Below are 70,788 nucleotides of genomic sequence, written 5' to 3'. Positions count from 1 at the left end.
GGGGGGTGCGGGGGGGGGGACCGGCACTGCAAGGCCCAGCTGTTTCCCAAGGTCACACAGTGAGGCAGCGGGGAAATCGCAGGCCCCGCCCCCCGCGTCTCTGCCGGACCCCTGCGTGCTGGCAGAGGTTTGCTTGCAGGTGAGTGTGAGCTGAGCCCGCTTGTGTGGGCTCACCTACACCTGGACCCGGCATAGTATGCATGGCCTGGGCAGACGGGAATCCCTGTGCTCCTGGTACACAGCCGCCCATCTGTCCCCCGAAGGCTGAGGACACGTAAAGGGCTGGTGGTGAGGGCGGACTTCCTCAGATGCACCAAGCCCAGGTCGTTGCGGTTAAAAGGTAAGGATGCTGTGCCCCTCAGTGCTGAGGGACAGGGAGGACTCGGGAAAGGGCTGTGACGTGGTGAGCAGCAGCGTGTAGCGTCACCTCAGATGATCCCACACCCCTGTCCCTGGGCCCCCAGGCAGGTCAGGACCAGCTCCATCTCCCACCCAGGCACCGCAGAGTTCGGCCGCCCTGTCCCTGCAGGAGGCTGTGCTCATTTAGTCACAGGCCCGCCAGGGGCTCTGCTGAGCGCTTCGGGGCACTGGCAGCTGCCACCTGTGCCTGCAAGTGCCAGATGGTTCTCTAAAACGCTAAGTGAAGGCAATCAACAAATCACAGCGGCCGCTCTGTCCGGGGACAGGATGCGCCCGACCCATCGGCAGAGAAGGGACACTTAGACTTCCTTTCATCTCTGATGAGTTACAGGCGAGCCGCTGCTGCCGGGAGAGGGCTGAGTGTCAGATCCCTGTAGGGAGACATCGGGGGCAGGTGGACCCCGACTGGCTAGGGTGGTCACAAGAGACCAGATCTGGAGGACGTGGATGTGCCCCTGTGGGGAGTGGAGCTGGGCCACCCAGGAAGATACACAAGGCGGCGTCTCGGAGTTCAAAGAGACGGAGTGGGAACTCCCCGGTCAGCCCTGGCCCGTGGGCCTCCACCGCTGGGTGAATTACTCCTGACGGAAGGGACTCCAGATGACACATGAACCCGCAGCGCTGACACAGAAGCCAAGCAAAGAAGATGTTTCAAAGCAAGGAAGCGACCACTTCAGGTTGAGGTGGGTTAAGAAGGGGAAAGGCAAGAAGCGAAGACAGCTGGTGGGAGAAGATCGCTGTGCAGAGAGGGAACTCTGGGGGAACTGTCTCTAAGAAGGAGACCCTAGAGCGCATCTGTGTGCACCTGAGGATGACCCCTAAGAGGGGGCCCTCTCAGGGTCGCAGAGTAACTTTACAGGATGCAGATCTGATGGTACCCTCACACTCGAGTTCCTCTGCTGTGTAACAAAGTACCACAAGCTTTGCAGCTTGAACAATGCCCATTCATTAGCTCACAGTTTCTGTGGGTCAGCAGGGCACAGCACGACTGGCTTCTCTTTTTAGGGTCTTACAAGGCTGCAGTCAAGGTGTCATCCAGGGCCCTGTTCTCATCTGGAGGCTCTTGGGAGGAATCTGCTTCAAAGCTCGTTCTGCCTGTTGGCAGAAGTCAGCTCCTGGCGGTTGTAGGGCTGGCATCCCATTTTCTTGGGGCTCTTGGCCAGGGGTGACTCCTAGAGGCCTCTAGAACTTCTGCACAGACTTCCTGGTCCTCAAAGCAGCAAACACCTCCCTCTTATCACATCCCTTCCCTGCTTCAAATCTCTTTCCAGGAAGAGCCCAGTCCTTTTTAAGGGCTCACCTAAGTCCGCCAGGTCTACCCAGAATCATCTTATCCTAAGATAGGCTCTTTGGGACTTTAATTACATCTGCGGAATTCCCTCACAGCAGCACCTGGATGACTGAATAACTGGGAGGTGTGTGTATCCTAAGGGGCCAAACTCTCGGAGGCCATTTTCGAACTCTGCCTACCACACCTCATTACCTAAGACCTTCCAGTGACTCCGGCTGTCTGTGTCCAAGCTCCTTCGCAAGTGTGTGATCTGACCCCTGCCTGCTTCTCCACCCTCGCCCTATCACATGTCCCCTCCCACCCTGAGCCACACCAGGCCGCCCACCCTCTCTGTGCCTCTGGGGCTTCAGTGCTGCTGCTACCTCTGACCTCACACCACCAAAGCCCACGTCCCAGGCACTCACAGCACTGTGCCTCTTCCCTGTCTATAAAATGTTTATTTTTTGGTTCTCGTGAGCCCTGATTTCGTTCTGTCAGAGGACACATCATTGCTTTGTTTCTCATGTGCCTGCCTCTTCTTCCCCTGCTTCACCCCTCGCTGCCTGCAGGAGAGTCCCTTGTGGGGGGGGGTGGGCAGGGGTCATGACTTACCCAGCTGTACGACTCTGGTGACTCTGTTCCTTCTAAACGATCTCTCAGTGATCTCAGCCGGACTTCTCTCTGCCCACTGGACATCTCCCCCAAATATCAGGCTAGAGCCTTAAAACACACCATGTCTCCGGGCTTCCCTGGTGGCGCAGTGGTTGAGAGTCTGCCTGCTGATGCAGGGGATATGGGTTCGTGCCCCGGACCGGGAGGATCCCACATGCCGCAGAGCAGCTGGGCCCGTGAGCCATGGCCGCTGAGCCTGCGCGTCCGGAGCCTGGTCGGCGGTGGGAGAGGCCACGGCAGCGAGAGGCCCGCGTACCGCAAAAAAAAAGAAAACACACCATGTCTAAAACAGAAATTATAATCCCATTCCTTCCTGCCCTTTGAAATTGGCCTCTTTTTCAGAATTCCTATTTATATTTTAAAAAGTAAATTCTTCTAGTGATCCAGGATTATAATTTTGAAGTCTCCCATCTCTGTCTCTTGTCTGCAGATTGTAATTTTTTTTTTCCATTAAAATCCCATCCATCCCGTGCCATTTGCATTGCCTTCTCCTGAGTTTAGCCCTCAATCCCTCAGGACTCAGTAGCATCCCGATGGGTCATTCTGCCATTAGTCTCACCTTGTGTTCTGCCACCAAGAATACCTGAAAACACACTTCTGATCATGCTGCTCTGCAGATACACCTTCAATGGCTTGGCCTGCAAGATCATCTGTAGGTCCCTGACTTAACTTCCTAGCACATATTTCAAATGTTTCCCTACACGTAACCTGCGGTCCAGATTCATCTGGGCAGTTCATCTTTCCGAGAGCATGCCCTCTGCTTTATCCCCCCACCCTGCCCCATCTCTCTCAACCTGGGGACCCCTCCTCTTCATCCCCTCCCATAGGACACTCATCTTCTGGAAGCTTCCTGTGTCATCTCTTCTCTGCACCCCTGATGGTACAGACCACTCATTTGTCCATCGGTGCCCACAGAGCACATGGTTGTCAGCAGGCCTGAGAACAAACCACAGCAGTGAGTTCAGATCCATGTCCGAGTCCCAAAAATACCTGCCCAGCTCTAGAAATCTTCCGGATTTCTGGGAAAGAACAACTGGCCATGAAAGGAAGGAAGATGGCACTGATTGACCCCTATTTCAGCAGCTATGGATTAATACTGTTTTTGAGCCATACACATAGTGGGTTGAAATGAAGAAGGAACTGGTTGGAGTCCTTTAAAGAGGGAGACCCTACTGAGCAAACAAGCAGCAGAATCTTCACCATTTTATTAGTAGGACCGTTATTTTTAAGGGTGCTGTTTTATTAAACTTGCACTTGCTGATTCTTCCTATGTGGCTGATTTATAAGAGCAGTCAGGCAGTGGAAGTTGTGCTCAGAATTCCATAAATGCGCAGGGGTCTGCAGGACGCTAATGGAATACAAAGTGCACCTGTGAGTTCATTATCATGTCAACAAATGACTGAGCTCCCGAGCCGGCCTCAGAGGGCACAGGGAAAGACCAGTGCCCATCCTGGGGGTTGAGGTAGGCGTTGCTTGGATAACTGAGGTTTCTTGGTATTCCTTTCATTCCCCCCACGTTCCAAAAGCTCAGAGAAAAGGCCTTGCCCTGGATCACATAAAGGCAGAGTGATGGAGAACATCCAAGCACCCTGTAGCATGGGCAAGGCAGCAGCGTGCAGATGTGCAAGACACATGGTCGTAGGGCGGTCTGGGCCGTCATCTTGTGGCTACTCCTGGCAAACTCGCCCCAACATAACACCTGTGGAACATCATTAACTGGGACACCCCCTCCTTAGTTCCACAGGCCTGGGCTCTTCACCAGAGAGCTGTCCGCTCTGTCTCCTGCCCCACTGTCTGCTCGTTACGAAGCAGCATACTTCAGCAAGATGCTGAAGAGCAGGCTCGCAGACAGACCCCCAGGTGCATCCCAGCTCCGCAGGCGAACCTGGCGAGTCTCTTCACTGTGCCTCAAGTGCCTCATCTAGAATAATGATAGAGTACTGACCTCCAAGGCTTGTGGTGAGAAATAACTTCATCCTTGTAAAGGACTTAGAGCTGTTACTGCTGGCTGGGTTTTCTAAAAGAGAAGTAGTTATAGACTAATGGCTACCATGAAGGAAAGAAATAGAGTCATAGTCTCTGCGGAGATTTTTTTTTTCCCAAAAGAAGTAAATATAGGTTGCAATGAATAATGGAGGAGTGACAAGGTGCTGGGATGTCATTACCCTGGGACATTTGTTTAGATGGGTGGTCAGGGTAGGCTGTTCTGAGGAGGTGATATTTAAGCTGAGATGCGAAGGAGGAAAGGTAGCCGTGGGGAGGAAGTTCATCCCAAGCAGAGGGGACTGACTGCACGGGGTTCCGTCCTGGGAAAAAGCTTGGTGTGTGCTAAGAATGGATAGGATTCCAGGGTGCGAGGGGGAGGGCGATACCAAAGACTGGGTCAGGCAGGGCCTTTAGTCAGAGTAAAGCCACGGACTTTATTCCAAGTGCAGGGCAATAATACGATTTGAGTTGTCATATTAAAAACTTCCTCTGGCCGCTCTGTGAAAGCTAGACTCCGGGGTACAAAGGTGAAGCAGAAACACCAGTTAGGAGGCTCCTGTGGTTGTCCAGGAGAGACATGATGGCAGCTTGGGCCTGGGTGGTGGCAGGAATTGCACCCATTTGGTAGGTGGGGTTTGCTGCTGAGCGAACGTGGAGGACGAGGAAAAGGGAGGGTCAAGGCTGACTGAAGACGGGTGTCGGCAACTGGGTGAATGGCCTTGCCGGCCTCTGACAAGCGAGGAAGCGTGGGTCGGGGAGGCCGTCTCAGAAGGTCTGCTTTGGACACGCTGAACTGAAGATGCCTGTTAGGTAGAGATGTCACAAGGACAAGTCCAGAGCTCCGGGGAAAGGCCTGAAGATTTAGAAGTTTTTAGCATGTAGGTAGTTTCTAGGAAAATAAATGCGAATGGAGAGAATCAAGTCAAGAAAGGGTGGGGTACAAAATGGGGTCCAGGCCCAAGTCCTAAATACTCCCAGCACGTAGAGGTGGAGGAGAGGATGAGGAACCAGGGCAGAAGGCCGCATGGATGGCTGGGGAAGTGGGATGAAATCCAGGCGCTCGGAGAAGAGGAGAAGGTGCCGACAGGTAAGATCAGGCCAGAGAGGGACCCTTGGATGTGTCAATGCCCAGATCATTGGTGGCCTCGTGAGCAGCTTCAGTGGAGACAGAAGCCTGGTAATGGAAGGTGAGGAAGAGGAACCACATAGGCGGACCATTCTCTCGTTGTCTAATTCCACATAATGAGCAATTACAAAGGAATTCTAGGGCTTCCCTGGTGGCGCAGTGGTTGAGAGTCCGCCTGCTGATGCAGGGGACACGGGTTCGAGCCCTGATCCGGGAAGATCCCACATGCCGCGGAGTGGCTGGGCCCGTGAGTCATGGCCGCTGAGCCTGCGCGTCCGGAGCCTGTGCTCCGCAACAGGAGAGGCCACGGAGTGAGAGGCCCCTGTACTGCAAAAAAAAAAAAGAAAGAAAGAAAGAAATTCTAGGCCCTGTGGCTGCGACTCCCTGCGGTTTGGTGTGATTACAGCTCCTCTGGAAGGTTTCCTGGCTGGTGCAGCCACTGCCCACCTCATCAGGCCCGGGCTCTTGCCCTGCCTCCCCAGCCTTCTCATTTGGACTTAGTGATTAAAGCACTGTGGCTGGCCTTTTTCTTTGTGGGAGAATGCAGCCTCCTCCCTGATGGCCCCGAGAACCCTGCTTCCAGACCCCTGGGCACACTGACAGCCTCACTGCAGAGGCCTGCGAGGCCATCCCCTGCCCAGGCTGCCCGCCTGGATTTTCTCGTCACCAGCAAACTCCCACTGTGAGTCTGCCTCTCACTTCCCCTGTGTGTATGCCACTGCTGACAACTACGCTTCAGTTAAAAATAAAAAGCACTTCCGGCTGCGTGGCTAAAGTAAGATTCAGAGGACCTTTTGTGACCAAAGATGAACCTGGGGATGGGGTGGAACCTGTAAGTGAAACCCACGTGTGTGCTGGGGGCTGTGGGTCTTCGTGGTGAGAGTAGGAGCCAGGATTGTCTTCTTGCTGCTGTAGGTGCATATTCCTGAGGGTCTGTATTACAGAGTGTGAAGACACAAGGAAGGGATTACACAGTTCTGGTCGTTCCGGAAAACACTGTGTGAACGCATTACCATGGAGGGGCAAGTGGAACATGTAGTGTTTAATTTGTACTTTCTCATCTGCGCAGAGCCTATGAAAGTGTTCTTTTAGCCTTGTTACCTAGACAAACCACAGAAATTCTTTCTGAACTGAAAGCCAAGCAAATTTGAATCAGAAACTAGAAGGAACAGGAAATGAATGGTTAAGGTTCCAAAGTGACTTGGATTAGCAGGTTTATGGCTCTCAGTGTTTTTCAGGTCATCCTTTGAAAATCAGAGGAAAGCTGTGGTCTTCAGAAAAGTAGAACCGTGCCTGCAATTGTGCATAAAAATTCAGAGAGTTCAAGACCACATGCAGCTCATTTGTAGCCCCAGGTAAATAGCACTGCTGCCTTACCAGAGTTTCCCGAATTTGCACGATAGTATCACCTGAGGCATTCTTTTTTATTGAGGCATAATAGACATATAACATTATATTAGTTTCTGGTGTACAACGTGATGATTCAGTATTTGTATATATTGCAAAATGATCACCATAATCAGTCTAGTTAACATTTGTCACCATAGTTACCAAAAAAATTTCTTACTTGTAATAACTTTTAAGATCGCCTCTCTCAGCACCTTTCAAATACACAGTCCAGTAACATTTAGTCACCATGCTGTACATTACATCCTCGGGACTTATTTATAACTGGAAGGTTGTACCTTTTAACCCCCTTCACCCATTTCGCCTGCCCCCAGCCCCACCTCTGGCAGCCATCAGTCTGTTCTGTGTATCTATAAGCTTGCTTTTTGTTTTTTTAGATTCCACATACAAGTGAGATCATATATTTGTCTTTGTCTTATTTCACTTAGCATAATGCCCTCAAGGTCCATCCATGTTGTCGCAAACGGCAAAATTTCACTCTTTTTTATGGCCGAATAATATTCCATTGTGTATGTATCCCACATCTTTATCCATTTATCCACCGATGGGCACTTAGGTTGTTTTCATATCTTGGCTATTGTAAACAGTGCTGCAGTGAACATGGGGGTGCAGATATCTTTTCAGGGTGGGGATTTCATTTTCTTTGGATAAATATCCAGAAGTGGAATTGCTGGATATGTTGGTTTTATTTTTAATTTTGGGGGGAACTCCCATTCTGTTTTGCATAGTGGCTACACCAGTTTACATTCCCACCAACAGTACACAGGGTTCCCTTTTCTCTGCATCCTCACCAACATTTGTTATTTCTTGTCTTTTTTATAATAACCATTCTGACAGGTATGAGGCAATATCTCACTGTCGTTTTGATTTGCATTCCCCTGATGATTAGTGATGTCGAGCATCTTTTCATATGCCTGTTAGCCATCTGTTTGTCTTCTTTGGAAAAATGTCTATTTAGATCTTCTGTCTTCTGCTCATTTTTCTTTTTTTAATTTTCTCTTTCATTCAAACCCTGGCTTCTCATTTTTTAATCAGATTGTTTTTTTCCTATTGGGTTGTATGGATTCTTTATTTATTAGATACATGATTTGTAAACATTTTCTCCCATTCAGTAGGTTGCCCTTTCATTTTGTGGTTTCCTTTGATGTGCAGAATTTTAGTTCGATGTAGTCCCATTTATTTATATTTGCTTTTGGTGTCAGATTCAAAAAATCATCACCAAGATTGATGTCAAGGAGCTTACTGCCTGTGTTTTCTCTAGGAAGGAGTTTGAAGGCTTCAGGCCTTACCAGGTCTTTAATCCATTTTGAGTTAATTTTTGTGTATGGTGTAAGACAGTGATCCAGTTTCATTCCTTTGCATGTAGCTGTCCAGTTCTCCCAAGACCATATATTGAAGAGACTGTCCTTTCCCCATTATACACACACACACACACCTGGCTCCTTTATCATAAATTAATTGGGCTCTCTATTCTGTTGTATTGATCATGTGTCTCTTTTTATGCCAATACCGTGCTGTTTTGGTCACCTGGAGCACTTCTTTTTAAATTTATTTATTTATGGCTGTGCTGGGTCTTTGTTGCGGTGTGCGGGCTTCTCATTGCGGTGGCTTCTCTTGTTGCAGAGCATGGGCTCTAGGCGCATGGGCTTCAGTAGTTGCAGCACACGGGCTCAGTAGTTGTGTCTCACGGGCTTAGTTGCTCTGCGGCATGTGGGATCTTCCCGGACCAGGGCTCGAACCCGTGTCCCCTGAATTAGCAGGCAGATTCTTAACCACTGCACCACCAGGGAAGCCCTGGAGCACTTCTTGAAACTGCACTTCCTGGGTCTCAACCCAAACCTACTGAATCAGAATCCAGGGATACCCCTGGTACTGTTACTATAAACACATGCTCTAGAGCAGCACTGTCCGCGAGTAGCATCACATGAGCCACAAAGGCAAGCCATGATGTGTGTACCTACATTTTCTAGTAGCTACGTTAAAAACTGTAACGAACAGGGAAATTAACATATTTGCCCAGTGTATCTAAAATATTATCATTTCAACATATGATCAATGTTTTTTCAGTTATGTTACCGTCTTTTTTTCATATTAAGTCTTCAAATTCCAGTGTGTATTGTACACTTACAGCACATCTCAGATCAGACTAGCCGAGTTTCAAGTGCCCATATGGCCTCCTGACGCCTCTAGGCTGCGTGTGGGAAGCGGCCCTAGAGTTGCTGCCGCGCAGGGGTTTAGCATTTGTCCAGACAAGCGACACCAGAGGCGTGACTCGTACTGCAGGCGTCTGCCTCGCTCAAACAAAAACAGGTATAAAGTAACTCACATTTTAGGTTTAAGTTTGAGGTTTAGCCTGTCTTTATAGCTTTAAATAAATCAGCATCATAGTTTTCTACCCTGGTGTTTGGACAGCAGTTCACTCTCATCTCCCTCCCTTCTGGAGGCCTAAGAGGTTCTGGGGACAGTTCTCAGCTCCCAGAGATGGCTTCCCACTCCCAGCCCTGTCCCCGTCTCCCTTCACCCCCAGCCAGGGTTGGGAAGGGTCTGTGAGGGCCTCTCTTGCCTTCCTGGGTTCCATCCTCCATTGGAGCCTGCCAGTTCTGGAAGGTTCCCTCCAGTCCCCAGGGGCCTGGGCCCTTCGTTTTGCGGGAGCTGGGATTGCCATACTCGCCCTTTGGGGCTGGGGCAGGGATGCAGATGTAATTAGGGGGTGGGGAAGAAGCCGTATCGCTCCAGGCAGTTTTATGTTGTGAATTTGAATTCATGGTTAGATTTTAAATTCCCTTTGTAATTTTCTTCTTTCCTTTTGCACTATTAATCGACTTCAGAATAAAGATAAAAGAATTTGAAACAGTAACAAAACGTAAAACAAATAACCCTTCCCTATTCTTTGTAGCCAGAGGGAAGAGGGGAGAAATCTTTCATGCTCTCCTAACTTTCCCTCAGCTGACGGAGGGCTGCCTGCAAGGCTGAGGGGATGGGCTGGGGAAGGAGGGAGGAGCCGCCCTCTCGAGACCCATTCTCACTTATGGTGGGAAATGGTGCCACTCTGGGATTCCAGTGGGAAATGCAGCCAGATCTGAGATTTCCTGGTGGTCGCTAGGGCCCAGGAGAAACCTCAGCAACCAGGAGGCACTAGCTGGAAGGCTCTGCGGGGGTGGGGGGCTCCAGCTCCCTTAGGGCTGGTGGGAGGAAGTCACTGGGCGCTATGCACACTTATCCTCACTCACAGAAGCAGGCCTGGAGTTTTGTGTTGCAATTCCTTTCTTCATTAATGAATTTGGGAAGCTGGAACTGCACTTACAGTAGCTGGAGGCAGAAATGTTAAAGATTAGATACTTGAAAAGCCAGGAAGGGAGAACCCGGGCTGAACCACTGAGCACCTGAGAGTCCTCCCCTTCAAGGTCACCCCCCAGGCCCATCCTACAGGAAGCACAACTGATAGACTCCACACACACTTTACAAAAGCATCCAAAATTGTAAACACTTCAAGCAACTCGAAATGAGTCAGGTAGAAAGTGAAAGCGTCCCGTCATCCCCCTTCTGGGAGTTCAGCACTGTTGAGTGTTTAGCCTTCTAGTCAGTCACTACAGTATATCAGCTTTTCACACATTTTTGGTTGTTTCTGCAAACATGACATCCAATGGAACTCACCCTTTTCGCTTGGCAGTGTATCAGCTTCTCTTCCATGCCAGTGCACGTCAGTATGCGTGCTTTATTAACAGGGTAGATAGAGCATTTCAAGAGAACCACTAGGAGACCATGAGTGACTTAACCAGCCCCCTGGTTGTTTGCCATTCTTAAGCTTATAACCAGAGCTGAAGTGAATCCAACTGTCATCTCATGTATAGGAACCTACACTCATACTGCTTCTGTAAGAAAAATTCCTATAAAGTTTCTTAGTCAAGGGATGGGTTCATTTTTTTATTTTGCTAGATGCTGGCAAATGCCTTCCAGAACCATCGTGCTAATTTACATTCCTCATACACTCATGAGTTGTTTTTAGAGGAATTTCTTCCATAAATCCTGGTTACTCGGTATGCTCCAAGGTATCCCATACCTCCAGTGAGCTGTTTTAACATCTACTGTCACTGTGAAACTATCCCCTCGCACGGCACTCGGCACTTGGGATACATCAGGGAAGAAACCAAATAAGGTCCTTGCCGCCCTAGAGCCTGCATGCGGGTGGGGGAGTCTGCTGAGCAGATTACGGCCGACTGTGCCGAGCGTGCCACGTGCGACACAACACAAGAGTGGCACCGTGCCTGTGATGGGGACCTCAGGAGGGAGGAGGGCGGTCGGTAACGCCTCCCTGCCCAGGTCTGTGCTCTCAGGGGAATTAGAGGAAGGCAGTAAGCTGACTTGGAAACCTCCTAAGTCACTTGTCTTGGGCCCCTGCAGTAGTAAAGACCCAATGGAACTTGAAGCCAGGGACTGGGGGAGTCGAATGAGCGCGAGTATAACTTCCGTACTTGAAATGTGATCAAGGACTTTCAAAATGAGAATACCAATTCTCCCTCTACCACGACCACACCTTTTTTTATTTCGCCTGGTAGAACTGTGTTGATTTCATTGAGAAGGGACTCATCCCAGGTAGGCACCCAGGCCAGGTTTATACTCTTGTGCATGGTTCAGGAGATGCTTAGCACACTTGGGAAAGAGCACGGAGACCAGGACAGGGGTTTGTGGTCAGACTGCACTCTGCTTGCTGAGTATCTGGTCTGCCCACAGCAGGAAGGAACTTCTCCGTCTGGAAGACGAGAAACAACTTCCTGTCCTGTTCCTTTGCAACACGCACTTAGATCTCTAAAGGGCCCTTATCATTAAAAGCAGACTCCAGCGGGCGTTCGAGAGACTGCGGGGGTGAGGTGTTCGGGCTCTGCAGAGGGGCGCTCTTGTGCTCTCTGGTGTCTCCCCTTTGGTCTGTACTCCTGCCTTTGGACTTGGCAGGCTAAGCCTTCCTCCTCTCTGCCAGGGCAGCAGCCATCTCCATTCTCTCACGTTACTCACAACATGCTGCACCTCTCCTTGATACAGAGAAAAGAAGTTAAAGGCCAGAGTTCAGGAGCTGGTGAGTGCCTTGGAAAGACTCACCAAGAGCAGTGAAATCCGACACCAGCAATCGGCGGAGTTCGTTAATGACCTAAAGCGAGCCAACAGGTAAATTCTCCGTTCGTAATCCACAGTAGTGCTTGGACTCATACACCAGGGAGAACGTTTCCATAATTGCTGGAAATCAGCTGTAGAGAACAGTGAATCCTCAGCTGTCTCCCTTAGAGCCTGACCTTCCCTAGGGTATGACTTCCCAGTGTTCCACAGAAACCTAAGAAATGCTCCGTAAGGACAAGTCCTTGGGTCAGATGTGTCTGGGAGATGCAGCAGACTGTGGTCCCTTCCTAACACTTCATATAGAAAAGGTTCTGAGAAGTCATTCAGTTAAAAAAAAAAAAAAAAAAAATCAGCCTTTTTTTTTGAGCAGCATTCAAAAATCGGGTGGAACACTTTAGGGAGCATTGCTCTAAGACAGCAGCCGCAAACGTTGTGGGCTCGTGACCCCTGTAAAAAAGTAAGGACCTCAAAGAGTTCTGTTCTTAAAAATTATCTGTCTTGATAAATTTCATCTGAGAAACTAAAACAAATTTTAAGTTTTTATTCATGTACAAAAAACCCCACAACTCACTACATAGAATACAAATGGCATTTATTTTAAAAATTACTATTTTCCAAAAAATAATTAAAAGAGTGGCACTGTTTCTACAATTTTACAAATATCTTTAATGTTTGGTTTAATTTAGGACAGCTAGATTCTCACATCCACTTCTCCAGGCAACATGTGGTTTTGAAACACACTGAGGAAACCCAGCTTCGTGTACATCTGTAGTTAGAAAATAAAGGACCTCACAGATTTCCCTTGAGAGGGCTTTGGGAGTACTGGGGGTCGGTTCTCAGACTACACTTTGAGAACCTAACAGCATATGGAAGGGATCTGGGGTGCTGTTTTGGACCAGAAAGAGTATGGGGACTTACCTAGCTCTGGGCTCAGCCCCTGCCCTCTTCCCCCAGAGGCCTGTGTCCTGTGTTTGGCTGGCAGCATTAGTAGCTTATGGCCTGTGTGCTCTGAATCCCGTCAGCCCAAAGCATAAAGGGGAAACGGTTGGTGCCTCTCTGTCCTCATCCTAGGTGAGGTGACTTAGACTGCAGTGTGTGAGGAACTCCCTCCTGCAACTGCCACTGGACCATGCTGCGAGCAGCCATGGAACAGCAAGTAGATCCACTATTGGTATTTCCATGACAGATTTCTGGAATTCAGCTACCTTTTCTGCTTATCTGTTTTCAATGTGGCCAGTTTGGATTGTTGGTTTAAATCCCTCCCAATACGTTAGTGACAAGCCTCTAGCAGTTAGGCTGAATGAATCGTGGTTAAGTCAATACACGAGTGGCTGTGAGCGTTGAAATACTAACCACTTGATTTCAAATTCTTACTGAAGAGGCTGAGTGTCCTCTGTTTGGAGTGGTACTTACTGGACCAGGTTACCCAGTGGGCAGGACAGTGTGCATCTCAGTGCTACTTAGGATAAATCTTCATTCTCATTTCCTTCTGTTCCCACATAGCAACCTGGTGGCTGCCTATGAGAAAGCAAAGAAGAAGCATCAAAACAAACTGAAGAAGCTGGAGTCTCAGATGATGGCCATGGTGGAGAGACATGAGACCCAAGTGAGGATGCTAAAGCAAAGAATAGCTCTGCTGGAGGAGGAGAACTCAAGGCCTCACACCAATGAAACTTCACTTTAATCGGCACTCAGGCTCCACGGTTCTGTCCGTGGAGGCTAAAGTCTAGCAGGTCGCTGAGGAGAGAGGGGCCCCAGAGGACAGAGTAACCTGTTGGGAGAAGGAGAAAAGGGAAGGTTGGCAGGTAGGTCAGCACTTGGACAATGGAGTGCCCTGGACTCAGCCCTGGGGCGAGTGGCCCTGGGACATGGTGTAGACTGTATCCAGAGGATCCTGCCCCTCCCCTCCTGGGCTGTGGACGGCGTGGGAACCCCTGCCGTGTGTGTGCTGGCTCCGCAGGTCTTGCTTCTGCTTTCAGCACTGGCTCTATCACTCTCCCACCTTTCTGTTCTGGAACTTGTGCATTGGTGGTATAATCCAGGCATCACCTCTTCAAGATTTTCCATTCTTTTTTTCTCTTTTTGATAGACAGCAGCCTTATCTCTGACATCCCTAATTTCTCCTCTTTTCCTTCTCCTTCAGGGGAAAACTGCCCGGGGGCGGGGGGCGGGGGTGCGGAGACAGTGCTCAGCATCTAGAAGAGCTGCTGCTTTGTTTATTGCAACGAGGCTTTGGTTTTCAAGTCCCAGGTATCAACATTTAAGACACAGGCTGTCACTCAGAAGTGTTCTGGGATGTCAAGCACAGGCGAATGGCACACAGGTGTTCCTTACAGTCCCAGATATGTTGAAGCTACAGGTAGAGCAGTTGGGTCTGAACAACTCTGTGTGGGAGAATGAGAACTTCCTTCACCTCTCACTGTGAAAGCAGGGCTAGGCAGGCAGCTCTCTTTAGACTGAGGTTTCCCCCGTCCTGGTGGAGCCTTAGTAACAGCCAAGGCTTGGAGCTGAGAGAATCCCGTTCATACGAGTAAGGGAACTAAACTTTTGTCGGGAGCAGAGACGCATTAGTACTTTCCACCACCCCCGGGCACTACATAATTGCTGTTCTACATGAATCAAAGCTCATCCTCATGAACATGTAGTTAGCTCTGGACCTGCCTCTATTGCTCTAAGGGCAAGAGGCAGGATGCTGAGTAGATGTTTTGCAGGCTACACTCCTCTTACAAAGGGCAGGGGGTGAGGGAAGGGCTGTTGAGGCCTCTTTTTATCCCCCAGAGACACGGTGATGGGTAGCATATGGTGTTTCAACAGGGGAAATTTCAAGCAAAATGCTGACAGGACTGGGCAGGAACAAAGTACCTGAATTCTTTCAGGAAGGTCTTCCATTTTGAAATCAATTCTTCATCCCTTTTCTACTATAACCTTCCCTGTTGCACCTTTCACTTTTTTCAGTTCTTCTGTTGCTGCCATATGCTGACTGATACATCTTAAAGGACCACTTGCCATTTATTCTGTAGCACCTGAAGACCCACCTGAAGTCACCTATGAGAAATACGCCCAATGCCACAGTTCACTATGTTTTGCTTATGACCAGGTCACTGCATTCACTTCCCCGTGTCCATGAGCTGCTTTCAGAGGGCATGACACAAGTTCCTCAGCCTTCTGCACAATGGGGCAGGACACTCTAGCCACCATCTTGGAAGGCAGAGCAGTTCTATCCCAAAGCAACTACCCTTCTTTCTCAGGCCAGCAGTGAGGCTGCCCCGTATTCAAAAAAAAAAAAAAAAATCAACTGGTACCAGTGTGAAAGACCCAGCTTTTGGATGCTGTGAAAGTACCCACTGGCTTCTGTCTCTATAAAATTCAGGTAAATTTGTTTCTGTAGAATCAGGTAAACTTGGTTCTTGTGACATTAAGTCAATTTTTACTCTTCGGATAGTTTCGTTTTGTTACAAGGAAAATGATTTGGCTGAAAAGTGTGTGCAAAAAAAGGTGCAACAGATGAAATCATGGTTTTCCCCGTTTTTCCAACATGCCCAGGGAAAACGTCCTCCCTAAGCAAACCGGACTGTGCAAAGCGGGGAACCATTCATGGCTTTCTCTTGTGTGATTGAACAGGTATCAAAACAGATGGATGGTTTTCATTTTTACCAACACTAAAAAGTGTAGCTGATGCAGGACCTCTGTCTACCGTTCTTGTTGCTCCAAGTGAAAACAGAACCTGCTCTTCTAGGGTCATGGAACTCCTCCAGACCTGGGAAGTCTCAGCTCCTACATTATGAGCCCCAGTATTACTGAGCCTGCTTGGCCTCATTTTGAGTTTATACTTCGGCGTAATACTTGCAGATATATGGTGGTTGGGTGAAAACTATTTCCCTGGCAAAACTGTTACTTTTATAAATGTGTAGAATAAAAGCTATTAAATAGTTGATTACCTTTCCATATATTTTTCACATACTCCCCTAAGACACAGTCCTTGTTGAAGGTGAACCTACGGGCACTTGGTTATTATGTTAATTGCAGGGCTTACTAAAACCGCATTGATTAAATAAATGATTACAGGTGCCTGGATCATTTTCTTTTTTTATAACCTGAATTTTTCTTTTTAAATAGGAGCTGGTTTATATTAACATCTCCATCAGAGGTAAACAGTGATCCTGATTATAACTTGTACAAGGTTAAAAATGTTCACACTTTCATATGTTTGTTTTAATCCTCAGTGGTTAACCCTTTTAGGCAGTCACCTTCGCTGTTCAGAGTTGTCTCTGGCTCTTAGAGAAATAGGCATGAGAAGAAAGGACCCATTTGAAAGTTCCCTTGGAGTATAATTTCCCACTACTACACTGAGGCAAAAATCTCAAGTAAAAGAGACTTCTGTCTGTTGCTGGCGTGCCATCAACACGTGCACCTACCAACCGGATCTGATGTTCTGCCGAACCCCATGTGCACCAGCTACCAAAACTGCCATGGAATTGTAGGCGGTAAGAGTCCCTTTTGAGATTTACACCAGAAGCTACTGATGCTTATGTATCTTATGTGATCAGACAGTGGGGATTTATCGTGTCCTCCCTACCTCAGAGGTACACTAGGTGTTTTATCATTGCCTATGCAGATAGTTAACTGTTGCGTAGTCACTCTCATCTGCTAGCATGTCAGGTTTCTGAAGTTCATATCCATGCTGCCTGAAACTGGAATGGTAGAATAATAAAAAATTAAGTGGCAGTTAAACATAATTGCTCAATCCTCCTGTGAGATAATGCATACCTTACTAAGTCTTCCTCTGAGCCTACAGCAAGACTTTACAGGGCCGTTCCCCTTCTCCAGGGAGGCAGTCCAAGTTAGAGCTGATGAGAATTTCTTTTTAGGATGAGGATAGTAAAGATTTTACTATTCTAAGGAAAACCTGAAATCACAGGAAAGTCTCCTAGTTCCCAGCTGCATATAGATTACATTATTTCAAGTGAAAAAAATGCCTCATAATTACCTGATCTGGGCTGGATTGCCTATGTAGATGGCATGAATTGTCTCCTATGGCCCACAAAAATTATCCTGCAATTATTTTTTAATTCTATCAAATATCTTAAAGCTCTCAAGAGTTTGGGGTATCATGCTTGTGTTTTAAGTGAAGTAATGAGGAAGACTACAGAAGACACCCAAACTTTTATTATTAATGACTTCTGAAAGCCCTAAGCTTTTTCCATAAACTATTTGCAAATGCATAGCTGGGACTATGGCTCATCCATGAAACTAAACTCTCTATAAAGTGAAAAAAGGTCATGTTCCCTAAGTTTACAGCTGCACCTATTTGTAGATGCAGCAAACAGCTTTTAATTAGACAGTTTTTAGAGCCCAAAGGGGGAGAGAATTATGATGATTGAAATTTCTGAATTGAATTTTAATTAGGGTGCATCCTATAGGGTTGCCAAGGATTTTGTGGGTGGGGAGGAAGCATAAGTAACATTTTTGTTTTTCTGCACCACGTGACAGCTTGGTAAAACAACATTGTAAAAAATTCTGAAAAAATCATGTAGCAGTTATTTTTTTATTTCTCCAGTGGAATGGCCTAGTTGACAGGAAATGATACTGTTACCACCTTTCACGGAGGCTTGCTGGGCACTACTTTGCAGAGGCATCACTTGTTACAAAACACAAATTATGCCTTTGCTGCACACAATTCTTATTCAAGTCTATCCATCAAAATCCTATAATAGTTAACTGAAATCGTGTGTTCACATAGGCCGGGCTGAACCTGTCACCTTCTGAAGTTCCTATTTCACGCACTTGAAGTTAACTTTCTAACTAACTATACTTGTATTCACTAGGAGATGAATGGGGATGCCTTAGGCTGCCAAACACTAATTTTTCAGAATTGGCACCAGAATTATCAATTAATATAATGCTGGCTGTAGCCACCACAGCATCACTGAGCACTCAATGGCTGTTAAAACATTACGGAAGTAGAAAAGACTACAAGTTGAATAGCAGCTGTTCACGCATTCTCGTTTTTTGCTAATTCTTGTGTAGAGAAAAATAGTTTCGCATACCGACAACTATTTTCGGTGAAGGGTTACGTTGGATAAGTTGTCACATTGCATCTGAGTGAGATTTTGCATAGGACCAAGACAAGAAATCCTTCTGGCCCAGTCATAGCAACTGCTACTGGATCGTCAAGGTTGCTACAAAATCACTTATCCACTAATCAATCATCTGAAATACCAGCTCAGCAGTACAAAGCAAGCTTAGAGACAAAATTCCCTCGTACTGATGACCTGCTTAGTTATCCCAGCTCTACTGTTCACTTTTGCACTTTTTTGCAAATCAGATCCACGTGGAAAATGTTCTGTTTGTAGAACTCATAGTATTCACTTATAGTGCTCATGTCAGGACAGCCATTCGGGAGCCCCTAATCATCTGCTTCTCTTTGAACCCAATGCAAAGATGATGAAACATGTTCACTTTTCTATGTCTAATCAGTTTTTAGACATTGTCAAGACTTACTTTGCATGAGATTTTAGTTTCCTATTATTTGAAAATGTGCTACTTTTAAGCTGCTTGAATGTACTGTCAGTTGTTAAAGCACATGTGACTAAGTTTGCATTTGTCAGTATTGTTCTACTGTATTAAAGTCTCATTTTAAGGTTGCCCTTTAACACTGTACTATATATACCTTGTAATTTTTTCTTCACTTGTATGCTTTAAATGTTTCCAGATGCCTTTAGTTTTAGCTGCTGTAAAATAGCTTTGTGTTATTTGATATAGAATTGTTTAAAAAAAACTCCACTTATTTATACAGAGACATTTATAATATTTTACAATCTTATATTCTGAATAAATATTTCTAATTCCATAATGTGCTTTACCTGTATTCACTGAAGGATACGGCTGTCCTGTAATACTGTGTGTCTAACATTTAATGTCAAACATCGCAGGTTTCATAGTTAAATCATGAGCCCTCATCAAAGCGGGAAACTACAAGACAGACTGTATTAGGTCAAAACGGCCAACAAACATCGAAAAGAAACCTCATTTATCGCCAATTTCTACTGGGCTGCCTTTTCAGATTTGGTATGAATGCAGAGTTAGTTATCTATTGAAAGATCTGCATCTTTTTTCCTCTTTAAAAGTTAGTTACTGAAAGAGGGAAAGTCACCCATGCCTCTAAAGAAGGATGGTGAGCAGCTCTGCAAGGTGTCTGATGTTGTTAGAATATTACTACAGTGTTGTCGGTTCTCATTATCAAAGCAGAGTACCTTCGACAGTAAGAGCATAACACCTTGGTTACTCTCCTTTCTTAAAATCTTAAATAAAAATTGCTATCATACAGCTGCAGTCTCTAGTAGAGAAGAATGTATTTCTCTGACCCCTGAGATCCAAGGACTGGCAAGCATTCTATTTAGAAAACCAGGCTCTAATACAAATTGAAGAATTGTTGGATTTTATGTATCTAATTAACTCACAATATAACCTTGCTTTAAAAATCAACAACCAAACCGTAAACTGAGATGGAGAATACATACCAGTTTTCATTTTTGCAGAGACGACACTCTACCCTTAATATTTCCTCCTATCATATAAACATACCTTTATCTCATACTTGTCATTTTTTTAATGGTCCAGAGAGATGCAGCCAAAATATGAGCATCTTGCAACCTACAGCGAGTATCAGTAGCAGAAGCCAGGTTAAGGTAGTGATTAAAACTGCCCAAGCAGCAAAATTTATTGATATTGCACTACAAAGAGTAAATTTAACACGATAATGTTTTTACAGAAAGCCAATATTTGATCGATCAACTGTAAAAATGTTTTAAAATACAAAGGAAACCTTCCATCATTCAAACCGTATTTAAGATAGAAGGTTTCTCATTTCTCAAATAGTGTTATTTACATCAAAAGCTTTCAAAAAGAGCGTAACTGTTAAGACACAGGACTTTGTTCATTTTCTCAGTGGAGAATACAGCTGGCATTTCTAGTCAACTTTGGAAGTGCAGTAATCCTGCAAACATTTAAACTCCTGATTCATAAACATGAGTCACTGGAAATCCTTTACTTATGATAGACACACTCAATATAAGTGAAAAATCAATAGAAGTAAAATCCTTATCCTTTCATTAACACTGACGGGAAAAGAGAAAACTATTCAGTCAGAATGTAATAAGCCCTGAAAACACAATAAGTAATACCACTCTAAAGGTTATCAATTCATTGAACTATAAGGTGCACCAACAAGGTTGATTCTGGGGTTCCTTTTCTGCTTTCCCTAAATGTTTCACAATCAAAACAAGCACCAAAAACTTCATTACTACCATAGACAGAATCACTCCAATGGTTTACTTACACAGTCTTTCTCGAAACATTAAAATGCCCTAGAAGGTAAAGTAATAAAATGCTGCTGTAATTAAGGTAAAATGTAAATGTTAAATCATTTTACATGAGACAAAAATTATTGCTGAATAAAGTTGACAAACCTATTTAGTTATCGCATTGACTCTAAAGTTCAGTTTTCTCAAGTGGAATATCATGTTTAGCAAAACCATTTCATCAATTTTTTTCTACCAGATTTTGTCAGTCCGTGACTCAGCATAAATATCTTCACCTTTTTCAGACTAAAACCTACCCCCAAGAAAACTGTTTTAAGACTACATATGTTCCATGAACATTACCTAGTCTCCACAGCATCAAAGACACTTCAAATCTTGTTTTGGAAATAGGCAGGAAATATAAAGAAATCAATTCTTATTCCCTTTCCCATCCAAACTAAACTGTATGCCCTTATTTTGATGGTCACTTTAGTTTACACATGAACCATAATTCCATTTGATTAATCATTTTATTCTGAAATAACACTTTTAAATTTTCATTAAACAGGTAAAATTAAAAAGCTGAGTTGTATGAATCAATATTTAGCAAAGATGAATTTTTATAAAGTATTAAGCTAATGAGCAAACTTCAAAAACAATTAGAAAAAATACGTATATTGTGCACATATATATACACAAATATACGTATATGCAAAATAGTTCATGGTTTTATTTATTACTGAAGAAAAACAGTTTATAATATTTATAAAATGGAAGTCAGGTTACCTGTCTCCTGTCCTAACTTTGAAATGAAATTAGCAAAAAAGTAAAATTAAAGAATCAGTTCTTTGGGCTCTCGCATTTGAAATTAAAAGGTACTTGTGCAAGATCCAAACACAAACCTAAAATGACCACCAGAGACAGCAGTGCCCTAGGACAGTAGTGAAATGCACAAAGAAACTCTGCAGATAGGTCTTCTGTGCTTTTCTATCAGTGCATATCGTATGTGTTAAGACATGAAGAGTACGGCTACTCATTTGTTCCAAAAGTATTCAATACTAACACATCTAACTAACCAAACTGCTGAGGAATAGTTACTACCTTTCTCAATTTCATTCACAGTTGAGAACCTTTGCTTCCATTTCCTGCCATCCACAATCTATTCCTAAATATCACAAAAGCATAGTAAGCGAAGATACCATTTTACAAAGATCTAGCTAATATCTTAAAGCTTAAGAAATGACTAACAATGAAGATTTGTGCCAAAAATGTCTCACACCATCGTTTGCAGCTATAGATTGTTTTAGAAACTCAGATTCAATTCATTGTAAGTACACTAAAATGTTACATCCTGTCAAAAAGTCCACAGCCGAAGAATGTTAACTGAGACCTCTCAAAGACCAGCAGAATACTGCCCATTTTGTCCTAGAACTACACAGAAGTTTCCTTTGTTCCCAAACCAATGTGACAGCTACCTGCATGAGAGACTAAAATAAAATAGCACAGGCATCCACAGCCCTCCTAACTGCTCATGGCCCAACAGTCAAAGTTAAGATGCAATCACTGCTTGTAAATTCCCACAGGGGCAGATACACCATAGGGATGCATCACAAGAAAAAAAAAAAAGATTCTTTTACCGAAAGAGAAAAACCAACATGGGGTGGGCACTGAGGGGGCGGGGGGGAGTAGGGACAGGGTACAGGTGGCATGGGACAGACTCAATGGCCGCTTCCTGATCAGTCACCCCAGAAATGGGATTAAGAAACCACAGGTCTTCAAACAGCACTCAGAGGCCAATAACCAAAAGAACACCCAAACACCAAAAAAGCATCAAGTATATGTTCAGGGCCTTATTCTTCCACTGGACTGAAGGATTAAAGGCTACTAACAGGAGGGTCCACGCAAAACAAAGTTACAAACATAGGCAGTTGACTTCTGCTTTCAGTCCCTTTCCCAGAGCACACTTGACCAGCACTACACAGCTAATGCAACCTTGTTAAGGTTAATTCCTCTTAGATTGTGCTTTCAAGCTACCATAGCTAGACCATGCCCTCTGCTAACAACAGAAGACCCAAGACAAATGAAATCTCTTTACTGGTGATTTCATAAGGAACCCAGATTAAAGAGTCAATTATGAACGTTTTCTCAAGGTAAAACTTTCATAATTTATCGTTTTTTGTTTACACTTCTCTGTACCTTATGTTAAAGTCTGAGCAACAAAGCTGGTGGAAGCCAACCCTTCAAGTCCACTCCCAGGCAGGGGAGGTAGCTTTACTCTGTTCCCTAGCTACAGACCACCAATTCAGTAATAAATACTGTCTGCAACAGGAAACTAGACGGAAAGCATCACTATTCAGGACAAATATATGGCTACCATGTGAAGTGACTATGACACACAGCTGATTACGGCTGTCTGTACTCTGGGTTGCGTTCCTGTAAGAAAGCCATGTACTTCTAATCAGCATAGGAAGGACCAGACTCCCAAACTGATCATTAAAGTGAGAAAAATTACGTTAGATTTACTGGATTGCTTGGCAACCATACTTAGAAAAAATTATACCCAGAGCCAGAAAACGCTTGGTAATGGCCACATATATTAGACTCTGCTTGGGCTAGGCAATGATCACATTTCTAGCCTCGTGCATCATACAGCACTCAATAATTGATTTTATCTTCTAAAATTTCTTCTTCATGCTTTCTTTGCCCAGCAACTATAGCTATCTTCTTCCTTCAGGGCACTTTTATTCTATAATAATAAACCTATCATATTTTTTGAAACTGCAATCCAGAACTCTACTTTGGAAGCATGAGACAGAACCTACACTGTCCATCTGCAATCTGCCATCTTTATGACAGAGGAGTACAAACTTCAAGAGCAACTCAATTCTAAGAAAAAGATGCTGAGAAAGCCCATCATAATCTCATTTTTAGAATTCTTGGCAACTGTACAAATATATCTTAAAGTCTACGGACAGAATACAAAGTAAGGAACTCTAGGCTTTACCAAATGATCAGGAATAAAGTTTAACAAAACTGTTACTTACTATAACACCCGTTTACCTAGAGACAGGTACTTACAGGGTATTGATACCTTCAGACAGAACAAGACTTTGTCCTGCTCACCATTAATCTAAAGTTACAGTGACACGTGAGCCCCCTTCCCCAGGCTAGAAAATATCCAAGTCAGAATTGCTAGGTAACACTTATTTTTCTTCAATCAGAAAAATGTTAACAAATCTGACCTTTTAACTATGATTAATATGCGAAGAAAACACTGCCTCAGGGAATACAAAGACAATAGATGTCAATCAAAACAAAATCTCTGAGTGGGCAGAGGGAGGTCCACTGGTACAAAAATAAAGATAAAAAGCCAAGAGATGTCATCAGAGTAAGAAAAATAACTTGGCAAAAAGTCTAATTTTTTAACTGACTTTGCTCCTTACTGTTCAAGTTAACTGTTGGAAGCAAACAAAAAAAAAGGTGAGGGAATACGTGATGAAATGTTTTTTATGTACATATGCAGTCAGACCTGAACTTTTCTAAAGACTACCACAATGTATTAAGTTTTATAGAAAAATTTAATCCTGTGGAAGGATGCTATTCACTTAGATTTGAGGAGTTTTTGGATATTAACATACAAATTACTAAAGACTTAAAAGACAAAATACCAACCCAATCTCATAGCATAAAATTTTGTTATACATCTTCATCATCTGTACTTACTAATTGATACGTAATAGAAAAATAAGGATATCCATGTTCAAAGCAGCAAGCAGTGACCACCATTCCTTTACAGCACAGGAAACTCACCTTTATATATAACCATGAAAAAGCAACTTAATTTTCAAACATCTTCATTCAAATTTCACCCATGCTAAAAGAGCTCTATTAGGTTCTCACACTTCCCCAAATGCTCATGTCTCAGGAGAGCATCACGGTTTGTAATTCTAAAACCATTCATTTGCTATTTCTGAACAAAAATTTTGAAAGCATGTAAACCATACCCCTTTCTTCTGGATTACAATGGTTAAGTACAAAAACAATTCATTGAACATCTTACAAATCACTACAGTTACACATAAAAGCACCTAAGAAATTTTAAAAAATAAAAGATTCACAGTGCACTGAACCTTGGAACATATAAGGCTGGAACATAAGAACACTGAAAAAGTGGATTTGAAAGACCTGTTCTCTCAAAGACATAAAACATAATGAAGCCAACCCAACACTTTTCTCATCTAGCTTCTTAAAACGCAGCACACAGAAGTAAAGTACTGCATATTCAGCACTCTCCTTTATCACTTGATTTCTTCAAACCATGCTAAAATTTCTCAATCGAGAAAGCTAGTTCTATGCTAAGCATGGCCTTTCTCAAGGTAACCTGAACACTGAGAAACTTAATACACAGGTTTGAGGGAATAAGTATAGCAGAAGTACATAAAACATGTACATCCAACTTATACATTTTCTGCATAGTTAAGTCACATCACACACATAAACTTTAAATCGCATCTTTTAACATTTTTTTAAATCTCAAACTGTCAAGAGAGCTAAAAGCCTCAAGTTACCAAAGTTCCATTCCAACAAGACCCTTATTTTGTTCCACCCACAGTGCATTAAATGAAGCAGCACAACAGCAATAATATTTAACCATAGTTAAACTACCATTATCGAAAAGAGATCATCTGTTGGTTCCTGAAAAGGCTCAACACCATTGGAGGCCATACTTCTGGTAACTAATCTCTTCTGCTTTAGTATCGAGAGCTGAAAGTTCCAACTTGAGGCACCAGAAAGACTGACCAAAGCACTCACTTAAAAAGGGAAAACCCCTACAAAATCACTAAAAATTAAAGTTTCCAGATGGCAGTAAATGAGTGAAAATGGTTTACCTGCCAGGCAAACAGTTTTCACTGTTTCTGTTCATAATTTAACAGAAATCTGGAATGCTGGGACCAACTAAAAATATGGCTCAAGGAGACCCAAGCAAAGCAGCTGTATTTTTGGAAAGAACAGTTAAGAGCTTCCTAATGCAATCATATAATGCATTTTTAAAAGGTCACAGAAGGATTCACAAATTTGTCACATTAAAAGATGCAGGATTGTGAGTAACCTAATTCTAAACACACTGCTATAACTGAATTATCCTGCTTAGCACCAGGAGGGTGACACTTGTATTGATAAATAGAATTTCTCCTTTAAAATCAAGCCATTGAAAAGCTAAAGCAAATTAATACCAAGTGAACTCCTTACAATAGCACTTCTTCTGAAAGCCCCACCGGGTTAAATAGAACCCCTATTAAATAGGCTATCTATACAGAATAAAGACTTCTACAATAAAATTTACAAGCAGAGATATATTTTGTGGATACCACATGTAAAAAAGATTTTTAAAACCCACATGGCAGAAGCACACGCACGCATATGCTCACTCTCCCCCCAACCCCCAAAGAAACACCTTCAATGAGGTTAGAAGCAGCCCAAACACTAAAGCCCCTTAAAGCCCTGGTGATTGTCCTCAATTATATAGCTAAAATCCTTCTTTAAATGGGCACTGCCATCCTTATTTGGATTTAAGAATCCTAAAGGAGCAAAATATATTCCTAGGAGTGAATTACACACGTTACTTCCGTGTTCTGATCCTCCCCTAGTGAAATGCTTTATCTGTACTTGGGTAAACTGCATACCCTTCCCTTTGGCTCCATCATCTAGGGGCTTCATGCTAATAAAAGTGTGTCAGTCTGTGCTACTACTGCAAATTGGAACCTAATATAACATCAGTTTCCAGAGATCAACACTGAGATGCAATGTAAAACCTAATAATGTCAGTATTCCATACATATTTACACAACTTAATACAGAATAAAGTTTCATAAGAACAAAATCATCGTATGATACTAAGGGGCTGGCAGCAGGATGGTGCAGATGTGACCAAAGCAGTTTCGGGGTCCCAGCCCCCGTGCTCTCTCCCCACTACCCTCTCTCCGCGGTCTCCCAGGTTCACTGACTGCACACAGCACAATTCAAAATTAGAGCATCAACTCCCCGCCCAACCAACTCAGTCCCTCTCCAGGCTGAGGACTTTGTCCTTTAATGAAGTGCTGAGAGTTCATTTTGAACATGAACATTGTATAGCAGATGCTGACTCTAAATAAAACCTTAACAAAACTCCTAGCAGAGGAGGATCAGAAAACCTAAGTGGTTAGAAGCAGAGATAGGCACAAAATGCCACCAAAGCAGATGACCTGCAATCTTGACTTCTGTGACATTTCAGCTCTTGTATTCATTTAATAATTGTGTATTTTAAGTTTCTTTTAAAATTTTCAACATAAGGAAACTAGTAGTATCAATACAATCACTGTAATGGGTTGATGGAGCATTCCCATTAACTTAGCTATTAGTGATGACTCAAACACTATTTTCTTGACCAGAATACAAAATAAAAACCATAATCACACAGAAAAAAATGCCCTCATAAAAAGCAACTTAAATTCATTAGCCAAACACTGAAAAGGTACGTATGTATAAAAAGTTATAACTGCATTTACAGTGCAAACTCATGTTTCTTTCTACTCTCTCTCCTGCACATAGAACATCTCTTCAGAAACATCATTGCCTCCCTGCATTTCTTTAAAACACCTGAGAAAGGTAAGGCTCAAAGAGACACCCACTGAAATGCAACAAGTCTCTGATCTTGGAACTTCCACAACACATTTGTTGCTATCAAAGGTCCAAGATTTTCATTATAGCATTATGGTCAAACTTGAAACTCAAAAAGGCTCTGGATGAAAAGGGGAACTTGCAACGTCCATTACATGCCACAGACTGGCCCTCGGCATGTTCTAGCAACTGGTCTTCACCGGAGCAAGGTAAGTCATATACAGCATCTGCTTAAAAAACAAAATAAATAAGCTCAGTAACAGTAAGAAATCAAATCTTGCCCTTCACCTTTTGTTATAAAGGAATCCATGTGCAGTATACATTCATCTCCCCACACTCTAAATCTAACCTAAGTAGAACCACCAAGATATCTTCCTTTCCCTAAACTGGTACTCAAGTGAATTTCTAATCTATTATTGCTTATTCCAAACAAACATTCAAAATCTTAACCTCAGCCTTTATTTTAAGACCCTTAATATTCACCTGCTTTCAAAAATGGGCATACCTAGGGACTTCCCTGGTGGTGCAGTGGTTAAGAATCCGCCTGCCAATGCAGGGGATATGGGTTCGAGCCCTGGTCCAGGAAGATCCCCCACATGCCACGGAGCAACTAAGCCCGTGCGCCACAACTACTGAGCCTGCAAGCCACAACCACTGAGCCCACATGCCACAACTACTGAAGCCAGCGCGCCTAGAGCCCGTGTTCCACAACGAGAAGCCACTGCAATGAGAAACACGTACACTGCAATGAAGAGTAGCCCCTGCTCACCACAACTAGAGAAAGCCCGTGTGCAGCAACGAAGACTCAACACAGCCAAAAATAAATTAATTTTTTTAAAAACTGGGCATACCTTTGTTTACCACCTTTATTTGTATTTTGTGCCAACATAAGGGGAGCTTCTTGACAGAGATCAAAATGTAAATATTATAAAGATTATAATTACAATGTAAGATCTGTAAAGATTCCAATTCTAGAAAAATAAAGCTGGAGGTTATCAAATCTTCAGGGAGTATGTCAACCTAAAGAAAAAATCCAAATTTTCAAAATCATAGTACAACAGAACTCCAACTTATCGGGGCTTTTTTTTTCCCCTTAAAGTAGAACAGGGACCTGACCAGGAAAGTAGGTTTGGAATAGACACCAAAAGGTTGATGCAGAAATAAAGTCTGATATGAGGTTTCCCAGGATAAGAACACTTTTATACTTCCTTCTCAAGACAACTCAAAATTTTATATATCTGAATCATGCCTAAGTTGGATATACATTATACTGTGCCCTCTTTAATGTTCCTAAACATATGGCTTTTTAAAGATTTTGTGAAATAATTGATTTCTGAAGTTACATTACTTCAACTATCAGCCTATCATGCCCACACCACCTAAGGTGGCCAGAAAAGTCCAACTAAGAGGAATTCTACCACCATAACTTAATGATAGTTCCAACTTCTTACACTTAATTTTCCAAAACAGGGTTAAAGGATCTCTATCTCTGTTTTTTTCCTGGACGTGCCACAGGCATGTGTGATCTTAGTTCCCTAACCAGGGATCGAACCCACATTCCCTGCATTGGAAGCATGGAGTCTTAACCACTGGACCACCAGGGAAGTCCCCAAAGCATCTCTTTTAAAATAGCTTCTATCTTGCTTAAATCATAAACAGTAATGCAAGAAAATATAATTATAATGCTTTTCAATTCTTAGGAGTTTTCTATAAGAAAGCCTTAAATCTAGATGGTAAATAAATGCTTACCTACTGCACAGAGAATTTCATACCATTCAAAACAGCACCGAAGAAAAAAACAGCCTATTGCACTTCCAAATGACATCTATTAAATCAGTATTTACAGAGAGCTTTCTACATTCCTCAACATTACTTTCCAAATCAGATCACACACCTACTCTCCACAACTGAGGATGGAGAAGTTCCAAATGTCATTTTAATAAAAGCTATCCTTAGTACCATCTTAACAAGTTGATCATTACCTCAAGTAAGGGGGAAATGTTTCCCTTCTGAAGTTAGCACTCCCCTTACATATATGTGAGAATGAGGTTTCTCCTCACCATTATGTTACTTGGGTCTACTCCCTGTCTAACCCTTAAGCAATTATTTATTTATTTACAATATTCACGCACAGCACCAAGGCTTCACATTCGCAAAAGAAATAGCACAGTGAAAGGGCAAATAATTTAAATAAATTTATTTTAGCCAGTTTCATATTTAGAGAACTTGACCATATATATGAACTCTCTACAGACCATGTGCAACTCTTTCAGCTTATCTATCACAGTTCGTCAGGCACCACTAAAATCAAGGTTACTTCAAAACCAAACCAAATCCCAACCAGCAGAAATTTTAAAAAGAAAATGACTTGCCTGTTTCAAAAGTATCCTGAAGCTTTCGTGGATGAAGTTTTTTTTCACATTTCTATTAAAAAACACAAACACACAACATACCGTCTCCAGTTATTTCAATTATAAATAAGGAGATATAGTATCAAATTTCTCAGGAAGAGAATTAAACCATATAATCACCATGCCCACCTTGCATTGGTATTTTTAATTTTATTTTTATTTTTTTAAGCCTAAAACTGTTTTTAGCTCTTGATTACACATACAATATGGAAACACCAGAAAACAAGAAAATTATTCATTAAATTTCTCAACCCAGAGATAATTACTATTAACATTCCAGTACATCTTTCCAGCTTTTTTCTATGAAGATATGTGTGAATGTATTTTCATATAATTATGTAACAAACAGAATTATTCTATACATAGTATTCTATAACCCACTTTTTATTTTGTAACATCTTTATTGGAGTATAATTGCTTTACAATGGTGTGTTAGTTTCTGCTTTATAACAAAGTGAATCAGCTATACATATACATATATCCCCATATCTCCCCCCTCTTGCGTCTCCTTCCCACCCTCCCTATCCCACCCATCTAAGTGGACACAAAGCACTGAGCTGATCTCCCTGTGCTATGCGGCTGTTTCCCACTAGCTCTCTATTTTACATTTGGTAGTGTATATATGTCCATGCCACTCTCTCACTTCATCTCAGCTTACCCTTCCCACTCCCCGTGTCCTCAAGTCCATTCTCTACGTCTGCGTCATTATTCCTGTCCTGCCCCTAGGTTCTTCAGAACCACATTTTTTTTTTTTTTAAGATTCCATATATATGTGTTAGCATACAGTATTTGTTTTTCTCTTTGACTTACTTCACTCTGTATGACAGACTCTAGGTCCATCCACCTCACTACAAATAACTCAATTTCGTTTCTTTTTATGGCTGAGTAATATTCCATTGTATATATGTACCACATCTTTATCCATTCATCTGCTGATGGACACTTAGGTTGCTTCCATGTCCTGGCTATTGTAAACAGAACTGCAATAACACTTTGGTACATGACTCTTTTTGAATTATTGTTTTCTCAGGGTTTATGCCCAGTAGTGGGATTGCTGGGTCATATGGTAGTTCTATTTTTAGTTTTTTAAGGAACCTCCATACTGTTCTCCATAGTGGCTGTATCAATTTACATTCCCACCAACAGTGCAAGAGGGTTCCCTTTTCTCCACACCCTCTCCAGCATTTATTGTTTGTAGATTTTTTGATGATGACCATTCTGACCAGTGTGAGGTGATACCTCATTGTAGTTTTTTGCCTTTGCCCTGCAGGATCTTTTTTTTTTTTTTTAACATCTTTATTAGAGTATAATTGCTTTACAATGGTGTTATTAGTTTCGGCTTTATAACAAAGTGAATCAGCTATACATATGATTAGTGATGCTGAGCATCCTTTCATGTGTTTGTTGGCAATCTGTATATTTTCTTTGGAGAAATATCTGTTTAGGTCTTCTGCCCATTTTTGGATTGGATTGTTTGTTTTTTTTAATATTGAGCCGCATCAGCTGCTTGTAAATTTTGGAGATTAATCCTTTGTCAGTTGCTTCATTTGCAAATATTTTCTCCCATTCTGAGGGTTGTCTTTTTGTCTTATGTTTTCCTTTGCTGTGCAAAAGCTTTTAAGTTTCATTAGGTCCCATTTGTTTATTTTTGTTTCCATTTCTCTAGGAGGTGGGTCAAAAAGGATATAACCCACTTTTTAAATGTATATACTATGAACATATTCCTTTTTCAATAAATACAAATCTACATCATCACTTTTAATGACTACATGGTAGTCTATGGCATAGATCTACGATATTGCATTTAGTATTATCTTCTTGGATATTTAGATTGTTTCCATGTTTTCATAATTAAGAGCAATGGAGTGAATATTCTTTAAATTTCTCTTCTAGGGAAACAAGGTAAGAACTTTTTCAGGCTTTCAATATAGCCAAACTACTCTCTAGGAGGCTGTACCAATTAGCAATTCTTAAGGGCTCTCAATATTCTCAATACATAAGTGGCTATCTTTTCATCTTTGCCAATCTAATGAGGAAAAGTGGCATCCTGTTTTAATTTACTTTCTTTGATTACACATTTATACATTTATCAGTCACTTTTAGTTCTTCCCTTATAAGCTGTTCATATACTTGTTCTCCACCATTAACTTTAAGAACTTATAAAAAATTTATTCAAGTTCTTTTAGACAAATGTGAGAGTCATTTGTGAAGTTCCCCCCAAAAAATCAAGGATTTTGATTGGTATTGAATTAAATCTATGTATTAATTTGAGGAGAATTAACATTTGTATAGTACTATCATTTTAATCTGTCCAGCTTTTGTTAGGGACAGATGTTGAATTAGATTAAAAGCCTTCTGACCATCTATTAAGACTCTTCTTTGTTCTTGTCACTATTTCTACCAGAGTGGAGTACAATAATAGTAAAGGGCAAGTAGTCTAACAGTAAACTGATCTTTAACATGTGCTTGCTAGTGGAATCAATACACCCCAAGTTAAATCAACAGCACCTAGGGAATTCAAGGAAAATACTTTTGTTAAAAACTTGAAATTACTATTATCACCCACTGTTAAAGAAAGAAAAATAGGTGAAGATACAATAAGAAAATTCAACATAGAAATACCAGGACTGGGACTTCCCTGGTGGTGCAGTGGTTAAGAATCTGCCTGCCAATGCAGAGGACACAGGTTCGATCCCTGGTCCGGGAAGATCCCACATGCCACGGAGCAACTAAGCCCGTGCGCCACAACTACTGAGGCCACAAGCCACAACTACTGAAGCCCGCACACCTAGAGCCCACGCTCTGCAGCAAAGAAGCCACCACAATGAGCAGCCCGCACACCACAACAAACAGTAGCCCCCGCTCACTGCAACTAGAGGAAGCCTGCGTGCAGCAATGAAGACCCAACACAGCCAAAAATAAATTAATTTTAAAAAATAATAAAAATAAAATAAATACATCTTTTTAAAAAAGGAAAGAAATACTGGGACTTACAGAAAAGATAAGCAAGGAGACTTATCAGTTTATGAATTACTTTCTGGAACACAGACTAAAAGAATGGAAGTAAATGCCTTAAAATGCTCACACGTATTTGCCTTTCAGCCTAGTCTAATGACTATGACACTGGCTATGAGTATTGTGTTTTATTTATTTTTGTTTTCTAAATTCTATCAACTTGAACAAAAACAAAAACACTGTGATGTTATTCCAAACTTTTAACTTCATTAAAATAATACAGACTCTATTTAGAAAAATATAGAGAGAAAACTTAGGACTTGTCTAGAAAGCAGGGTTGACTACACACTGTTTCCAAAGTATTAAATCTAAATACCCACATATAGATAACCAACAAGAACCTACAGTATAGCACAGGGAACTCTACTCAATACTCTGTAATGACCTATATATGGGAACAGAATCTGAAAAAGAGTGGGTATATGTATAACTGATTCACTTTGCTGTACAGCAAAAATTAACACAACATTGTAAATCAACTATACTCCAATAAAAATTAATTTAAAAAATAATAAATAAATACCCACATAAAAAGTAAAGATCAGTTGCACATTTGAATCAATGTGATAAACCTATAATTGAGAGTAGGCAGAGATTTTTTAGTGGGTGAATAGTGCGCACACAGCAGGCTCATAAAAATCCTGTCAATATATCAATTCAACGTGCCTCGCCAATGCCCTTGCCCCAGCTTAAAAAGCGTGAACTGACTTCTTAGCATGAGAGCTGTTAACTCTTACCATCAAGGGATTCTGCTGCTTGCCTGGCTGGCTGTGGACCCCATTTGTTCTTTTCTTTTGATTAGGTGACTCTTGATACTGTTTTCTGCCATTTCCCCTCATACTTTGACTCTGTTTTTCCAATAAGAAGAAATAAAATGTAAACCTATAGCATAATGAAACAGGATAAAACAATATATCCCTATGAATGTATTTAGCTGGTTGAATCAGAGTTCAGCAAAGCACCCCCACCCAAAACCTTCCTTAAACACTGGAGAACCACTATCAATATATTTTCTTATAGAAGGTAGTGCTTCACAAAGCAAGAGTCCTCAAAAGATATGAAACAGCAAATATAATGGTCCCTAGGAATCTTTCCACACCTCTTGCCTTATGCCATTTCTGCTCACAGACTGTGTTTACAAGCATGAGGAGTAAAAGAATAATGGGAGCAAGGAGAGGAACAACTTTGAAAACCTTATGTGACTGCCAAAGAAAACCTCTCTGTGAGGGAACACTGAGGCCCACTGACTACAGTCCTTAAAGCTGGAAACAGGCAGCCGATGTGATCACTGTTACCCTAAAATCTGCTTTAAATTATTAATAAACAAATAGGGATTTTTAGAATTAATAATCTCTTTTTATACAAAATAATAAAGACAACTGGTTTTTAAAATTTGGGCCATTATCCCTAAATTTAGACCTAAAACCTAAACATGCAGTAGTTGACATCTTGCTATTATACTGCTTTAACGAGTTAATTTTCTTAGAAAATAACTCTAAGTTTAACTTAAAACACAAAGTTTTTAAACATTAATTTGGCTTTAGAGGTCTTAAAAAGACAGCTATTTAAGAGGACTAGCTAAAACAGTGAGCAGAATAATTTTATTATTATTTTAAAATGTATAAAAATACATTTATTTATGTACATTCTATCTACCTACAGAAAAAATTAAGCAGTTCCTAAAATAGCTTGAAAACAACAAGCTAATTTAAAGAAAGAAAGGTAGGGAAATACAGCTTTCAGAGACTCATGTTACCACAGACTTTTAATTCAATTTCATCCCGTTCTTCTCGGTATTTACCTTTTATTGCGGTACCATATACATAAAATTTAGCACTTGAACCACTTTTAAATGTACAACTCAGTGGCAGTGTACAGTCACAATGTTGTGCAACCACCACCAGTATCCATCTCCAAAACTTTTTCATCATCTAAACAGAACTTCGTACCTATTAAATAATTCCATATTCCCTCCTGTCCCTCAGCCCTGGTAACCTCAAGTTAATTTCTGTCTATAAATTTACCTACACTAGGCACCTCATGTAAGTGGAGTCATACAATATTTGTCCTTTTGTGTATGGCTTATTTCACTTAGCATGTGTTTAAGGTTCATCCATGTTGTAGCACGTACGTATCATAATTTCATTCCTTTTTTTTTTTTTTTAAATATTTATTTATTCATTTGGCTGCACCGGGTCTTAGCTGCAGCATGAGGGATCCAGTTCCCTGACCAGGGATCCAACCCGGGCCCCCTGCATTGGGAGCGTGGAGTCTTAACCACTGGAACACCAGGGAAGTCCCTTTCATTCCTTTTTAAGGCCAAATAATATTCCTCTATATGTTTATTTTGTTTATCCATTAATCTGCTGACAGACACATGGGTTGTTTCCACCTTTTGGCTATCACGAATAATGCTACTGTGAACACTGGGATATAAGTTACCTGTTTAAGTCCCTGCTTTCAATTCTTTTGAGTATGAGCCTAGGAATGGAATTGCTGGGTCACATGGTAATTCTATGTTTAACTATTTGACGAACCATCCAAACTGTTTTCCATGGCAGCTGCACCATTCTACATTCCCACCTGCAATGCACACGGGTTCCAATTTCCCTACATTCTTGTCAGCACTTATCATTCTCCATTTTTTAAATTACATTTTTATTACTTCATACCTAGTGGGTATTAATAGTATCTCCTGTGGTTTTGATTTGCATTCTACTAATGATTGTGAGCATCTTTTCATGTGCTTATTGGCCATTTGTATATATTCTTTAAAGAAATGTCTATTCAAGGTGTCTACCCATTTTTTTAATTGGGTTGTTTTGTTTGTAGTTGAATTGTAGGAGTTCTCCATATATCCTGGATATTAATCCATTAGATATGTGATTTGCAAATTCCCCCATTCCATGGGCTGTCTCTTCTCTTTTGATAGTGATCTCTGATGCACAAAAGTTTTTTAATTTTGATGAAACCAGTATATTTTTAAAAGAATGAAAATAAAAAGAGTGGTACCCAAATAGATGGCTAAAGTAATAAAGACAGATAATACCATGGATTAGTAAGGATGTGGAACAAATGGAACTCTCATATGTTTTGCTGGGGATATAAATTACCTGAGAATATTGAGTATATACTCAAGAACATAGGCATATCCACTGCTCCAACATTTCTACCCAATTCTATATACCCAAAAGAACTGTGTATGTTCCTCAAAAGACATGTACAGAAATATTCATAGCAGTATGGTTTGTAAAAGCCCCAAAGTGGAAACAACAAACATGTCCACTAAGAGTAGAATGGATAAATAAACTGTAATATAATCATACACCAGAATACAACACAGTGATGAACCTTTCACTGGTAGCATATTTACCAAAATCAGATGTTAATTCATATTACTTACTACACTGGATCAATACCAAAGCTGTAAAGGTTAAGGAGTCTCATCCCTACTTCAAATCACAAGTCAGAAACACAGGAGCCTTGGATTAACAATTCAGAACTCTACAACTGTTAATCTGTAATTCCTCAACTCAGATACATTCCAAAGTCAAATGAGCTAAAGTTATGAAAATCTTTAAATGTGTATCACTCACCTTTGCTTTTAAAAGGTCAGACATTTCAGAATGATTATTATTATATGGTTTTTGTTGCAGTGGTTGCCTGTGCTTTACCCACTGGTCACCGGGAGAACCTTCAGGAAATAATTGCTGACTGTGGCGGAATTTGGTTCGACTACACCAAGATTTAAAAAATAAAAATCAGATCAGAAAATTTTCACTTATAGTCTTTCTAACACCTGTTAGTTTATCTTACAGACTACAAATTTTACTTTATTTACTGTCTATCTCCGCCCACTGGAGTATAAGTTCCGTGAGGGCAGGGGATTCTTGTTGACTCTGCCTAACACTTTACCCCCAGCACCCAGAAGAGTGCCTAGCATTCCATATTTCTTGAATGAATTAATACTGTTATTTTTAATCCCAAAGTTTCCTAAATTTATTGATACCACTTCCTCCCTATAAATGATTGTACTTTTAAAAATCTGGGGAGTTCCCTGGCGGTCCAGTGGTTAGGACTCTGCGCTTCCAGTGCAGGGGGCACGGGTTCAATCCCTGGTTGGGGAACTAAGATCCCGCAAGCTGTGATGCATGCCCCCCCACCCCGCAAAAAGAAACACAACTGAAGAAAATAATTCTTTCATAAATTTAATAAATTTAGTAATAAATTCAATAAATAAATCTAGTCGAAACAAACAAATGTCAGTGGATCTTCCTTCTTAACAGGACAGACAACTCAATTCTCAATTCTTTACTAGGATGCTTAAGTATGGAATTTGATCTGGCACAGGTCAGTTATGGACCCCGGCCATGCTGGAAGAGGATCTGAAAAATTAAGCTACATTGTACAGCAAAAAATTCAGGAGCTCAAAAACGATGGAGAAGCAAGTTAAATAAAGATCCAGTCTCAAATACTTATGCAAAAGAAACCAACTGTAACAGTAGTTTGTAGTAAAGAAAAGAAATCGTATTCTGTAGTACCACATACATGTGTAATACAGTCCAGAGCCACTGATCCCAAGATCCATATTATAGTAAGATTGTTTTTGAATATTTCAGAATCTGTCCCCTTTCCCATTTAAAAACTGTAATTAAATTGCAGACTCTCTACTCTTTCTTTAGACAAAACTCAGATATTTCCTCCAACACATCAATAGATGTTATTCTATATGCTAAAAACAGACACCACCCTGCCTAAGCAACCTGAAATTTGGTTAAAGAAGTTATTTATTGTCTCATTCCATTCTCTAGGACCACAAACCCTAACACTGACTGAAAGATGTGGGAATCTTATCACACACTATGGTGGACAGATTCTCCCAAATATGAACAGTGACACAATTTCTTTTCAAACAGTGTCACTATTTCATGACTTTTTAGTAGTGATTGGATTTTTTTAATCTTGACTACATTCCTGTCTACTTTACTCTTTTTCCTTTTTACTGCTTCCCTTATGTTTAGTAGTATATAATTTGGTGATTATAATCATAGATTCTGAAAGGCAGAAATGACCTTTCAAGGCATTTAGTCTAATCTCCTATCCTCATAAAATTCAACTAAAATGGAATATTCCCTATGTGTTTAAAAAATATTGGCTGCAGATGTGTTACTCCTATTGTTTACTTTTTAAAGCTCTGGGATAAAAACAGAACACCTAAATTAGAGAAAGTATAAAAAGCAGCTCTCTCTGAACCTAACAAAGGCAAAGTTCTAGCAAGCTGATTACAAATACATATACTTATTTAAGAAAATTACTTACTCAGCCTACTCTATAATTGTGATTTGGATACAATTACATTCCAACCAAGAAAATGCTCTTTGCGGTTCATGTCCATGTAATAGTCACTCTTTATAATATACAGTCTAGGCTAGGGAAAGAAAAGCAGCAAGCCCAAGCCTTCACAGTGTTATCTTTCTGAACAAATTATACATACACCAGCATCCCTCATCTCCTCTACACAAAAACAAACTTCAATATATTCCCCCCATTCAACCATCTTCAGAAACTCAATTATTTCTAAAGTAAAGATATGAGAACAGGGAAGTAACAGTATAAATATACATACAGAGGATTTTTGTCTTTTCCTCATAGTCTATCTATCCATCTAAAAAGTTGATAAGCTCTTATGTATACCATTTTTAAATATGCCTGAAGCTCCTTTCCAAATTCCACTAACCTCTCATCAAAAACCCTTAAAATTTTTTTCAATTATTTGTGAGACCAGTAATAAAATAGTACCTACAAAAAGGAAGCCAACACCTCTGCAAACTTTATAAGCAAAATGTCACTGCATTAAAAACTATCAAAAAGTCAGAATCCTACGCATATATTTCTTTACCTCAATTTTTCCACAGTGGGTTTAGCTGGTGTGCTACCAGCTGAGGAAAATCCATTGTCGCTATCTGAGGAATCGCCAAATCTTCGAGAAAGCCAGTCCCTTAATGGTCTATGGAAACATTAAGAATTCAATTTTAAAACTTGGCTATGTAAAGAAACTCACTATCAGAATTTATGAAGTTTTGTATTTAAAGAAATACGAACATACCTGATAAAAGGAATGGCCATAAAAAATTTGTTTGGTGCCAAACCAAGTTTGGATTTTGGGGTCATATCATTTCTATGACAGGGCAATTTCTCAATGGAGAACCACTCAATGTTCTGAAACACAAGAAAATAATTCATTTTGTTAGTTATTTATTATCAAGGAGTTTCTAAAAGCAATTTCCTACATCATTTAATTGGGATACTGTCCAGCAATCTGAAAATACTTTTCAATTACATACCCGAATTTCTCTTCTGGTTTTCGGGTTAAATTTGGTATCTTTTGGAATTCCTGGAATGATGTACAAACGAGCAAGCTGGTCATTGATTCGGAGTTCAATGTAATCATCCTTACAAATATAATCTTTAATATCAAAACCAGTTTCTTCAAAGACCTGGAAATAACAAATTTGGATGATGATTTTCAAGTTTTGCTGTTAGACCTTCAGTTCATTAAAATTTGTTTATATCAAAGACAAAAATTTGGGACTTCCCTGGTGGCGCAGTGGTTAAGAATCTGCCTGCCAATGCAGGGGACACGGGTTCGAGCCCTGGTCCGGGAAGATTCCCACAAGCTACAGAGCAACTAAGCCCGTATGCCACAACTACTAACCCCACATGCCACAATCAATCAAGCCGGCGCGCCTAGAGCCCGAGCTCTGCAACAAAGAGAAGCCACCCCAGTGAGAAGCCGGCACACCGCAACGAAGAGTGGCCCCCACTCGCCACAACGAGAGACAAGCCCACACGCAGCAACGAAGACCCAACGCAGCCATACATACATTCATTCATTCATTTAAAAACCACTAAGGAAAAAGAATATTTCAGGGTCTAGTTCTAGCTGTGCCTCTGTTGAACTGTTCACTATGGAAAAACTTCCTTGCATACCTGAGCCTAAGTTTCTTCACCTATTCAGTGAAGGGCAACGTGGGAAACTGTGACTTACAGTAATATATATTTGGTCACTGTCCCCCTTTCTGGTACAAGATCTCCTAAAACCCTTGGAATGTCTTAAGCGAGGAAAGCAAGAGTGTCTTTGTGTTATGTTAATTAGGTGACTTAAGAAGCCCATGTAAGGATTGAGTAAGGACTGAAGCTGGTCGCCAGGTGATTAAGAGGGCTGGAACTTTCAGCCCCTTCTCCCCCACACCTCCAGGGATTGAGCTCAATTGCTAATGGCCAATGATTTAATCAGTCATGACAATGAAATGAAGCCCCCCCTAAAAACCCAAAAGGAGAGTTTCTGGTTTGGTGAACACATGAAGATTTGGGCATAGCAGTGCCCTAGAAGAGAACACGAAAGCTCCTTGCCCTTTCCCTATACCTTGCCCTATGTATTTATGTCTTCCATTTGGCTATTTCTGAGTTATATCCTTTTATTACAATAAACTGATAATCTAGTAAGAAAAACTGAATTCTGAATTCTGCGAATCACTCTAGCAAATTAATCAAACCCAAGGAGGAGCTCAGAAGCACAAATGACAACCTGGACTTGCGACTGGCATCTGAAGCAAAGGAGGGTCTTATGGGACTGAGCCCTTAACATGTGGAATGTGATGCTATCTCCAGGTAGACAGTGTCAGAACTGAGTTGAATTGTAGGACACCCTGCTGATGTCCAAAACTTGCTTGCTGGTTTGGACACACACACACACACACACACACACACACACACACACACACACAATGTAATTGGGTCCAGAACCCTTAAGATGTGAGAATACATCAGTGGTTCCCACTCTGTGGGAAGTCACTGGGAACTCCATATGGATTTTATTCACAGCAACCACAAATCTACACGTATACCAAGCTACAGAATGAAAAGTGTCTTACACCAGCGGCCCATTTCGTGGAAGACAATTTTTCCACGGACCAGGGTTGCAGGGCTGGGTGGGCGCCGCTCACCTCCTGCCGTGCAGCCTGGTTCCTAACAGGCTGCTGACTGGTACCATTCCGTGGCCCAGGGGTTGGGAGCCCCCGTCTTTCACAAAGAAAACCATTTCTCAAACATGAAAACGGAATGTGATTAATACTAATATTTAAGTGGGCAGATTCCAAGAGTATAGCTACAACCACATTTGCACGTGTGTGTGTGGGGAGGTGTTGTAAATGCACTAAAAATGAGAACTAGTGAAGTGGATTAATGGTTCTAAAACTGCCTTTCCTCACCGTGCCTCAAGGACTGCAGGAGCATAAATCTCAGGAATAAAATGTCACATCTAACCCTCACCTTTTCCTTCAGCCAGAGGAGCCATTCTTAATTTGATTAAAATCCCAGGCTTCTGCTTAAAATTTAAAAAGCACTGGTATCTTCTAGCCTTAAAGTTCTCCTTCAGATAACATTTGTGTTCTGTGACAAAGTCCTTCCTCACTTCACCCCCAAATGAAAAAGGCTTTGGAGCTTTAGTGTCTAGTAACCAGTGTGCATCTTTTACACTGGAGTTCGTTCCTCCTCTTCCCTCTAGTTTCAGCACCTTCTAACCAATCAGTGGGACAGAACATGCACAGGCCTGAATATCTTACAAGGTATGGGTGTGAAGGAGATATTTCTATCCATTTTTTTTTTTTTTGTCTCTTCCCTCCTTCTCTTGCCAGTACATCTGGACAAGAGAAAGGTACATCTTTCTACCTTCCTCAACAAGGGCACATCTATACTTGTCTCAAACATGTGTAGACTGTAACTCCCAATTTAAGCTCCTCTACAACACCTAACTCATTTCTGTATACTCCCGATTATGCTAAACCTTTCCCTAATTTTAAGAACTATGTGAATATACTTACTTGAAAACTGCTCTATGGTATATAGAAAAAACAGACATTATTTGTATTTCCTACTTCTGGAAACGACAGAGTGGGAACAGAAATACAGATATGCTACCAAAAAAAAAAAAAAGTTTTCTTGTCCTAAACCAAAACTATACACCTTTTCCAAAATAAAATTCTTTTACCAATTGTGGATTTATTTCACAACTCATGTATGCTATCTGGAGTGAAAGTCCAGATACTTTGGTTTTCCTTTTCTTTGCAACTAAGGTCTACCCTACTCTACTGCTTCAGACATAGCTTAAAAAAATTTGTTTTAATTGTAAATCAATCAGGATGGATATTAGATTTATAACTGTAACAATTAGGACTGGTTTACCTGAAAGTTTACACATCAGTGACATAAAATTGTTTCTCTTCAGAGTTTCCATTAAGAAGGTCAAAAGGGAAGACATAAACCAGAAGACATTCACAATACACTCAAATCCAGACTATATTAAAAAGTCCTATATATCCACAGGACAAGTAAACCAACTTTTTTTAAAAATGGGTAACATGTAAGTGGGTACTTAATAAAAGAGGACATTCAAATGGCCAATAAGAATATGACAATGTGGTCAACATCATTAGACTTCAGAGATACATAAATTAGAAGCACAATGACAGACCATTACATTCCCATGAGAATGACTAAAATTTTTTTAAATTGATATAATTAACATTATATTAACTTCAGATAAACAACATAATTAACTTTTTGTATATATTGAGAAATGACCATAAAATTTTCCCCAGTTTTACTGATATAATTGATATATACCATTGCTTAACTTTAAGGTGTACAGCTTAACGGTTTGACTTGTAATGAGAACTCACTGTAATGAGAACTCTTAGGATCTACTCTCTGAGCAACTTACATACGTATCATACAGCAGTGTTAACTACAGTCATCATGTTGTGTTCACTGCATCCCTAGTACTTATTTATCTTCTAACTCAGTTTGTGCCTTTTGACCAGCTTCCTACAATTCTCCTCTACACGCACACACCCTCTGATAACCACAAAACTGATCTCTCCCTCTATGAGTTTTGTTTTGTTTTTTCAAATTCCACATATAAGTGAGACCATACAGTACCTGTCTTTGTCTGACGTATTTCATTTTGCATAATGCTCTCAATGTCCATCCATAGCGCAAATGGCAGGATTCTTTTTTTTTTAACAGCTGAAATATATTCCATTGTGAATATAACATACCACATATTCTTTAACCATTCATCGATGAACACTTAGGCTGTTTCCATGTCTTGGCTGTTGTAAAAAGTGCTGCTATGAACATAAGAATGCAGATACCTTTTCAAGTTAGCATTTTCATTTCCTTTGGATATATTCCCACTAGTGGAATTGCTGGATCATATGGTAGTTGTAATTTAATTTTTTGAGGATCCTCCATACAGCTTTGCTGTACCAGTTTACAATCTCAGTAACAGTGAACAAGGGATCCCTTTTCTCCACATTCATCTGTCTTTTTAAGGTGGCCATTCTAACAGGCATAAGAGATATATCATTGTGGTTTTGATTTCTATTTGCCTAATAACCTAGTGATGTTGAGCATCTTTTCACATACCTCTATCTTCCATTCCATTAGCCATTCCTCTATCTTCTTTGGAAAAATGTATATTCAGGTCTTTTGCCCATTTTTTAATTGAATTTTTTGTTGAGTTGTATGAGTTCTTTATACAGTTTAGCTATTAACCCCTTATCAAATATATGGTTTTCGAGTATTTTCTCCCATTCCGTAGGCTGTCATTCTACTGTTGACTGTTTCTCTTGCTGTACAGAAGCTTTTGGGTTGATGTAGTCGCACTTGCTTATTTTGGTGCTTTTGGTGTCATAGCCAAAAAATCATTGCCAAGACCCATGTCAAGGAGTTTTTATCCTGTTTTCTTCTAGGAGTTTTATAGTTTCAGGTCTTACATTTAAATTTAAGTATTTAACCCATTTCAAGTTAACTTCTGTGAGTGGTATAAGTCAGGGGTCTAGTTTCATTCTTTTACATGAGAATATCCAATTTCTCCAGCACAATTTACTGAAGAGACTTCTTTTCTCCATTCAGTTTTCTTGGCTCCCTCTTCAAATATTAGCTGACCATATACGTGTGGGTTTATTTCTGGGATCTCAGTTCTATTCCATTGATCTATATATTTGTCTGTTTTTATACCAGTGCCATACTGTTTTAATTACTATAGCTTTATAGTATAGCTTGAAATCAGGCAGTGTGATGCCTTCCACTTTGTTCTTCTTTCTCAGGATTGCTTTGGCTATTCGGAGTCTTTGGTGGTTACATATATATTTTAGAATTTCTTTTCTAATTCTGTAAAACTAATGTCGTTGAAATCTTGAAAGGGATCACACTGAATCTAGACATGGTTTTTGGCAGTAATGACATTAAACAATATTAATTCTCACACTCCATGAACATGGGATAAAAATTTTTTAATTGGTAATTCTATGTGTAGGTCAGGACAACTAGAACTCTCATATGCAGGTGGTGGGAATGTAAATCGGTTCAACCACCTGGAAAACCATTGGCAGTAGATATGCAACTTCCCTATGACTCAATAATTCCACTCCTAGAGAAATGAAGGCTTATTTTCCTCAAAGGACATGTATAAGAATATTTACAGCAGTTTTATTCTGAATAGCCAAAAACTGGATACAATCCAATGCATAAGAGAATGGACAAACTGTGGTATATTTGTACACTGGAATATAACAAAGAGCAATTAAAAAGGACCAACTGCTAATATACACAACAACATAGATGAATCTCACAGGCATTATACTGAGCCAAAGACATAAAACACAAAGAATAACTATTGTAAAATCCTAATTATATGAAGCTCAAGACCAGGCAAAACTAATCAATGGTGATAGAAGTCAAGATAGTGGTTCCCTTCAGGAAATGTGGGGAAAAGTAGGCATTGACTAAGAAGGGGCAGGAAAGAATCTTCTGAGGTGCTGAAAATATTCTTTGACCTAGGTGGTGGTTTCACAGGTATATACATATATAAAAATGAATAACCTGTTAAGATTAGTGTATTTTATGTTCTTATCCTCCAACAAAAAAGTTTTTAAATAACTTTATATAGTTCTTAATTCTATTTTTACAGTTATTCCCTTTAACTACCTTCTTTGAATAATACCTTATAATCAGAAATTAGTATACATTCCAGTCACGTATGTCTGTATAATAATTAGAAACTATGCTAAAGGTAAACTGTATATTCTAAGTTCCTTGTGAGCAGAGCCTGTTACCAAACAGAATCTAACTGAATACATGCTTACTAAAACAAGTATTGGAGGACCGAGGGGCTGTTTCAGATTAGAGACTGAAAACATAACAATTAAATGCAAATACAGTGCATGAGCCTGGATAGGATCCTGGATGGAGAAGGGGGTGGAAACTGCAGAAAAGGACCATAATGGATCAACTAGTAAATATGAATAAGAATTGTCTGTTAGATAACAGAACCTACCAATGTCCCACTCCTGAATTTGATAATTACACTGTGCTTATATAAGAGAACTTCCCACTTCTTAAAATTTACATGTGTAAATAATTAGGGGTTAAGGGGCATTTTGTCTGCAATTTACTCCTAAAGTATTTAGCAATAATAATAAAAACCATTCACCCATATGTATCAAAATAAAGCAAATATGGCAAAATATTAACAGGTGAATCTATTCTTTATATTATTCTTACTATTTTTCTCTATACTTGAAATTCTCTCAATAGTAACACAATTTTAAAGAGTAACATGTAATTAATGTTTAGGTTTTTCTAGTGCATTCATTCAAATATATCCTGTGTGCTTCGTAAGTGGTAGGTACTGTCCTAGGCACTGACTTCAGAAATGAATAAAGCAAGCGCTGCTCTTTAAAGAGCTCCACCTAAAAAAGAAATGATAACTGCAATATGATATATGTGCCAAAAGGTAGGTGGGTGCTATGGGAGTACAGAATCAGGGTGCCTAACTCAGCCTTGGTTACAGGTAAGGTGTGGTTGTGAGTTGGGGTGGTCACCTCTGGAAGGCTGTCATGGGCAGCATCCTATTCTGCTGGATACACTTGAGCTAGGACTTGAAAGATGAACAGAAGTTTGCCAGATAGACAGAAAGAAAAAGACATTCCATTCACATAGCTGGGAATGGCTACAGCTGAAGAATTATATGAGAGGAAATGGTACAACATGAGGCCATCAGCCTAGTTTAACAAAGGCAGCTTGAAACCCTGTACAACCAAACTTAGAATAAACATAATATAGTGACAGACCTCAATTCTAAAAGTGATAAAGACCGATTTACCTCTAAAATTAGGTATTCATTCTCAACAAATATTTACCAGGAAAAAATTTTAATAGCTCACTTACATGTACAGACAACAAATATAAAAATTTTAATACCATACCTTCTGTGTATCAAATCCATTCCTGTATTATAATACAGACTTAATGTTCCTGGCACATGGAATAGGACTAATGTCTCAAATGATATCAGATAAAAATCTCTACATAAGAGTAAAGAGGGCTTCCCTGGTGGCTCAGTGGTTGAGAGTCCGCCTGCCGATGCAGGGGACGCAGGTTCGTGCCCCGGTCCGGGAAGATCCCACATGCCACGGAGCGGCTGGTAAAAAAAAAAAAAAAAAAAAAAAAAAAAAAAAGAGTAAAGAAATGTGCTACCCAAAGAACACCAGCATAGACAATGAAGTCCTCTGGGTAAAATCTATGTCCTATAAGCCTACAAGAGGTAGAATAAACCAATAATTCCTCTGTACAAATTCTATCAAGATTAAATCACATAAATGCATATTAAAGCTTTATTAGAATAAAATATGTTGTTCTGACAAATAATAAGCAACAATATGAAATCTTGAAACCACAAGTGAACTGCCAAGTATTCCCTGTCTTCTCAAAAACAGTTGGTGTTTCACTGCAACTAACAACAAAAATATACTAAGGTTATCCTAATATAGCCTTTCAATAATATCTAGAAAACATTTTTCATATCCCTGTCCTAAATCTACTTCACTGAATACAAGTGATCAGAAACAGGGACTTCCCTGGTGGCGCAGTGGTTGAGAATCCACCTGCCAATGCAGGGGACATGGGTCCGAGCCCTGGTCTGGGAAGACCCCACATGCTGCGGAGCAACTAGGCCCGTGAGCCACAACTTCTGAGCCTGCGCGTCTGGAGCCTGCGCTCCGCAACAAGAGAGGCCGCGATAGTGAGAGGCCCGCGCACTGCGATGAAGAGTGGCCCCTGCTTGCCACAACTAGAGAAAGCCCTCGCACAGAAACGAAGACCCAATACAGCAAAAATAAATAAATAAATAAATAACTCCTACCCTCAGCATCTTCAAAAAAAAACATAAACTCCTATAAATGGAATAAAAATCTGGTTTTTAACTAAGACACTGGTGGTTCTCCCCTCCCTCAAACAGTGTTGCTTTTATTATACTGCAGTACCACCAAGTGGCAGAAGGATACATTGCAACTCTAGCACTGCTAGTTGAATACTTCATCACTCAAAAATGGCAACTACTATGGATTGAACCCTCCAAAATTCTTATGTTGAAGACCTAACCCCCAATATGACTGTATTTGGAGATAGGGCCTCTGAGGAGGTGTTACAGGTTAAATGAGGTCATATGGGTGGGGCTCTAATCCAATAGGGCTCGTGCCCTTATGAAAAACAGGAGATGCTAGCACACTAGCTCTCGGGGCACTCACACAGGCACCTGGCAAAGGTCACATGAGCACGCAGAGAAAAGGCAGCCAACTGCAAGCCAGGATCAGAGTCCTCACCAAGAAGTCAATCAGCAGGCAGCTTGATCTTCCCAGCCTCCAGAGAAGTAGAAAATAAATTTCTATTGTTTAAGCCACCCAGTCTGTGGTATTTTGTTATGGCAGCCTGAGTGGACTAATACAGCAATGCTCCACCTTAGTCCCAAAACTTTTCTCTTTACGAAAAAAGTATTCACTTAAAAATCAGGAATAAAAGTCAAAAGACTTGACTTTAAAACTTCTAGCCTCAAAATTTACAGAAATTAAAGTTAAATCTTCTTTGACAAGTTCCTTTATCAGCTAAAAGAGACTATTATTTAGATCAGAAAGGTTAGAAGTTAGGATTAATTCTTATTATCAAAGGGAACATTTTTTTCCCTGAAATTAAAGGACTGTGGTTCCTAAATATGCTTGTGCTTTCCTCAGAGCAAGACAAAAACTCTAAAACAGGGGGAAAAAATTCATATCGATCCAACAGAAAGGTAAATGTTATTAGGAAATAGATAGATGTACTTAAAAATCACAAATTCCTTCTGTTTTCATCTGTGTGTGTTTAGAAATTCTCACCCATTTATAAATATTCCTTAACTGCCTATATAGCAGTCAAGAACATCAACTCCAGAACCCAAATACCCAAATATCTCTGTTTTGCTGCTTACTGTAAGACTGTGAGCATGTTACTAAACTGCTGTTTCAGTTACCCCCACCTGTAAAATGGAGATAACAATTTCCCATAATGGTTGTATCTTTCCCCACAGGATTCTCTTTAGATCCTACAATCCGCACTCCATTCTCCCACTTCCCATCGCCCCAAGAATAAATTTTATTTACTTTCTTACAAATTACAATGATCCAGTCATTACTGAAATCAGCACCACATAGATAGGACAACTTTTTATCTTAGTATCCCAGAGCAGAGAACAACAAGATAAACCAAAGTGAAAACTGTCTCAGTTCACAGGTTAACTTACTTTTTTACCCTGAATATCCTATTTCTGCATCATCCTGACTCTTTATAATACAGTGCATAAAACTCATCAGAGGGAGGTTTCCAGCACTCCTGGGTCTAGGGTCATTCTTCAGTTTTTCCAAGGTTAGGTATTTGATTCCTCCAAGAAGATCCAATTCCAGAGACAGCTCATTTCACACAATTTAGCCTAAATTTCTGTTATTCCAGTTATTATCTTTTCTGGACTTGGACAACTATCTCACTACTGTAGGACTAGTCTAACTCCATGTTTAAGATCTACAGATCAATTCCTCTAAGTAGGATGCTATGGTTCCCATTTTGTCCTTCCTTATAAGCAAGATGACTACAAAAATTGAAGGTATAAAAAGGGAAAACTTTACAAGTACTGTTTCATCTCCTGCCATCTACAGAAAAGAAAGGAAAAGCTCTTAGAGGATGTGGCAATTCCTCACCTGCTTCCTAAATAGCTTTCGATTTTAAAGGGTGGGCATAAACCTTCACCTACTTGTACAGAAAAAGCTTTGTCTATACGCTGTTGCAAATACTTGCTTAGATAAGTTGTTCCATACTCAATTTAAAATGCAGCATTTTCAATCATTTTTAAAATCTTACTCCAGGGCTTCCCTGGTGGCGCAGTGGTTGAGAGTCCGACTGCCGATGCAGGGGACGCAGGTTCGTGCCCCGGTGCGGGAGGATCCCACATGCCACAGAGCAGCTGGGCCCGTGAGCCATGGCCACTGAGCCTGCGCATCCGGAGCCTGTGCTCCACAACGGGAGAGGCCACAACAGTAAGAGGCCCGCGTACCACAAAAAAAAAACAAACAACAACAACAAAATCTTACTCCAAAGTAAATAACTACTAATAGTTTTTCTACAGCAAATAACCACTAGTGGTTTATAAGAATTTTAACTATTATCCCCCACTAATAATTATACCCAAACTTAAATGAAGCAGTGAACACTGCCACAGGAAAACAATGAGTCAAAAAATAAATAAGGCAAGAGACCCAAATATGTCACAAAATACATACTGCCATCTCAAAAAAAAAAAAAATCTCAAAATTCAATCACCACCAGCTTAGATTCTAAAGATATCACTTCTAGTTATGAAGATCTTGTTTCTAGCTATATCTGGGACTTCCCTGGTGCTGCAGTGGTAAAGAATCCGCCTTCCAATGCAGGGTACACGGGTTCAATCCCTGGTTGGGGAACTAAGATCCCACATGCCGCAGGGAAACTAAGCCTGCGTGCCACAACCACTGAGCCCAGGCACCTCAACTAGAGAGCCCACACGCCGTGGAGCCCACGCACCACAACTAGAGAAGAGAAAACCTGCACGCCATAACTAGAGAGAAGCCAGCACACAACAAAAAAAAGATCACACATGCCTCAATGAAGATCCTGCGTGCCGCAACTAAGACCCAACACAGGCAAAAAAATAATTTTAAAACATTTTATGTCTTACAGAGACTTGCCCGAAGTCTCTAGGCTATTGAACAACATATACTAAAGCTATACTAGAACAAAAACCTTTCAACTTCTAGGCCAGTTCTCTTTCCATTTTATCATACTTCCTCACAGCTCAACTTCTCAAATGTCAAGGACAAGGTGTAATGTTATAAATGATTAGGAACTAATAAATAAGAATACAGTATACAGTATATCACAAGGTACTATACAGTTAAGGCCAAGCGAATGATAAAGACAGCAATTGGTATTAAAGTTCAGATTACTGTGGGCTACAGCTGACTGGTTACATTTTAAAATAAACAGAATTTAGGGACTTCCCTGGTGGTGCAGCAGTTAAGAGTCCGTGCTCTCCATGCAGAGGGCCTGGGTTCTATCAGGGAACTAGATCCCACATGCATGCCGCAACTGAGAGTTCGCATGCCACAACCAAGGAGCCCAAGTGACACAACTAAGGAGCTGGCAAGCCACAACTAAGGAGCCTGCCGGCCGCAACTAAGACCCAGCATAACCAAATAAATTAATTTTTTAAAAAAAAACAGAATTTAAAGAAGAATGAACTTCCTTATTTTACAAATAAAGAAACTCAGGCCCTGTATATAAAGCTAGTTGGTGGCAGTCCTTTAGGGAAAAAGAGTAATTTGAGTTGGGTCTAGAAAGATATCTAGATAAGATTTGAATAGGCAGGAAGAAGACAGGACCTTTCAGGTAGGGAAATCACATATACAAAAGCCTAGAGGCTGAAACAAATCAATCAAATTCAGAGACCAAAGAATTCATTCTTTTGACTATGAATAAAGAAAGATAAATTTAGGAATGGCTAAGTTTTGTGTTGGGGGTAGGGGAGGGAGTTTCAATACTTAATTAAACTTGATCCTACAGGCAGTGGGAGGAAGCTAGAGTGGGTTTTGAGCAACAAACATAAATTTCTTAGAAAAGCCCAAATTATGCATTTGTCTGGAAGCCAAGAATATAAACATAAAACAAAGGTTATAAAAGCCAAAATATTTAACCAATAACAAATTCAATTCTAAAAGGAAAGGTGGAGAAGATATCTAAAAAAAAAGTTAAATAATAGAATAAAAAATGAACAATGAAAGAAAATGGAAACAAATGAGAGAAGAATAAATGACAGATGTGGACAAATGAATCAACAGTTACATTATAAAAGATGTTACTTCATGCAGTCAAGTTCTGGAAAGAGGATTAAATGATCCAAACAAGTTAGTCTCCATGGCTAAAAAAACACACTCAAAGCATAACCACCAAATGTTACTGTTTCAAACTGCAATAACTCACCTCTCTAGCAGCACAATCATGAGGAGCTTCTTCTTTATTTACTTTTCCTTTTGGAAATCCCCAGCCTGATTTTGCTAGGTACCCCTGAACCAGTAATACCTACAAAACAATCAGAGGTAAAAATAAAACTTGCCCTCCTTTCCCATGTTCCTTTCTAAAAGCCAAAAGTGCTTTTCTCCTTACTTCAGGTAACTGTTATCACCAATAATTTTACTTGGTTAACTATCTTTCAGGAAGCTAAATATACTATTACTTTTCCTGTAAAGAAAGGTATTCTGTCCATTTTAAAGTATTTCTTCAAAAATCAAATGATTCCTTTGCAATAAGCCATGCTGCAACAAGTATAAATTATTAAGACCCAGAATGCAGATGAAATATACAAAATCTGGCCTTTTATCCCTAAAAATCTAAGTATATTTTTAAAACCTCAGTTCAGAACATTATAAAAACAACATATTAGGATGAAAACAGCTGATCACCATTTCACTAAAAATCTTTTATTACTCTCACTCACATTTTCAAGTGTCTCATCAAGAATAATTGCACCATATGTTGGCACTCCCATTTTATATTCTTTCCATTCATCCAAAATTTTTTCCACATCTTCACCTTGAGGCAGCAAAAATGGACAATGACTGAAGAGTATACATTGTGTTAAGGAAGCTACTTTCTCCCTTAATACAGCTTAAGCACTTATACACATAAAGAGATCTATTTAAATCAACTGTGTATTTTACATGAAATTACTCATATCTTCACCTCACTTAAGTTTATCCTTCTTGCTTTTGTCTTTTCACATGTTTTCTCTTGAACAAGCCATTGCTAACTTCTGCATTTAGCCTAGACACAAATCAAGTAAATTGTGAATACTCAAATACTCTGGCTCCCTAAGTTAACACAAATAAATTCAGGACCATGTGAACACTTTGAATAATTCTCGTTAAGTGGGTCGAATTCATCATATTAAGAGTCAACAGGGCTTCCCTGGTGGCGCAGTGGTTGAGAGTCTGCCTGCCGAGGCAGGGGACACGGGGTCGTGCCCCGGTCCGGGAAGATCCCACATGCCGCGGAGCGGCTGGGCCCGTGAGCCATGGCCGCTGAGCCTGCGCGTCCGGAGCCTGTGCTCCGCAACGGGAGAGGCCACAACAGTGAGAGGCCCGCGTACCGCAAAAAAAAAAAAAAAAAAAAAAAAAAGAGTCAACAGATACTGAAACTAACAGCAAGAAATATAAGCACAGTACACATATACTGGTAAGAGCTAGGAACCATCAGAATAAGTGAAAGTGGGAATTTCCTGGTGGTCCAGTGGTTAGGACTCCGCACTTCCTGTGCAGGGAGCAGAGGATCAACCTCTGGTCGGGAACTAAAATCCCACAAGCCTCAAGGCCAAAAAAAAAAAAAAAGAAAGTGGAAGTGGCTAACTCTGGGAAGCAGAACTAGGGATGACATATTACACTGCCGAATTTCTTTACCATGTATATATATTGCTTCCATAATTTAAAACATTTTTAAGATGAAGATTTATTAAGGATTATAGAGAAAGGTAAATATGGGTTTTAAGGAAAGTATGGCCTGTTTCAAAAGAAACTGGGTATGCCTCCCCAAAATTGGGCTGAATAAAGTAAGGTTTTTTTTAAGGTAAATAAAACCTAAACCTGTAAAGTATATGCTCAGGCTTCCAATACTCCATGCTACCAAATGCCTCATCACTAAAGCACTATTATGAAAACTGTGCGGAAAATTATAATTTATGATAGCGTTTCTCAAATGGAGGACATTCTCAAGGGTCTTCAAGTCCTCTATGAAAACTTACATATTCTGTCTTTTCATTTTTATGTTAATGTAAAGGCATGTAATATGAGCATACTTTCAATCATTTGGATGATCTCATCCATCAAGTACTACACTACTTGATTTTAGAGACCATATTGGCACTAGTACTTTAACTGCTGTGGGCTACTAAAAACAGAAAAAAAGTAATATGCAAATAGTGTATTAGGGTCAAATGATATTCCATTGTAACACAGAAAGGAAGGTGTCATAACACATAAAGAAAGGTTCTGGGAAAACTTGTAGTACAGGCACATCAAAACACCCTTTAAGACAGCATTATATTCACATTGTGACTAGTAGTTTGGTTTAAACAAAAACATCACATTAAATTCACTTTATGAAAACTAATTTTATGAGTTTTACAGCTTTGTGTTTAAAATTTTGCTTTGGTTTTATAGTTGCAGTAAGAACTAAGGTTCTCAAAGAGCTCAAAAAAGTCAACCATCTATAACAACACTGTAATTAAAAGACAGGCAGTAGATTAATCTCAATATAAACACTCCTTGCCTTTATTTAGGGAGGGGGAAAAAAGAATAAATTATGGATATAATACTAACTATTCCATGAAGCCCTATGGTTATACAACAGCTTGCTAGAATTCTGGAAGCTATTTCTCAATAAAAGTCTGGCTTGAGATGTTCAGTAAAATCCCTTATGTGTTTTAAAGTCACCACAGATTTTTTTGAATCTAATTATAAATTTAAAATAAATGGATATTTTTTCCATTAAAAATTTAACCATAGTGAAAAAAACATATGAATATACCCCAGGAATATAGGTAACTTCCAATAATTCAAAGAGGAAGACACTTATCTAGTTTTTTTTCTTTCTCTTCCTTCTCCCTACAATGTTCCTCATAACTTCAAGGTGCATCAACGTCTCATTTTATCTCATTAACACTTCTCAATGAGAAGTGTTATCTCATTTTTCTACCCATTAAACAACTTCTTTAAAAAGAATAACAAAAACAAAGGTTTAGCAAAAGAAATTAAATCAACTGACAAAACCTTGGAAATTATCTACACTCTTCATTTACCTACTTTTTTCCTATCCCCAAATCACCATAAAATGAGTGAGTTGATAAACCAACCAACTACAGTTCAAGATACACTTGGAATTAATGTTGAAAAGTACTTGCTCAAGTCCACACAATTAGCAAATAACAGAACCCAATCCAAAATGACATCAATTTCCCCAATGACAACTCTTCAATCCTCTTCCATATTCAGGAGTACATAAAGTAATTCAAACAAGGGAGTGGAAAGTTTTTGAATACCATTTTTATTTAATGAGACAATGTATTTAATTTAAAAAACCCTATGACATGCTCTGAGTAATGTTAATTATCTTTCTAATTTTTACTAAAATCACTACTTGGCTACTATTTTGCGTCTTGAATCTGGGTTACTGGGCCCTACACAATAGTTCTAAGAGAAAGATAGAAGATCACATTGATTACATGAAGAATGTAAGAAATTTTAAGCACATATATCTACTTGTATTACATATATCCTCTTTCTTTTTTAACAATTCGGTGATTTTTTTATATGCTCTTTTTATTCTAACATTTTTGCAAAAACATGAAAAATCTGCTCTAACGATAGACAATCGTTTAGATGGTAATCTCCATCCTTCCATTATCATAGACGATATCGATCTCCCCAAGAACAACTCATCTCACGCTCCAGGCTCAGTTCCTTGTATTCCTTGTACTTTACATCCATGCCCACTTCTGGGACCAATTCCCACAGGAACATTCTGGACCTTGCCATCAATAGAACTATTATAGTACTTTGATTAGAATAAAACATTGTGACCACAATTTTCTACGGCAGTCTTCTAATTACTCACAATATACTGTTATTCTACATCTATTTTTGACTGTCTTCCTTTCTCCATATTAGCACCCTCCTGCTTTTATTTCCTTCCCTAAACAATATGGTCCATCACTTTAATCAATGTCTTAAGCAATATCCAAAATTTCTTTGCCCCACTATTCTGAATACAGCTCCCTAGTAAAACCTCAACCCAGTATCAAGTCCAGGACAGCCATTCTGTACCCACACTGCTGAGTGCTTACTGAAGAAAAATCACAAGACCATGCAAAATTAACAAAAGAGAAAACAGAGGCACAGAAAAGCCCCACTATTTGCCCAAGGTTGCACAGCTGGTAAATGGCAAAGGGGGGATGGCAACCCAAGTAATCTGGCTCCAGAGCTCATACTATTAACTTTTATTCTACATAGTCTCACCACTTCAATATCCCACAGGTACCACAAACCAACATGTCCATAACTGAGCCCATCATTCCCCACAAAATTTCTCCTCCATTATTTTTCTACAAATGGAATGGCACACCCATCCACTCAATTGTTCAAATCAGAAACCTGGATACCATCCTCGATTCCTTCTTCCACCTTTCCTCAAACATCCAAGTTAAGACAAATTTTACTCCTAAATACCACTGAAATTTAATCTTTTCTGTTCACTTCTACCACAGGTTTCCATTTCTCAATCATAAATTAATGAAATAGCATCTTAACTAGGTTTCCAATCTCATGTTCCTCCAATTCACTGCCTACACTATTTCAGAGCTTCTTTCAAAACACCCCTAGAGAAATAAAGCAAATATGGCAAAAAGCTAACAATGGGTGAATACATAAAAAGGGTATAATGGCAGTTGATTGTAATATACATTCAACTTCTCTGTAAGTTAAAATTTTTTCCCAAAAGTAAAGTTGTTTTTTTTTTTTAAATCTCCTGTATTCTTTTATTACTCTTATGGATAAAGTCCAAACAAACATGGCCTACAAGACCCTTCCTCCAAAGAAAACTTTTATCTAATTCCAAATCTGGGTTGGATTAGTCTCTTCGCTACTGAACCCTATGCTACCTTATCAAAACCTAACAGACTGCAGTGTAATCATGTCCTTTTCTGTCTGTAATCTTCTTGAAGACAGCAACCAAATCTACCTTGTTCACTGCACAACGCCTGGCACAGAGGAAGCACTCAATTATTGAATGAAGTCTACCACACTAGCAATAAAAGTTTTTTCCTCCATATAAATGAATTAAAAGAAACTTAACTAGAACAGAGGCTTTTGTTTTTTAATAACAAGGAAAGTTTTTAAAACTCATGTGCATACACACACAAAATCTTACCCAGAACCCCAAAGTATGTATAGCTGCTCTGGTAGAACCCTAAGTCTATGAAAACAGACCAAAACTGCAGAAGACAACTTTCCTGTTTTAATCATGTTTATAGCTCCTTAAAAGCAAAGTCTTCTATGATTTCTTCATAAAACCTGCTACCAAGACTTTAACAAAGACAGTGCTCAGTGGTACTTCTATTCCCCTTTGATTTTTTCATTTACTTCTCCATATTTAATCTGTCAAACAGCTTGAGCATTTCTGCCACTGAAATTTGTCTCTTCTGTCTTTTCTTTGTAGTCCCTCTACTATGGTTCAGGACCTTACTGCTCCATATCTCAAGTATTTAACAGTCCTTGTGGTTCAACCTGTCCTGCCAAATAAGTTTTTTTGAATACCATTTTCAAATGGTCTGAGTAATATTCTTAACTTAGCCTTGCTCAAAAACTTTCAATGGTTAACAGTAATGCAGAATAAACAGAGTTTCATCCATTTTCTACAGAGCCCTAAGGCTCTGTTCCTTATTTCATACAGCTCAAGAAAAAGCACAGGGAGCTGAGTATGAGGGTTATTTTAGGTCACCTATCCCTACTCCAACTCTACTCCAACTAGCATAGTACAGTGAACTTGTGGGTACAATTGCATCTGAGCACATGATTTATGGTTAAAAACAATGACCTAGAGAATAAAAATCAAAGCAGCTTGGCTCAGGATTTAAAACCCCACAAATTCCCCCTATACAACTTCCATCCATATCCCCTCTTGTATCCCTGTAAGAAACTCAATGCAAAATAATTTACTTCCCAAAATATCTCTTATCCTTTCCAACTCTCCAATTTTGCTCAGTCCCTTTTCTTTACCTGCAACATATTCCCCACTCCAGCCTGTTTAGAAAATTCTATATTCCCTTAAAAATATAGCTTTGCCTAAAATCTTTCCACCTTTTGCCAAATTCTAAAAACACTTAGTATAAGAAACATTAGCAATTCATCAATTTTTTTTGCCTTGTGACATAGCTTCTTTTATAATCTTAAATATTCATGTCAATCTTATAATTAATAAATGATGAAAAGTTTCTATTTTATTTGTAAATAGGGAGGAACAAAAGCTTCTCTAAAGGCAAGGACTTCTTTGAATTTGCCACAGACCCAAAAACTGCTTTGAAAACAGCAAGTACTCAATAATTATTTAAGAATTTCTATCCCAGGAAGGTGTAATCTGAATAAAGATCATCCAGTTAAGTGCAAAAGCAAGAGAAATGTAAAAAACAGATCAGTTCTAGAAATAGGCTAGCTACATATGAAAAAAAAAGAAAATCAAATTCTAATGATCACTGCACATTTTAGGGGGTCCTCAACATAAAAATAAGAATACAGTTGGCCCCCCAGTATCCAGATGTAGGACCCGCAGATACCGAGGGCTGACTATACTTTGCCATTTTACACAGTCTAACGAACTTGAGCATCCATGGATTTTCGTATCCTGCGGGAAGGGGGGTGGTCCTGGAACCATCCCCATAAATACCAAGGTACAACTGTACTATCAAACTGTGCCTACCATAATCAGGCACAAACCATATATATATGTTTTACATTTTTGACAATTTTTAGAAATCAAGTATGTTTTATCTAAAAGGTTATAAATCTCAACGACAAGCAAAAGAAAATTTGTGCTAAAATACCTTATTAATAAGAATGAAAGACATTCATTAAAGTAATAAAAAGGATATCAGCTTTAGCAAAGTCTCTTATCCCACACTGAGGTAATCCTGGTGTGTTCTGCATGTAGAAATCCAAGTAAAACCAATGGGCAAGTTCAATCTGAAAACACACTCGGATAGCATTGTCTCTTTCCTCGCTGGGAATATGCAAAATAAATCGGCTGTCAAAAACAAAACACATACAAAAATTACATTTACAAACCATAACAATTTATTTTAACCTTTTTAATTGCTTCACTCCTGACCCACCAACATAGAAAAGGGACCCAGGGGACCCAGAGCAGTACTGATCAAGGAAGCAAACCTGGCAGGAAATTACTACAGGGAAGATGAGTCTTTAAAAAAAATAATAAATAAGAGATATCACATATATCTCATTCATAATAGAATTTTTTTAAGAGGCCATCTACCCTCTGTTCACAAGTACAGAGATAAACTTAAGAGCTCTCTAACAATAAATTAAAGGTGAGCAAGAAAACAAACTTCACTAGGATTCCCTCCCATGTCTGGTAACATTTTCAAAGAATATATGCAAATATATTCATATACTCAAATAGAAAAGATGTTAGCTGCTTAATCTTCATATTTAAAGTATTACCAAAAAAATTAAAGAAATCATTAATAAACCAGATTTCCCAAAAAGCTCATCTGAAGAACCTGAGTTCAAAATAACTTTCAAATACACTCACTTTTAAAAAAACCTAAATTGTCTTTTCCAAGTACATTCAGAGGGAGGAAGGGACATTTATTTTAATACGTAGTATAAGTGCACACTATATTAAATACACATATGTATATATATGATTAAGATAATTAACCCCTTTTTTATGCAACAAGTCAAAATTTGTGATCTACAGGACTCATTAAGCAACCACCATTAAGCTTCTTCCACACTTAGCATTTTTGTAATCTTTTTTTCTAGCGACCTTTAGAGATAGACTGAACTACATAAAAGAAATCCACTGGTTTTTAGAGTCATTTTCTAAAATTAAAAATAGCATCACCCAGTTTGATCACTTACACTATTCACTAGCTGTGGTGCTAAATGTTCTTTGTTGTTTTCAAGTTTCAAATCAAACCTCAAAATAAAAATGCTTTTAAATTATAAAAATAATGTAGCATTCCAATAGGGGACTGAATAAGTAAATGTTAAGACAAATGTATGTACAATAATCTACAATTCAATATAGAAAAACAATGAGGAAAGGAGCTTAAAACTGCATCTACACTAAAACCAAGACATGTAACATGCAACATTAATGGCATAATGTAAGATATAAAAATCTGAGCTCTTCCATACGGCATTCAAGATCCAGTGCCTGCTCACCTGCACAGCCTCTATCACTCTGTAAGGTTCTTTATACCCAGTGATACCTAATTCTTAGTAATGTCCTAAATTGCCATCCACATACTATATCTATTCCCTTCTCTTGTCCATCTAGCAAACTTATAACTCATCCCTCATGACTTAACACTGTATCTCCTATATAGGTATATCAGACTCCTCTGAACAGATTTACAAACTCTTTCAACTTCCCCATTCTAGTAATTATCTAATTTTTACTATTACTGTCCATAAACTCTTCCAAATTACTTCACTGAGATCTTTGTATACTTTTATTCCCATAGTCTAGCAAATTGTCTCATATACTTACAGTGACATACTGATAGTTACAATTTATCTTTGAAAGGTAAGATGGAGTAAGCACACTCCACTCTGTCCCTCCCATAAAACGTATAAAACCTGGACAAAATACATGGAGCAGCTGTTTGAGGACTATGAAAAGTAAACAGCAGGAGAAAGATTGGGGAAGATGACGAATATTCAAATTTACCATTTTTCACCCTCCAATATCCCCTAGCTGGATTGGGGGTTAGAAGTGACCTCCAAAAGCCCTCAAGGATCAAGAAAGGAATCTGTTAACACTCAGAGACAGTAGGGGAAATTTCTCCTCTCTTTTCTCCATTCTCTCACGCCCCAGAGCCCAAGCAATGACACACTGGTTAGACTTGGCAGCAACAGTGGCTGTAACAGGGATCCACAGAGACTAGAACTTTGATGGACGGGAACCTTCCTCTCCAATAGCAAGAGGTGGGAGGTCCCAAGAGATTAGGGCCAACATCCATTGCTTATTTTACCTCTAACCTCCAGCTGCTTGGTCCCAGGCATGAGCAGACTCACATGAAATGTGTGGTAGAGCGTCTTTCCATTTTTGCCATTTTTCAATATTCAATTTCCTCAAAAAGGGGAGCCAAGAAGTACCAGGGAGATAGCAGAAAAGGAGCAGCTCAGGAAAATGGTCCCACGAAATTGTTTATGAACTCTGAGGCTCAACCCCAAACTGCACAAACTTGGATTAGAATACAAACAGCATACCACACACTTTGTGAGCGGAACGATGTATGAGACAGACCACTGCCCAAGTCTCAGACTAGCCAGTAGATGATACACAAAGACAAAAAGCACTGCAAAAACTAGCCTTCTTTTATCTGATTTTATTTAACTTACACCAAGTCTCAAAAAAAACACCTGTCTGCTATATCTTATTTTCTCAGTTTGGGACATTTTCTATTGATTTCCATTATGGAAGTTGAAGAATAAACAACTCCAGTCCTCCCACTCTCATTCTACACACCATTCTCATCTCTCCATCTTCCGAACAAAAGGATATCTTAGTTTGGTTAGTGTGTTAACTTCAGCACTATTGACACCTGGAACTGATAATTGTATGTTGAGAGGAGCTGTCCTGTGTGCTGTAGGCGTTTAGCACCATCCGTAGCCTCTGCTTATTAGATGTCAATAGCACTCTCCAGTAAAGCTGTGACAACCAAAAAGATCTCCTGTCACTGCCAAAGTTCCCTGAGGGGAGCAAAATCACTCGCAGTTGATAACCGCCGGGTTAGATCAAAAATTCAGTCTTGAGCTTCCCTGGTGGCGCAGTGGTTGAGAGTCCGCCTGCCGATGCAGGGGACACGGGTTCGTGCCCCGGTCCGGGAGGATCCCACATGCCACGGAGCGGCTGGGCCCGTGAGCCATGGCCGCTGAGCCTGCGCGTCCGGAGCCTGTGCTCCGCAACAGGAGAGGCCACAACAGTGAGAGGCCCGTGTACCGCAAAAAAAAAAAAAAAAGAAAAATTCAGTCTTTACGTTACTATGACTCTGCAAACGCAATTCAAGACTAAGCCATGTGACAAGCTACGATTGTTTTCCCTTTAAAGCACAACCTTTTGTTCTCCCACTAATTAATAAATGTCTTATTGTCTTTGCTTTGTTTTCTCTATACTTGTCACTAACTCAATCTTCCACTAGTTTCCTAAATTTTTTTTCTCAAAATGTTAATTCAGACACATCCATTTCATCTTGAAGACTATCCCTGAGCCTTCTGATCTGTTCCAGTCTGGAGTGGTTGTCACTTCACATAATACACATCTGTCATTCTATGCTATCCTTTCACTAGCATCCTATAGTTCCCAACGCCTCCATCCTGTATTTTTTTTTAATAAATTTATTTTACTTATTTATTTTTGGCTACACTGGGTCTTCGTTGCTGTGCGCAGGCTTTCTCTAGTTGCAGCAAGCAGGGGCTACTCTTTGTTGTGGTATGCTGTCTTCTCATTGCGGTGGCTTCTCTTGCGTGCAGAGCACGGGCTCTAGGTGCACAGGCTTCAGTAGTTGTGGCACGCTGACTCAGTAGTTGTGGCACACGGGCTTAGTTGCTCCGCGGCATGTGAGTTCTTCCCCGGACCAGAGCTCGATCCTGTGTCCCCTGCATTGGCAGGTGGATTCTTAACCACTGTGCCACCAGGGAAGCCCCATCCTGTATTTAGATCTATTTCTTATATCCTGTCTTCCTCCTAATTAATGTACTTCCTATTTTTACGAAGTACATCCTCCCATGCCTTCTGGAAAAAGGATGCAGGGGAGATTAATATTAAGACATGGTGAATTTGAGAATATTTTTATCCTCACACTTGACACTTTGGCTAGGTAAAGAATTCCAGGTTGGAAATCATTTTCCTTCAGAATCCTGAAGACAGTGCCCGCTCCTGTCAGCCTATAATTTTGATGTGAAGACTGAAGCCACTCAGATTCCTTTGCCCAACCTGTTTTTTCAGACTGGAAGCTTCCAGGTTCTTCCTTCTATCCTCAATGTTCTGAAATTTCCCAGTTGTCTATTATTCATCCACTGCATCACCCATTCAATGGACTTTACCTATTTAGAAACTCACCTCCTTCAGTACTAAAGGACCTCATGGACTGATCCTTTGATTCTTCACTTTTCTCTGATATTTCCTATCTCTAATTTCTCAAGCCCCCTTACTTTCGGGAAACAGTCTCTTGCAAGCCATCTATTGAGGTTTTTGTTTCTACTCTCATATTTAAAATTCGAAAGGCTATTTTTGTTTAAACTATGCTTTCACAGATAATTCTGTTATTCCATGACTGTAAAAACCTATCTAAGGAGATCAATGTAGTTTTGAGGGGGTTTTTTGTTTTAAAGTTTTCTTCTATCTACATAGTTTGATTCTTTTCAGTTGCTTTTTTGTTGTTGTTAGTTTTATGCTCTACTTTTTGTGTTAAGAGGCCTATTTCAGATGTTCGTATTTAATGTGATAGACCACAAAGCTAATTAGGAAGGTTGTCAAACTATGAGGCACCACTTAAGGTGATCAGGCTGAGCCATTTAATCAAGGAACCTCCAATGTTAGTATCTTTAGGTGTTTCCTCGTGGGTTAGTCTGATCATCTAGACAAGAACCTTCCAATCTCCTATCTGGAGGATAAAGCCCAGGCTGCCACATTCTGGGAGCTGAGCAGGGGAAGAAGGATGGTTTTCAATATGTATACAGGATGCATAAACTCACTTCTGCCACTTTTCAACATTCTCTAATTCTGAAGTAGGCTGACTACTACAGTAGTCTTTCACTCTATCAGGTCTGCTAAGTCATATGCCACTTTCCCTTCTGCTGTACAGTTTCCAAGTTTTGTTGCTCATCTCTTCACCCAATCTTCCTTTACTTGTGGGTTATGCATTTAAAATTGTCAAACTTTACTCTTTTTGTGGAGTAGATGTTTGTGTTCGGTCTACTATCTTTAACTAGAAATTTGCATTTCAGACTTCCCTGGTGGTGCAGTGGTTAAGAATCCACCTGCCAATGCAGGGGACACGGGTTCGAGCCCTGGTCCGGGAAGATCCCACATGCCGCGGAGCAACTAAGCCCGTGCACTACAACTACTGAGCCTGCGCTCTACAGCCCGTGAGCCACAACTACTGAGCCTGAGTGACACAACTACTGAAGCCCACGTGCCTAGAGCCTGTGCTCCACAACAAGAGAAGCCACTGAAATGAGAAGCCCGCGCACCGCAACGAAGAGTAGCCCCCACTGGCTGCAACTAGAGAAAGCCCATGTGCAGCAACTAACACCCAACCCAGCCAAAAATAAATTAAATAAATAAATAAATATTTTTTTAAATTTGCATTTCAACAAATTTCTAGAGGATACTAACCACAATCTAAAATGGGGTAAGAAAATGCCTAAGACAGAGAAATCCAATCCCATTCCCATCCCAATCCAGAAAAGCCCCAAATGAAGAAAGCTAAGCTGGAAGATGAGAATAAGAAATAAAACTTTTAAAAAAGGGTAACAGAGAGGTCTATTTATGTAATAGGAGAACATCCACTCTTCTTTCATACCTCTGACAGTCAGGGGTTTCTCCTACAAAAGGTGGGGGAAGGAGGAACAACAGCCAAGGCCCTTTTCTAACTTTAGCAGACAGGTTTGAGTGTCGGCACCCCAAAGCAAAACTCCTACACACTGGTATTCAAGGGTCTCCCAGCATAAAAGTCAGCTCCCTATCTACTCTCATAAAGCAGCCTATCAACAAGTAAGTCCCTCTACAGCCTCATCTTAAATATGAAACAGCAACCAAAAATCACCCAATGTCTAAGGAAAATCTAAATGACAAAGAAAAAATTAAACACATTAAAAAACTGGTTGTGAAGAAAAGACAGTGTTGAGGATATCTCCTGGAACCTTGGTACTGAAAGTGTGGACCCTGGACCACCTGGAAACATAACTGTGAGAAGAAAAAGAGACATTTCAGTCATATACGGACTCAGAAAGTTTACTCTCTAATGACCCCCTCAAAGGAAATTACTTTAGAATGTACACCAGCAAAACAAGAATGAAAGCCAAGAAAGCATAAAACAGGATTCAAGAAAGAAGAGATACAACCTGGGAGAGCTGGGAAAGGGAAGTCTTTTGTGCCAGTTGTTTGGCAAGACTAAGAAGCAACCAGTCCAGATTAGACTAAGAGAGTGGAGATCTCCAAGACGGCATTCTCCAGGAAAAGAGGGTAAGACCAAGGATATAATAAAGGAGCAGGGACTTCCCTGGTGGTGCAGTGGTTAAGAATCCACCTGCCAATGCAGGGGACATGGGTTCGAGCCCTGGTCCAGGGAATATCCCACATGCCACAGAGCAACTAAACCCGTGTGCCGCAACTACTGAGCCTGTACTCTAGAGCCCGTGAGCCACAACTACTGAGCCTGCGCACCTAGAGCCCATGCTCTGCAACAAGAGAATCCACCGCAATGAGAAGACCGCACACCGCAACAAACAGTAGCCCCGCTCGCCGCAACTAGAGAAAGCGCGCACACAGCAACAAAGACCCAACACAGCCAAAAGTAAAAAAATAAATTAAAAACTTTAAAAAATAAAAAACAATCTTTAAAAAAATAAATAAAAAATAAAGGAGCAGATCGGGGGTGATGGTGGACGGCAGCAAGAAACTTTGGGCATGTTGAGGGAGAAGGGTAAATGTACAAGAGAATCACAGTCCAAACATGAAGCAAAAAAGCCAAAATTAGAACAAAAGGGGAAAAAATTATTTCAAGAATAGCTAGAAGGAATCAGGGAATAATGAACAAAGCATATGCTTCCTTCTCCAAAAGAAAAAATTAAACTATTATTTTGAGCAATTTGTAGAATGTAAGAAAAGAGAATTCATTAGGACATTCATTCTCTTTCAAGATTCTTCCAAAAGGATCTTGACTATGGCCAGATGGAAAAGAAACAAAATCCTAACCATTGTAGACTTGTCTCTACTGTGAAAAATATTTACAAAGTAATACTGTATAACAAATGCCATTATTATTATTCAGCTTTTGCAATCAACCAGTAGCAAAATGTATAAGACTTCATAAGGTTACAAAATGTAACGTAAATACTATCAATCTTAATTTCTATTTTAAGTTCACCTGGATAGAAACTGAGGGCATGGGTAAGAAACGGAAGAAATGATGGGGCACTAAGTGCCTCACCTTATCAAATACAGAATCAAGAGACACTGAAGTCCGTAAAACAGAAATACAACTTTAAGTATATTAAAGTCACGAAGGTAACCAATGGAACGATTTAAAACAGTGATATAACTGTATTGGAAGTAGGACAAGGGCAACAGTAAGTGTAAACTAAACCATCACTTAATAATCTACCAAGATACACTAAATCCTCAATCTAATATCTAAAGTTGATAGCAACTGGTGCAAGTATACTTTAAAATATTGAAATATCCACCAGAAGAACTGAACACAAAACAGGTAAAAGTCTGGAGAGCAGAACTGGGATAAAAGGGGTAGGGCAAGAGACTGCTGCTTTTCATTTTATAAATTAATCTGTACTGCTTGATTTTTTTTTAAACCTTACAGATGAGTACATTTTTTAATACTGAAAGGCTAACTTCTTTAAGAAACTTTGTAAGAAATAGGAAATTTTGATACAGGAAAATTAAACTTCAATGCTTTCATTCTGTGAATGTTTTTGATCTGTTTTAAAGATTTAAAAGTGTTTGTATATATGTACATATGTATATTTTAATAGCTAAAATAAAATGCTTTCCACAATATTTTGTTATGGGAAAAGTTTCTCCACCTAACAAAAATGTCACCTTTCCAATGTTCCCACAGATAGACAAAGCATTAGCACAAGGACTACAATTAATACAAAAATGTTTCCAGTGAACTGAACACTAAGATAGCAAGCTGAAGATAAACACAAATTATTTAATTAACCTATACGATCACCAAAATAGCAGCAACATTAGTTGCTAGAAAATACCTTTCTCCTTTTAACACTGGAGTGGCTTTACAATTTAATTCTAACGGGGCTTATAAAAAACTCCAAACACTTCTTTAAGGGAAATAACTTACCAAACTGCAGTTTTCAGTTTTTACTTTAAAAACATGCTTTCCAAATCTTTAATAAGATTATTTAAATGGTACTGAAAAACTATGTATTTTACTTTTAATGTCAAAAATCATGGCGCACCAAAGGCAAATATCACCATAAAATGGTGCTGATTTACTTTTTTACATACACGTACATGTTTTATTATAAAGTAATTTTGGTTCACTAAAGCATTTTAGACCAGAGTCTTCCCTTCCTCTCCTCCAATTCCATTTCACCCAGAAGTCACCAGTTTTATCAGTTTGGTGTATATATTACTTTCAGACTTCTCCTGTGCACGCACACAAACATACATATACAAAACATTTTAAAATTTGTTTTAACAAAGGGCATAAAATGACTAGTTATTACCCCCAGTAGTATATTGTGTACATTTTCAAGACACAAACATTTTCCTTCAGTTTACTGTTTGCTAACTGCCTGAGGAATTTCTAATGGCTGCACAGTATTCCTGTAAATGAAATGTCCCATATTCAACCACCTGAAAAATAACATTTCATGTCATAGGTTATAAGCTGTCTCATGGTTATAAAGTCACATCTTGAAAATTTAAGTCTCTTGCTCTAATGTTTCACATAAAAATCACTCTCAAATTTTACATTCCTCCAAACCATATTAATATATGGTCAATAACTGACATAGACAAGATTAGCAGGACTATGTAATTTATCAAAAATAACACAAAGCAAAAAAACCCTTACAGGTACTGATCATAAGTAAAACTGGAGAAAATACAAAGGGAGTAAAAACAAGAGTCAAGACCAAACTTATAAATCAGCAGGTACTTAAAAAAGAAGTATAGGACTTCCCCGGTGGCGCAGTAATTAAGAACCCATCTGCCAATACAGGGGACACAGGTTCAAGCCCTGGTCCAGGAAGATCACACATGCCACGGAGCAACTAAGCCCAGGCACCACAACTACTGAGCCTGTGCTCTAGAGCCCGCGAGCCACAACTACTGAAGCCCATGCTCCGCAACAAGAGAAGCCTGCACACTGCAATGAAGAGTAGCCCCCGCTCACCGCAACTAGAGAAAGCCTGGGCGCAGAAACAAAGACTCAACACAGCCATACATACATACATACATAAAAATTTTTTAATCTTTAATCAACAAAGATATTATAAATATTAACTTGAAAATGGTATTACTTTTAAAACCTCAAGTTTTAAGAAATGGTTATTTGGTTTTAAAACAGAGCAGGAGCCTTCCTGGGAAAAGACATTCCCACCCCCTATCAGTCACCTCTTATTCAGAGAAAAGTTTTAGCCTCCTAGACTAAATTTGGTTCAGAAAAGCAAGAAAATGCAGAAACAAAGGAAAGCAGTCTAGCATGACAAAGTAATAATGGCTTAGCCATAAAACAAAGTCAAGGACCTTTAGTTCCTCCTCAGGCCTATAGATAATATCTGAGCCATATCCCAAAGTTGTTTTGCAGAAACTAAAACCCCCTAAATAAATTAATTAATTAAAAATAAATAAATAAATAAAAATAAAACCCCCAGCAGCTGGAAGAAGTCAACTGCATATGCTAACCACCAGCAAGCAGACCTCAGACCCTGGAAACCAGGTTGATAATTTGAGATTCCTAAAATGCCACCCTCTTACCTCACCACCAACCTATCAGAAGGATGTCCACGAGCTGATTACTCACCCTGGACCCTTTCCCTCATCTTGCCTTTAAAAACCCTTCCCTGAAAGCCACTGGGGAGTTTGTCTTTTGAGCATGAACTGTCCATTCTTCCTTGCATGGCCCAGCAATAAATGCAGTACTTCCCTTCAACCACAAACAGTGGCAGTATAGGCTTTTCTGCACCTCAGGGGAGTAGACCCAAGTTTGGTTTGGTAACAGTTTCACTGTTAGTTTAACAAGTAGCTAGCCCTAATTTTTAAAAACATCATTCTTACAGAGCCAAAACACAGTAATCACAAAAAGTTTTCTTAAAGGAAAAAAAGAAATTTTTCTCTATTCCAAAAAATTTGTATAAAATAGTTTAAATACACTAACTAGAAAAACAAGTAAGAATCTTTATTTAACACAACAGATGTTTAACATGAAGTCTACAAAACACAACACCATTATTTTTAAGTAAGATTACACACATAGGGCTTCCCTGGTGGCGCAGTGGTTATGAGTCCGCCTGCCGATGCAGGGGACGCGGGTTCGTGCCCTGGTCCGGGAAGATCCCACGTGCCGCGAAGCGGCTGGGCCTGGGCGTCTGGAGCCCGTAAAAAAAAAAAAAAAGATTACACACATAAAATCAACCCCCTTCATAATGGTGATCTGACTTCTTTAAATAATGTAATCCTCCATAATATACAAAATAAACCCAATACTAATGGGACAATTAGTTTAGATGCCTGAAAAAGTATGATTACCCATCTTTTCTAAATCACCTGTATCCCTATTAATTCATACATAAACTATTGCTCACCTTTCCAAATACTACTCATATTTAATTTTTCTAACTATAAAATGTACATCCTCTAAAAAATCTTGGAAACATGAACAAGAAAATAAAAATCATAATCCGCATCTGGTATATGTTCTTCCACTCATTTACCTAAGACAGACATCAAACCTCTTTAAGAAAAATAATCATAGAAAATGAGGGCCTTTAAAGTGGTTCATTCGAGTCTATCATATTCCAAAAGCTATAATCATACCATCACTAAAGAAATACAGTGACGTTAATTCTCAGTGGTTGCAGAATTAGTCTATTTACTTATCTACATGTACTTTTCTTTTGTGAGGATATAACATTAGACTTGACTTTCTATTTCATCCACCTGCGTAGGAAAAAAAGCAGACATTAAAAAGGCCTAGGTCTTAAATCTTGATTTTCTAAATTAAGATGAATGTGACCTTGTGTAAACTACAACCTGAGTCTGTCAGATGAAAATGGAAAAAACTGCACCTACCAAATAGGGTGGTTTCGAGGATTAAATGATACATGTGAAGAGAGCAGCCAGTGCCTGCCTGGCACTCAGTAATAACTCCACAAGTATTAGTTCTTCCTTTCCCATTAAAAGAGGCGTGAATGCGACACAACTACTAAAAGTCAGACTTTTAGACATAAATACGTGAAATGTGTTTGTTTTAATCAGAGCTTTCACTCATTTGTAATTAAAATTACTTCACAACCCACTTACACCGACGACAACTCAGGGTATCACTGCACCAAAATGAGTTCCTTTTCCTGAAGTAAAATTTTAAGGCCATTTTACACTTGCTTGGCTATCTGAAATCATAGCCAACAAGAGAGAAGAACTCAGGAAATTTCTCTTGTAAAAGTACTCCATGAGTTAAAACCCAGCGGTTTAGAATTTCCTTTAAGAAGGATAATTAAGAGATTGGAGGGGGTGGGGGGAAGGAACTCCAGACTTTTTTTCCCACTTCCAACGGTAAGTTTGGGGATAAACAAAAGAATAATTCTTTACAGCAATTTACAGAGAACGCCACGGACCCATAAGAATACTCCGGGGGAATGGTAAATTTGAAAATTGCTCCCTGCAATTTTCCGAGAACCTGGGATTCTAAGACTTAAAAACCTTGGGGTCTTTCAACAGAATTGGGTTGAGATGGAGGGAGGAGGGGGTAAAACGGTCTGTGAAAGCCAGAGAGCCAGAAAAAGCAATGGGAGGGGGAGGGGCTGCCCCCAAAATGCCAAAGATCCAGGCTTTGGCGAAGCGGCTTCGCTTGCGGGGAAATCAAAGTAGTTGGGGAACTAAGAAAATGAGGAAATTCCAGCGCTGCGCGAGGAGGAATTGAGGGGGGCGTGAGAAACAGGGAGGCTGCGGCGGAAAAAGAGGGGTGGTGTCGTCCGAGATAAGGGTCGAGGGGGAAAGGGAGCAGCGGCGGGACCGGAAAGCCCGGACAAGGATGTGAGCCGGAGCAGGAGACGCGGAGGCGTCCGGGGTCGCCGAAACTTAGAGAAAGAGTAGGGGACGACAAGGGGCCGGAGCAGCGCGGGGCGCCCCAGTACCTGCAGAGATCGTCCAGGACGCTGCAGGGAATCTCCACCCGTTTAGTCTCCATGATGAGGACCCACAGCAGGAGCAGTGCATCCCGGCTCCGCGCGGCCGGGGACCGAGGGTACGGCACGGAGAGCAGGCAGCGGCGGCGGCGGCTCCGACGAAAACGAGAGGGGGAAGGGGCGGGACCCGCTCACTTCCGCCCGGCTCCCTCAGCCTGGGACCCCGAGGCTGGGCCGCGGAGCGGGGGCGGAGCTCCTGGAGCCACGCCCCTGCTCTGCTTGAAAGGGCCAATGGGAAGCTGGAGAACCGGCAGCCTGAGCAAGCTAAGCCAATGAGACGTTTGTTTATTGGTCCGTCGGCTCCAATCCGTCTTCAAGCTATTCAGTTGCTACTCAGAAAACCAACTTCCCGCCGCCTTGGACTGGGCCTTGAGGTGGATAGACGCATGCGCACCATGCCTCCTTCGCACTATTAGGAAGTCTGGAGGGCTCAGGTCTTCCCACTAGATCCCAAGACCAATATCCAGGACTTCGACGTGGTCTGCACCGCCGCTCCGTGACCGAGCAGGCGCTCCGACCTCTGCGCTGCAGAGCCTGTGGGCGCTTTCAGCACGAGTGTGCATGCGTGGTTTCTGTCACCAGATATCCCGCGCACACATTCACCGCCGCCCCCAGCAACTCCAGGCCAAGGGCTGTGTCTCCTTTCGCTACAAACCCCCAAGAGAGTTGTCATTTTTGTGGTGGCTTACCTCGTTCACTCTGCGGGCACCCATCCCCGACTATGAAGACAAGGGACTTTACCCCAGTATTTGACACCCTGGGAGATCTCAGAAAATATGAATTGATTGAACCTGAACTCTGGAATCTGCATTCCATCTCCTGCACGCTCACACCACTCCAACTGGCTAGTCCTCATTCATTCCACATCTTGCTTATTGGAGTCCAATCCATTTGGGATCCTTGGAGACACTCTGGATGCGTCCATTTATCAACTTGCTCCTTTTGTATCAGACCCACAGGCCCACACACACCTGCTCAGTCTTGAGTT

At 40.3% G+C, this 70,788-nt stretch overlaps 2 protein-coding genes across 5 annotated transcripts in view; one reads left to right on the top strand and one right to left on the bottom strand.

Moving 5' to 3' along the window:
* Nucleotides 1-15,922, top strand: part of MCC (MCC regulator of Wnt signaling pathway) — a 274,629-nt gene extending 258,707 nt beyond the window's left edge. For both annotated transcript variants that reach the window (XM_024743383.1, XM_024743385.1), the window contains exons 16-17: nucleotides 11,919-12,041; nucleotides 13,494-15,922. In XM_024743383.1, coding sequence (XP_024599151.1) covers nucleotides 11,919-12,041; nucleotides 13,494-13,674 — 304 coding nt within the window. In that variant the 3' untranslated portion in view covers nucleotides 13,675-15,922. The remainder of the gene's footprint in view (nucleotides 1-11,918; nucleotides 12,042-13,493) is intronic.
* A 3,751-nt stretch (nucleotides 15,923-19,673) lies between these two features.
* On the bottom strand, nucleotides 19,674-69,962 carry DCP2 (decapping mRNA 2). 3 transcript variants are annotated; one of them, XM_024743386.1, is made up of 12 exons: nucleotides 69,750-69,962; nucleotides 57,527-57,678; nucleotides 51,329-51,456; nucleotides 50,815-50,913; nucleotides 42,373-42,459; nucleotides 38,718-38,870; nucleotides 38,480-38,592; nucleotides 38,273-38,380; nucleotides 35,970-36,108; nucleotides 33,111-33,221; nucleotides 29,320-29,371; nucleotides 19,674-27,174 (listed from the first exon to the last, which is right to left on the bottom strand). In XM_024743386.1, the coding sequence occupies exons 1-12, from the start codon at nucleotides 69,800-69,802 to the stop codon at nucleotides 27,011-27,013; spliced, it is 1,359 nt and encodes a 452-aa protein (XP_024599154.1). In that variant the 5' UTR covers nucleotides 69,803-69,962; the 3' UTR covers nucleotides 19,674-27,010. The 3 variants fall into 3 exon arrangements, with proteins under 3 accessions (XP_024599154.1, XP_024599156.1, XP_024599155.1); XM_024743388.1 differs by lacking the exon at nucleotides 69,750-69,962 and adding an exon at nucleotides 67,867-67,880; XM_024743387.1 differs by lacking the exon at nucleotides 42,373-42,459.
* Nucleotides 69,963-70,788: the final 826 nt, after the last annotated feature.

Source organism: Neophocaena asiaeorientalis, unplaced genomic scaffold, assembly GCF_003031525.2.
Source record: "Neophocaena asiaeorientalis asiaeorientalis breed wild unplaced genomic scaffold, Neophocaena_asiaeorientalis_V1.1 scaffold26, whole genome shotgun sequence".
In the NCBI taxonomy this organism is placed as follows: domain Eukaryota; kingdom Metazoa; phylum Chordata; class Mammalia; order Artiodactyla; family Phocoenidae; genus Neophocaena; species Neophocaena asiaeorientalis.
The sequence above is the reverse complement of the archived record's forward strand: the minus strand, read 5'-3'. Positions and strand labels throughout refer to the sequence as shown.

Bases quoted from the DNA above. Each gene is read 5' to 3' on its own strand.
- DCP2 (XM_024743386.1), bottom strand. From the start codon at position 69,802: ATGGAGACTAAACGGGTGGAGATTCCCTGCAGCGTCCTGGACGATCTC. The intron at 38,871-42,372 runs GTACTGTATGGT...TGTTATTTCCAG, and splicing joins AATACGTCAGACAAAGACAG to GTCTTTGAAGAAACTGGTTT. The intron at 29,372-33,110 runs GTAAGAGTTAAC...GTTTTTTAATAG, and splicing joins AGCAGCAGAATCCCTTGATG to AAATGTGAAAAAAAACTTCA.